Source organism: Solanum dulcamara, chromosome 10, assembly GCF_947179165.1.
Source record: "Solanum dulcamara chromosome 10, daSolDulc1.2, whole genome shotgun sequence".
NCBI classification, from domain to species: domain Eukaryota; kingdom Viridiplantae; phylum Streptophyta; class Magnoliopsida; order Solanales; family Solanaceae; genus Solanum; species Solanum dulcamara.
Window position 1 is genome coordinate 15,293,892 of NC_077246.1, and position 72,089 is coordinate 15,365,980.

General features: G+C 36.5%; 2 protein-coding genes, 1 long non-coding RNA gene and 1 pseudogene across 3 annotated transcripts; 2 read left to right on the forward strand and 2 right to left on the reverse strand.

Moving 5' to 3' along the window:
- Window positions 1-19,285: 19,285 nt before the first annotated feature.
- LOC129870596 (metal tolerance protein 9-like) lies at window positions 19,286-32,562 on the reverse strand. Its single transcript, XM_055945417.1, has 6 exons — window positions 32,217-32,562; window positions 21,377-21,489; window positions 21,048-21,293; window positions 20,868-20,948; window positions 19,912-20,142; window positions 19,286-19,760 (listed from the first exon to the last, which is right to left on the reverse strand). Exons 1-6 carry the CDS (start codon window positions 32,425-32,427, stop codon window positions 19,413-19,415), a joined length of 1,230 nt encoding a protein of 409 aa, XP_055801392.1. The 5' UTR covers window positions 32,428-32,562; the 3' UTR covers window positions 19,286-19,412.
- Window positions 23,285-30,765, forward strand: LOC129870597 (uncharacterized). Its single transcript, XR_008762100.1, has 3 exons — window positions 23,285-23,554; window positions 23,672-23,882; window positions 28,351-30,765. It is a non-coding gene; the product is annotated as an uncharacterized LOC129870597 (long non-coding RNA).
- A 3,222-nt stretch (window positions 32,563-35,784) lies between the features above and the next one.
- LOC129905072 (uncharacterized) lies at window positions 35,785-38,307 on the reverse strand. Its single transcript, XM_055980446.1, has 3 exons — window positions 38,152-38,307; window positions 37,912-37,940; window positions 35,785-36,555 (listed from the first exon to the last, which is right to left on the reverse strand). Exons 1-3 carry the CDS (start codon window positions 38,305-38,307, stop codon window positions 36,330-36,332), a joined length of 411 nt encoding a protein of 136 aa, XP_055836421.1. The 3' UTR covers window positions 35,785-36,329.
- Window positions 38,308-39,133: 826 nt separating this feature from the next.
- On the forward strand, window positions 39,134-47,810 carry LOC129905073 (alpha-soluble NSF attachment protein-like; annotated as a pseudogene).
- Window positions 47,811-72,089: the final 24,279 nt, after the last annotated feature.

Genomic DNA, 72,089 nt, shown 5'->3' on the forward strand with positions numbered 1-72,089 from the left:
TCTAACATGTCGCGTTAAGTAGAGTCTTATTCATTGGTGTGAACATGCCACATACATGAATAAGGGTCGACAAAACATCTTATAAAAAGTGTCACTTCTTTCATGATCTATGTCGTGCGGTAGAGTGGTTAGGTCTTTTCCTCTAAAGATTTTTCTTTGTAATTTTCAGAATATTCCTTCAGAAGATACCCCGTTAGAAGGAACATGATTGAAAAGGAGCGACAAGCTTCAAATGACCTTATGAATGATCAAGTTTCCAATGCTGAGTTTTGGGAGACCTTTTAGGTACCTGCTCAAGCTGTTATGGCTCAAGTTAACCATGAGGTGGTTGCTCCCGTTAACCCAAATATTGGTATAGTAGAGACAAGAGTTCATTGATTTCATGAGGATAAATCTTCTAGAGTTTTGGGATTCTAAAGTTGATGAGAATCCACAAAAGTTTATTGATGGCATCCATAAAATTGTTGAGATCATGGGGATTAGCCTAGTTGAGAGGGCGGAATTGGCTATGTACCAATTAAAGGGTGTTTCCCAAATATGATTTGATCAATAGAAAAGTGAGAGGCCTAGAGAGGCAGAGCTTGTGACTTAGGATGAGTTCAGAGGGGTGTTTCTTGATTGCTTTTTCCCATTAGAGTTGAGGGAGGCTAAAGTGCAAGATTTTATCAACCTTAAGCAAGGTGGTATGAGTGTGAGGGAGTATGTCCTCAAGTTTTCTCAATTTTCAAAGTATTCTCCATTCATGGTTGCTGAAGCATGAGCAAACTCGTATTGGGGGTATCGAATATAGTACTGATAAAGTACAAAATGGCTATGTTGATTCGGGAGATGGATATATCTAGACTCATGACCTATGAGGAGAAAATAGAGAGTGAGAAGCTAAACATGAAGAATAGGGAGTCTAAGAGGCCAAGGACCGATGATAGTAACTTCTCCCATGCTAAGTTCGGAAGTGGTGGACGTCCTCATTTTCGCCAAAGGTACTCTGGCCAAGGGTCTTCTGATGCCACTACTCCTATATTTGACAAGGATAGGGTGATAAACCATAATCCTCAAGGAGGTGCTCCTATAAGCCAAGTTACTCCCACATGCAAGAAGTATGGTAGGAACCACAAGGGAGAATGTTTAGCCGAATTGAATATGTGCTACCGGTGTGGTAATACGAGTCATCATGCTAAAGAATGCAAGGTCAAAGATGTTCGTCCTCAAAGCCAAGCTGCTCAAGGTGTCCAAGTGCAACCAAAGGGTGGTCAACACAATAATAGGTTTTATTCTCTCTATGGTAGGCAAGAGGTGGAGGAGATTCCCGATGTTGTTACCGATATATTACGGGTCTTTCACTATGATGTTTATGTTTTGCTTGATCCGGGTGTAAACTTGTCTTTTATTTCCCCCTATGTGGCCATGAGATTTGATGTTAGTCCCGGGACATTGTTAGAGCCTTTCTCCGTTTATACTCTCATAGGTGAGTCGGTTGTGGCTAAAAGAGTCTATAGAAGTTGTCCGGTTACGATCTTCCATAAAGTTACTTTATGTGATCTAGTTGAGCTTGAGATGACTGATTTTGATGTTATCCTTGATATGGATTGGCTATATGAATGTTATATTTCTATTGATTATAGAACCCGAGTGGTTAAGTTCCAATTCCCAAATGAGCTAATCCTAGAATGGAAGGGTAGTAACTCCTTGTTTAAAGGTCAATTCATTTTGTTCCTTAAAGCTAAGAAGATGATTTCCAAGGGTTGCATTTCTCAGCTTGTGAGGGTTAGTAATGAAAATTCCATAGCCCCTATCTTAGAGTTGGTCCCTATTGCAAATGAGTTTTTGGATATGTTTTTTGATGATCTACCTGGTGTCCCTCCTAAAAGGAGATTGATTTTGGTATAGACCTTCTTCCGAATACTCAACCTATTTCTATTCTTCCTTACCGTATGGCTCTGGCAGAATTAAAGGAGTTGAAGGATCAATTGAAGGACTTGTTAGACAAGGGTTTCGTTAGACCAAGTATATCCCCATAGGGTGCTCTCGTATTATTTATTAGAAAGAAGGATGGTTCACTATATATGTGTATTGACTACTGACAATTGAACAAGGTAACCATCAAGAAAAAGTATCCCATTTCGAGGATAGATGACTTATTTGATCAATTGAAAAGGGAAAGTTACTTTTCCAAAATAGACCTTCATTTCGGTTATCAATAATTGAGGGTGAGGGAGTGTGATATTCTAGAAATAGAATTTCAAATGAGGTATGTCCATTAAGAGTTTATGGCCATGTCATTCGGCCAATGGCCCCGCAGCTTTCATGGACTTAATAAACAGGGTGTTCAAATAATATCTAGATATGTTTATGATTATATTTATTGACAATATTTTGGTTTACTCTCGGAATGAAGAAGAGCATTCTCATCACTTGGGATGGTGTTGTAAACTCTAAGATTCAAGCAACTATTTGCAAAATTTGACAAATGTGAGTTTTGGTTAAGGGAGGTGGCTTTCCTTTGCCACATTGTGTCCGATGAAGAGATTATGGTTGATCCTAAGAAAATCGAAGTGTTTAAGAATTGGACTAGACCATTATCTCCTTCAAATATTAGGAATTTCTTGGGCCTAGCCGAATATTTTAGGAGATTTGTGGAAGGGTTTTCATCCATCTCATCACCTTTGACCAAGTTGACTCAAAAGAAGGCAAAGTTTAAATGGTCGGAAGCATGTGAAAAGTGTTTTCAAGAGTTGAAAGATTGTCTCACTACCACTCTTATCTTAACCTTGCTAGAAGGATCTGATGGTTTTGTAGTATATTGTAATGCTTCAAGGATTGGTCTTGGTTGTGTATTGATGCGACATGGTAAGGTAATAGCCTATGCTTCTAGGCAACTTAAAGTGCATGAGCAAAATTATCTAACCCATGATCTTGAGCTAGCAGCGGTTGTGTTTGCTTTGAAGATTTGGAGACACTATCTTTATGGTGTCCATGTGGATGTGTTCACCGACCATAAGAGTTTATAATAAGTGTTTAAGCAAAAATATTTGAAGCTTCGGCAAAGAAGATGACTTGAATTGTTGAAGAATTATGATATGAGTGTGTTGTACCATCCGGGCAAGGCAAATGTTGTTGCCGATGTACTAAGTAGGTTGTCTATGAGTAGTGTTGCACATGTTGAAGAATATAATAAAGAATTGATTAACGATGTTCATAGATTAGCACGTTTAGGTATGCATTTGGTTGATTCTAATAATGGAGGTGTTCTTGTTAATAATGGTTCAAAATTATCTTTTGTAGTAAATGTTAAGGCCAAGCAAGACCAAGACCCAATAATAGTTGAGTTAAAGAAGTCGATTTCCAAAAAAGCCATTAAGGCTTTCTTCCAAGGGGAAGATAGTATGCTACGTTACCAAGGTCGTTTGTGTGTACCCAATGTTGATGGGTTGAGAGAGTTGATATTGAATGATGTCCATAGTTCATAATATTCGATTCATTCAGGTTCTACCAAGATGTATCGTAACTTGAGAGAAGTGTATTGGTGGAATGGCATAAAGAAGGACATAATGGAGTTTGTAGCCAGGTGTTCAAATCGCCAACAATTTAAAGTTGAGCATCAAATACCAAGAGGTATAGCCCAAGACATTGAAATTTCTACTTGGAAGTGGGAAGATGTAAACGTAGATTTTGTAACAGGTTTGCCTCGTACTATGAAGCAACATGATTCCATTTGGGTTGTTGTAGATCAGATGACCAAGTCGGCTCATTTTCTACCGATTAAGACTTCTTATGGTACTGAAGATTATTCTAAGTTGTATGTTCGTGAGTTGGTAAGACTCCATGGTGTGACCTTTTCCATTATATCGGATCGAGGTACATAATTTACTTCACACTTTTGGAAGTCATTTCAAAATGGTCTTGGAACAAAGGTTAAGTTAAATACCACTTTCCATCCTCAGACCGACGATCAAGATGAAAGGATGATCCAAAGTTTAGAGGATATGTTAAGGGCATGTGTTATTGATTTTAAAGAAAGTTGGGATGAACATTTTCCATTAATTGAGTTTTCCTATAATAATAGATATCACCCAGCATCCAAATGGCTCATTTTGAAGCATTGTATGGGAGGAGATGTAGATCCCCGGTGGGATGGTTTAAAGTTGGTGAGATAGCCTTGATTGGTCCAGATTTGGTGGTGGATGTTATGGAGAAGGTAATACTCATAAAGGAAAGGTTGAAGATGGCTCAAAGTCGTCAAAAGTCCAATTCCAATGTTAGGAAAAAAGAGCTTGAATGTGAGGTGGATGATTGGGTCTATTTGAAGGTTTCACCCATGAAGGGTGTAATGCATTTTGGCAAGAAAGGAAAATTTATTCCTAGATACGTTGGACCTTATAAGATATTGAGACATGTTGGCAAGGTGACTTATGATAAGTCACTTGAGTTTGCTATGGATTATCCGGTGTTTCATGTATCTATGTTGAGAAAGTTAGTGGGTGATCCAAACTCTATTGTATCATTAGAAGATGTAAATGTTGAGGATGATTTGACTTATGAAAAAGTTCCAGTGGAAATCTTAGACCGACAAGTTAAGAAGTTAAGGAACAAGACCTGAAACCCTCCTTTGGTATATATTTCCACAGACGTACATGATGGCCCATAAATGGACTTATGACCTGTAAAAGGGTTCCTAAATCTCAAAGTTTAGAAACCCTAAAAGACAGCCAAACCGTCTATGATAGGGCTTTTACGGACCATAGATGCACGCATAGACGTCTCCGCACAATTTTTAATAAGGGTTATTTCAGTCTTTTTCAAATCCTCCTAAGCTAAACCTTGACGGTTTCACACAAAATTAAGGTTCTTATCAGGGGCACTAGATCGATTCACTCTCATAGTTATTCCCAAGGCTTAAAGAAAGAATTCAAGAGGAAAAAGCTAGGTTTTCATCAACTTCTTCAAGTTTCTTCAAGAATCTTGTCTTCCAGGCATGTAAGACTATTCATAGTGATGGACTAAGTTTGTCCTCATGCCTTTCATCTAAATTTAGTCAGTAAAAGTTAAACCTAGGGTTTTAACTCAAATTTCTCTTGGATTTTGAACTCTCCTATTATTCATTATTTTGAATTCTGATCCTTATTATTGAAATTGTGATTCTTTATGTAATTCTAATTATTGAATGTTTGCATGCTTATTGCTCACATAAACCCTATTTAGGTAAGAATTGATCGAAGATTTTGCATTGCTATTCATTATGCATTATTTTCAGAATTAAAGTTCAAGTATTTTCACATTATATTGAAAAGAGTTTTAAGGAAACTTGAATGGTTCCAAATACATTATTTTGTATGGAGAAACACATGACTATTTTAAAGAGAGCATAAATAGTTTCAAAAGTAGTTCATTCAGACAAAATAAAAGTTCAGCACCCTTGTAAAAGAGTATTTTGAGCATTAACTAAACACAGAGATGATGATGATTATTATTATTAGTATCATTATGACGATGATGATGATGATCATTATCATTATCATTATTATTGTCATTATTATTATTATTATCATTATTATTATCATTATCATTATTATTATTAGTAGTAGTAGTATTAGTATTATCATTATCATTATTATTATTAGTATTATTATTATCATTATGACGATGATGATCATCATCATTATCATTATCAGTATTATGATTATTATCATTATTATTATCATGTTGGAAGAATCTTATTAGACTAAAATCAATGATGTTGTTGTGTTTTTAGAAAAAAAAATTATTTGGCTACTCTTGAATTTTCTGGTTTTTATTATCCTACTATTTTTAATATTTTAGCTTATTTAGCCAAAATTTCTGTATTGCTTATGAAATATAAAAAGAAAGATGATTATAAAGAAGCTACTGCTGAAATAATAAAAAAATTAAAAATATATTTTTTTTCTATTCCTCCTATTTATTTAATTGGTGCTATGCTACATCTGTACATGAAATTTAATACCATGTCTGAATGTGTTCACCTTATATATACTTCTATAGAAATTGAAAAAGATGAAGATCCTAATATGTTTAAGGCGATGAATGATACAAATGATTATATTCAAACGTTATATAATCATTATATCAATTTACTTGATGATGCTACCCCTAGTCATATTGTTCCTCTATCTCGTCCTTTTGACGAGCCATCATCTTCTAAAATGCAGGCACGTGGTATGTCTGCCCATGATTTTTCTAATTTATCTATTTTGAATAGAATACAGCCTACATCACAACATAGCATAAATCGAGATGAGCTTAATTATTGTTTGAGACAAACTCCAGAAACCTATAATGAAAATAGTGTTACTAAACTGAAATGGTGGAAGAACAGTCAAAACTAATATCCAGTACTAACAACCACGGCTATGGATGTGCTAAATGTTCCAATGTCAACTGTTGCATTGGAGAGCGCATTTAATCAAGGAAGACAGCAGATCGGAGAGAATTGATACTCTTTGGGGAACAATACCATGAATATTTTAGTTTGTCTCAGAAATTGAATTAAATCAAAGCGTAGGAATAAAGGAAGAGCAGAAGATACGGAAGAAGAAGAAGAACTTGAAGAAATAATGTCAATTGGAGATCCTTCGGCACAAGCTAATCCAAATTACGGATTTATTGATTTTGAAAATTATGAGCCAATTCATGTTAATGTTAATATAGATAAATTGGAGAAAATGATTCGAAATATGTAGAAGTTATAATTTATTATATACAACTAATAATAAGTTTGTAACTTGAATGTTTTGAATTTTATCAATATATTAATAAAGTCAAAGACTCATTGAGTCTTTGTATTTCTTAATTTTTTTTCCTATAAATTTTGTATGATTCAATTAAATAATTATTTTTACTTTACATAATCATCTAAGAAAAATTAAATTTATAGTCACTATAAGATTTTAATACTTGAAAAAATATTATTATAATAGATAATATATTATGAGTATATTTGTTATACATTGTAAGTATATATAATATTATGTAAGCATATTATTATAATAGATAGTATATTGTGAATGTATTAGATATACATTGTAGGTATATATAATATAATATAATATAATATGTATTATAATAGATAGCATATTGTGAGTATATTAGATATACATTGTAAGTATATATATATTATAATATAAGTATATACATACTAATAGATAGTATATTGTGAGTATATTTGATATACTTTGTAAGTATATATATAATATATAATTAATTATATCACTATAATATATAGTATAATGTTAGTATACTTGATATATATAGTATGTATATATAGTATAATGTAAGTATATAATTATAATAGATAGTAGATTGTGAGTATATAGTGAGTATATTATTATAATAGATAGTATATTGTGAGTATATTGCATATACAATGTAAGTATATATAATATATAACATAAGTATATTATTATAATAGATAGTATATTGTGAGTATATTTGGTATACATTGTAAGAATATATAATGTATGTATATCACTATAATAGATAGTATATTGTGAGTATATCTATATTGTGAGTATATTTGGTATACTCTATAAGTATATATATAATATATAATTAAGTATATCACTATAACATATAGTATAATGTTAGTATACTTGATATACATAGTACGTATATATAGTATAATGTAAGTATATCACTATAGATAGTATATTTGTGAGTATATTAGATATATATATTATAATATAAGTATATATATACTAATAATTAATATATTGTGAGTATATTTGGTATACTTTGTAAGTATATATATAATTAATTATATCACTATAATATATAGTATAATGTTAGTATATTTGATATACATAGTACATATATATAGTATAATATAAGTATATAATTATAATAGATAGTAGATTGTGAGTATATCACTATAATAGCTAACATATTGTGAGTATATTTGTTATACATTGTAAGTATAAATAATATATAATATAAGTATATTATTATAATGGATAGTATATTGTGAGTATATTAGATATACATTGAAAATATATATAATATAAGTATATCACTATAATACATAGTATATTGTGAGTATATTTGATATACATTATAAGTCTATATATTATAATATAAGTATATACATACTAATAGATAGTACATTGTGAGTATATTTGTAATGAGCTTGAAAGTCATTTTTAAAACTTTATGTGAAATTGCCATTTTTACCCTTATCATTAGTGCCCCTGAGTATTATTTGTTCGGTTTGTATAGTTGAAAGTGTAAAAGTCTTAAATGTTTGTAAATTGTGCAAATTCTTGAGTTTTATAGAGTTAAGAGGTGAAAAAGTGATTTTCGGTGCCAACCGAAGCTATGGGTCTCGGAACGGAATTCCGTCAATTCCAGCAGCTCTGAAATGTGGAAATTGGTCTAGGAGTGTTTACGGAATTAGTTTTGGAGTTGTAACAAAGATTTTAAGTCTTGAGTTGGGAATTTAAGGAATTTTAGGCCAAGATTTGACTTTGGTCAATTTTTGGAGTTTCTTTACTCGGAATGGAATTCGGACGACTCCGTTGGATTCGGGGGATGGTTTTTGGTCTAGAAGAAGTGTTGGCTGAATTTTTAGAGGTCCCGAGCCCACTTTGATATTTTAAAGGTCTAAGTTGGTTTAGTTGCGACTTTTTGAGTTTCGGGTCAAGGAGACCTCAAATTCATATTTTGATGATTCCATCAGCTTCGGAATGGACAAATTAGGCTAGTAGCATTGTTGGCATGATTATCAAGACAATCAATACGAGTTTGGGGTCATTTGGCGCTTTTGACTTTGAAAGTTAGCCTATGGTTGACTTTGGTCAACATTCTTGGAAAACGCACTCGTATGAAAATTCTGAATGCGTCGTTGATTTGGAACTCGATTCTTACTCAATTTTAATGGAATTTTCAGCCACGAATCCTACTCGATGTGGAGAATATAATTTTCAAATAAAATTCTAGATTCGACTCTTTTCGAAAAAAAATATTTTTTTTAGACAATTTTATCTCCGGTTCTGAAACCTATCAATATGGGTGTCATTGGACTCCTTGTGATGTGTATGTTTTATTGTTGACAGTGAGTTGCCAGTCTGGGCATTGAATTCGAGAGTTGCTTATTGAGTGGAGGTGTTCGAGTGCAGTTTCGACAATTGAGGTAGGTTTGGTTATTCTTCTTTGAGACTGAAATGAGGCAATTAGTCATTCATATGTTATAGACTTTGGGATGGGATTGTAGTATGAGTTGAGAATGTTATACATATTGTGATGTCCGTGGGGGGGCTTATTTATTAATATGTTGCAGTGTGGGGTTTATTTGTATTACAGAGCCGTGTGGGGGCCTTATTGGTTATCTTATTTGCTTTGGGAGCATGCGATTTGTGATTTGCCTAAGAGAGAGACTTGAATATATTATTTGACTTGTGATGCCCGCTTGATGGGTTGAGTTGGAGATTTTGAACATGCTTGAATATTGAAATATTGTTGAGAAATGGGTGAATATTTAATTTAAGTATTTCCTTCCCATTACTATCTATTGAGGGTGAATATCACGTGTAGGTTAAGTTTTGAGAACTTTGAATCTTGTACCACATTTGAGTTGAATATTACTTCCATGTCATATGTGTTTTAATGCATTCATCCTTATTCATCATATCATGAAATATGAGAAGTTGAGAAATATGGAAATTCTTTTTGAGAAAGAAAATGAAACACCTTTAAACCTTTGTATCTTGAGTCCCTGACCGAGGCAGTTTTATGGAAGGGTAGTGGATGAATAGTGATCCCTTGACCACGAGGAGGTGGCAAGGATGATGAGATATTTTGATTGAGGTATATGGTCTGCGAGACCCCCATGGGTCCTTCTTGATAGCATAGCTCGGCAGGTGTATACGACAGGCTGTACGACAGTCTTGATTCCACCGTACTACCACATCATTGCTTCATCATATTACATTGCATTGCATTGATATTTGTGCTGCTTGAAGTATTTGATTAATTGTGATTATGAGCTGTTATTATGGATTTACTTTACTCGTGCCACTATATATATAAACTGATGGCACCAATGCCGAAGTGGGACTTTTCTCTATGCAGGTGGAAACGTTCCTTAGTTTATTTCATAGGTTTGATTAATTCCTTATACTCAGTCAGCTAAAACCTACTGAGTACATGTGAATTGTACTCACCCCTACTTCTGTATCCCTTTTTGATGTAGATACTAGTCGGGGTACCTCACGTGACAGTTGATATTCTAGCGAATTGTGTACTCTCAGATTAGTGGTGAGTTCCAGAATTTGGATCATCACTAGTGTATCCTTATTTTTCAGTCTTTTGTATCATTCGGAGACTTATGTTGTATCTTCAGATTCGAACCTTGTATTAGATGCTCTTTATACTTATGACACCAGGTTTTGGGATAATATTTTCATTTTCTTTCTTTTCATTTAAATCGTGACAATGATTTTTGGGTTGTGACAATTGGTATCAGAGCAGTAGGTTCACCGGTCCCATATATTAAAGAGCAGGGTGTCTAGTAGAGTCTTGCGGATCGGTACGTAGACGTCCGTACTTATCTTCGAGAGGCTACAAGATACTTAATAGGAGGATTTCCTTTTTTTTACTCGGTTCGTGCGATTTATTCATATGAAGTGGTGTATACCTCTGATCTTTTCCTTCTGCGCAGATGGTGAGGACTAGAGCCACAATTACTGAAGGTGAGGCTGCACCTGTTGTCCGAGTCCTAGTATGCGAGTGAGGTAGAGGATGTGGTGGAGTCAGGGGCTGAGGCCGAGCGGGGGGAGCGGCACCTACTCGTGGACAAGCTAGAGAGCCATCACTTGAGCCCATGTATGAGCATGAGGATGATTTGGAGCAACAGACTGAGGAGCAGAGACCATCCCAGCCTCCTGTGGTTCCCGATAGTACTCCGATGCTTCAAGAGTTATTGGTTCGATTATTGGCTAGACTGGATGATGCTCCTACCTCTGGTATTATTTTAGGTACTGTAGGTTCTCCTATCATAATTGGTGCTACACCGCTAGTTCAGGGGCCTAGTGTAGGATTTCAAACTATTGGTTCATCTTCAATGCCTTCTATTGCACCTCCGAGATTTGTAGCTCCGCCAGTTTCTACTAATGCTGCCATGTCGGTAGTTGAGCAGAAGAGTTTTGAGAGGTTCGTTCGATTGGCGCCTCCAAGGTTTGATGGTAAAGCCGGAGAGAAAGCCTATGACTTTTTGATTGAGTGCCAAGACAAGTTGTTCAACCTAGACATTTTAGAGGCACATGGAGTTGCTTACACTTCATATCAATTTGCGGGAGTGGCAAAAGAATGGTGGAGGACAGTTCTTGCTCTTTGACCTATTGGTTCTCCTATGATGAGTTGGGAACAGTTTACTGAGGTGTTCCTTGAGAGATTTGTGCCTTATAACCTTCGTGATCAGCGTAGGGATGAGTTTGACAGACTGGAGCAGGGCTCCCTATCTGTATCTGAGTACGAGACTCGCTTCTATAAGTTATCTCGTTATGCTATATCGAGTATTCCCACTGAGTTTGAGCGGATTCGCAAACTAGTGAAGGCATTTACCGGTATCTCTAAGAGGCTACAGCCTCTCTTGTACTATCTGGGGGTATGTTTCAGAGTATTATTGATCATGCCAGGATGATAGAAAGTATCCGACGTGCTAGACAGGGTGGGGCCAAGAGGTTCCGTCGGCAGGGTCAATTCAGCGATCATTCCTCTAAGGGTAGAGAATATTCAGGTTCAGGAACCCATAGTTATTAGGGCAGACCAGTCCAGGAAGCTATTCAGGGTTCTTCGGGATCTAAAGGTCGTTTTGACACTTCTAGTTATTCCCCACGGAGTTCAGGTCCTCGAGGTTGTTATGTGTGTGATGAGTTTGGGCATAAGGCCCAAGATTGCCCCAAACGTGCTCCTTCTACTGGACGACCCGAGGCACCTGTTGTTCATTCTACAGATGCTCCAACTGTTCGAGGTTCTTCACAGAATACTAGAGGTGGCACCTATGGTGCTAAGGGTGGAGCACGAGGTGGTGCTCGTGGGGGTTCGCAGGCTAAGGGTGACCGTTAGTTATGTTATGCTATACCGGGTAGATATGAGGTAGAAGCCTTTGATGCAGTTATTACAGGTATTGTTCCAGTTTGCCATCATTCTGCTTCAGTATTATTTGACCTAGGGTCTACCTATTCTTATGTGTCGACTTATTTCAATGTGGGTATTGATTATGTGAGTGAGTTTCTTATTATGCCTATTACTATTTCTACCCCAATAGGTGAATCTTTAGTGGTGGATCGGGTATACAAGGGATGTTTGGTGATATTTTCGGGTAGAGAGACCCGTGCAGACTTGATTTTATTAGACATGCTTGATTTTGATGTGATACTGGGTATGAACTGGTTATCTCCTTATCATAATATATTAGATTGTTATGCAAAGACCGTGACCTTAGCTTATCCCAGTTTACCTAGCGTGGTATAGAAGGGTAATCCGAGTTCATATCCTAAGGGGGTGATATCTTATATTCGTGCTCGTCGCTTGATGGATAAGGGTTGTTTGTCTTATTTGGCTCATGTACGTGATCTCACCACGGAGTCATCTCATATAGAGACTACGAGGGTAGTGAGAGAGTTTATGGATGTATTTCCTACATACTTGCCGGGAGTTCCTCTTGACCGTGATATTGATTTTGTGATTGATTTGGAGCATGACACTAAACCCATCTCTATTTCTACTTATCGGATGCCTCCGACAGAATTGAAAGAGTTGAAAGAACAATTGGAAGATTTATTAAAGAAAGGGTTTATTAGACTTAGTGTATCACCGTGGGGTGCACTGGTTTATTTGTGAAGAAGAAAAATGGTACTATGAGGATGTGTATTGACTATCGATAGTTGAACAAAGTCACTATCAAGAACAAGTATCCTCTCCCTCGCATTGATGATTTATTTGACCAGCTTTAGGGTGCATTGGTGTTCTCAAAGATTGATTTGAGGTCGGGTTACCATCAGTTGAGAGTTCGGGAATTTGATATCCCGAAGACTGCATTCAGGACTCGTTATGGGCATTATGAGTTTGTGGTTATGTCCTTCGGGTTGACTAATGCCCCGGCTTCTTTTATGGAGTTGATGAACCGGGTATTTTGACCTTATTTGGACTCGTTTGTGATCGTATTTATTGATGACATCTTGGTTTATTCCAAGAATGAGGCGGATCATGTTAGGCACCTGAGGACAGTCCTTTAGAGATTGAGAGAGGAGAAGTTGTATGCAAAATTCTCCAAATGTGAGTTTTGGCTTGAGTTCGTGACAGTCTTGGGTCATATAGTGACCAAGGATGGTATTATGGTTGATCCAGCCAAAGTTGCAGTGGTTCGTGATTAGGTTAGGCCTACTTCGGTTACCGAGATTCAAAGTTTTATTGGGTTGGCAGGCTACTATCGTCGGTTTGTTCAAGGATTCTCTTCTATTGCAGCCCCATTGACTAGGCTAACTCAAAAGACCGTGGCATTTCAGTGGACTGATGAGTGTGAGGTGAGTTTTCAAAAGCTCAAGGAATTATTGACTTCGGTACCTATTCTAGCCTTACCCGAGGAGAGCATGGCATTTATTGTGTTTTGTGATGCTTCGGGAGTCAGCTTGGGTGGTGTATTGATGCAAAAAGGTAGATTTATAGCTTATGTTTCTCGACAGTTGAAGGTACATAAGAAGAACTATCCTACCCACGACTTAGAGTTAGCAGCGGTGGTGTTTGTTCTGAAGTTGTGGAGGTATCATCTCTATGGAGTGCATTGCGAGGTCTATACTGACCACTGTAGCCTTAAGTATATCTTTTCTCAGCCGAATCCTAACATGCGGCAGCGTAGGTGGTTAGAGTTATTAAAAGACTATGACATTACCATACTTTATCATTCGGACAAAGCTAATGTGATAGCGGATCCCCTGAGTCGCAAAGCATCTAGCATGGGTAGTTTGGCCTTTCTTAAGGCTGTGGAGAGGCCTTTGGCGTTGGAGGTTCAGTCATTGGCTAGACAGTTGGTCCGACTTGATATTTCTACACATCATAGTATTTTGGCCTTTGTGGAGGCTAGGTCTACTTTGATGGACCAGATTCGTACACACCAGTTTGAAGATGAAAAGTTGAGGGCCATTTGAGACAAAGTATTAAGTGGTGAAGAAAAATCAGCCTCTCTTGATCCGAAAGGAGTTTTGAGGATTAATGGTCGTATTTGTGTGCCCAAGGTTAGTGAATGGGTACATATGATATTGGAGGAGGCTCATTGTTCCAATTATTCGATTCACCCGGGAGTGGCAAAGATGTTTCATGACTTGAAACAACACTATTGGTGGTGTGGCATGAAGAGAGACATTATTGATTTTGTGGCTAAGTGTCTAAATTGCCAACAAGTGAAGTATGAGCATCAGAAACCGGGTGGTCCTATGTAAACGATGCCCATTCCTGAGTGGAAATGGGAGTGTATCACTATGGACTTCGTGTATGGACTACCCATGGCATTGGGTAAGTATGAATCTGTCTGGGTGATTGTGGATCGATTGACCAAATCAGCCCATTTCCTTCCGGTGAAGACTAGCTACAATGCGGATGAGTTAGCTAGGATCTATCTTCGTGAGATTGTTAGGCTGCATGGGGTGCCTATCTCTATTGTGTCGGATCAGGGTGTAGTGTTCGCCTCTCACTTTTGGAAGGCATTACAACGTGCTTTGGGTACGCGGCTAGAGATGAGTTCAACATTTCATCCCCAAACTAATGGTCAGTCCGAGCGGACTATTCAGGTGTTGGAGGATATGCTTAGGGCCTGTGTGATTGATTTTGGTGCCCGATGGGACCAACACTTGCCCTTAGCAGAGTTTGCCTATAATAACAATTATCACTCTAGCATTCAAATGGCACCATTTGAGGCATTATATGGTCGTAGGTGTCAATCACCCATTGGATAGTTTGATTCTGTTACGGTTGATGCATTGGATACTAACTCACTTAGGGATGTTGTGGAGCGGGTACATTTGATTCAGGGTCGACTATTGACAGCTTAGAGTCGTCAGAAGAGTTATGCTGATAGGAGGGTTCGTCCCTTAGAGTTCATGGTGGGTGATTGTGTGTGGCTTAAAATATCGCCCATGAAGGGTGTGATGAGGTTCGGAAAGAAGGGCAAGCTTAGCCCAAGGTTTGTTGGCCCATTTGAAAACCTGAGGAGAGTAGGTGGAGTGGCACATGAGTTGGCCTTACCCCCTAAATTGTCAGTTGTCCATCCGGTGTTTCATGTTTCCATGCTTCGCAATTACATACCGAATGAGTCTCATGTGATTTCTTATGATGCAGTAGAGTTGAGTCCGGATTTGACTTATGAGGAGGAGCCAACAGTTATTCTAGATAGACAGCTTTGTAGACTCAGGACCAAGGAGGTTGCTTCGATCAAGGTGTAGTGGAAACATCGGCCTGCTGAGGAGGCGACTTGGGAGTTAGAGTCTAATATGCAGGCTCGGTACCCTCAACTTTTTGAGATCCTAGGTACTTTCTTTTATCTTATGTTCGAGGACGAACATCCTTTTTAGTGGAGGATTTTGTAATGAGCTTGAGAGTCATTTTAAAAAGTTTATGTGAAATTACTATTTTTACCCCTATCATTAGTGCCCCCGAGTATTATTTGATCGGTTTGTATAGTTGAAAGTGTAAAAATCTTAATGGTTTGTAAATTGTGCAAATTCTTGAGTTTTATAAAGTTAAGAGGTGAAAAAGTGATTTTCGGTGCCAACCGGAGCTATGGGTCTCGGAACGAAATTCTGTCAATTCCAGCAGCTCTGAAATATGGAAATTGGTTTAGGAGAGTTTACGGAATTAGTTTTGGAGTTGTAACAAAGATTTTAAGTCTTGAGTTGGGAATTTAAGGAATTTTAGGCCAAGATTTGACTTTGGTCAACTTTTGGAGTTTCTTTACTCAGAATAGAATTCCGACGACTCCGTTGGATTTGGGGGATGATTTTTGGTCTAGAAGAAGTGTTGGCTGAATTTTTAGAGGTCCCGAGCCCATTTTGATATTTTAAAGGCCTAAGTTGGTTTAGTTGCGATTTTTTGAGTTTCGGGTCAAGGAGACCTCGAATTCATATTTTGATGATTCCATCAGCTTTGGAATGGATAAATTAGGCTAGTAGCATTGTCGGCATGACTATCGAGACAATCGATACGAGTTTGGGGTCATTTGGCGCTTTTGACTTCAAAAGTTAGCCTATGGTTGACTTTGGTCAACATTCTTGGAAAACGCACTTGGATGAAAATTCTGAATACGTCGTTGATTCCGTAATATCGAATTTAGTGGGGTAACATATTTGGTTTATTTTTATCGGGTTCCGAACGAATTCCGAGGGTCCGTTGGAGACTTTAAATATTTGCAAAACCAGAAAAATTTGGTGCAAAAATCAGAATTTTCATAATTTTCTCTCAACTTTGAACTCTCATTTCTTGAGCTTTCAAATCCAAATCTAGTGATTCAAGAGTCTATCTTCAAGATATTTTCGCGAGGAATCCATTGATGAGCTCGGAACCTTGATTAGAAGCTTCGTTTTAGGTAAGATTTAATGTTTTAGATGCTGCCTCGATCATTTTTGAATTTAGATTCTTGTAAACTTTGAAAGATGATTTCTTGGTCATCTTAGATCCGAATTCAATGATTCAAAGCTCTAAATTGTGCAGTTTTTCCATAGGAATACAGTGGTGTAATCATAAAGTGATGGGCAAGGATGATGAGATATTTTGATTGAGGTATATGGTCTGCGAGACCCCCATGGGTCCTACTTGGTAGCACAGCTCGGCAGGTGTATACGACTGTGCGACAGTCTTGATTCCACCGTACTACCACATCATTGCATCATCATATTACATTGCATTGCATTGATATTTGTGCTGCTTAAATTATTTGATTAATTGTGATTATGAGCTGTTATTATGGGTTTACTTTACTCGTGCCACTATATATATAAACTGGCGGCACCGATGCCGAAGTGGGACTTTTCTGTATGCAGGTGGAAACGTTCCTTAATTTATTTCATAGGTTTGATTAATTCCTTATACTCAGCCAGCTAAAACCTACTGAGTACATGTGAATTGTACTCACCCCTACTTCTGTATCTCTTTTTGATGCATATACTAGTCGGGGTACCTCACGTGACAGTTGATACTCTAGCGGATTGTGTACTCTCAGATTAGTGGTGAGTTCCAGAATTCGGATCGTCACTAGTGTATCCTTATTTTTCAGTCTTTTGTATCATTCGGAGACTTATGTTGTATCTTCAGATTCGAACCTTGTATTAGATGCTCTTTATACTTATGACACCAGGTTTTGGGATAATTTCTTCATTTTCTTTATTTTCATTTAAATCGTGACAATGATTTTTAGGTCGTGACAATATTAGATATAGATTGTAAGTATATATATAATATATAATTAAGTATGTCGCTACAATAGATAGTATACTGTGAGTATATTAGATATAAATTTTAAGTATATATATAATATATAATTAAGTATATCACTATAATAGATAGTATATTGTGAGTATATTAGATATAGATTTTAAGTACATATATAATATATAATTAAGTATATCACTATAGTAGATAGTATATTGTGAGTAAATTAGATATAGATTTTAAGTACATATATAATATATAATTAAGTATATCACTATAGTAGATAGTATATTGTGAGTAAATTAGATATAGATTTTAAGTACATATATAATATATAATTAAGTATATCACTATAGTAGATAGTATACTGTGAGTATATAAATTGCTATAATTACTTCTAAATTAAATAGCTAACGATACACTATATTGATGATTGACTTAAATTTTTGAATACATAAACGCTGCAAAATAAAAAAATCAAGTCCAACGGACCCAACCCGGCCTGGCCCATTAGGCCCAGACCTATACCCTTAATGGGTTATGGGCGGGCTGTTTACAATTTTTCTACGATTTGGCCCAGCACGGCCCGATATCCGATGGGGCAAAAAAATGGGTCGGTGTAGCTTGGCCCACTTAATAGGTTTATCCTACAATAAATTTAGTTCTAATAGAAATATGTTTTGTTTAGTCCTAGTACAAAATTACATCTATACCCATTAGTAATTTTTTCGATGAAGGAAATATTAATTTAAATGGGCAAATAAGTAAATCAACTTTTAGTTGATATTTTTATCAATCAACATTTATATTCGTACTTTTATAATAATATAGATAGATATAGATATAGAGTCTAAAATCATGTAGCTATCTAAATAGAAGAGATACGTATATTACAACAACAACAACAAACCCAGTATAGTCCCACCATGTGGGGTCTGGAGAAGGTAAAGTGTACGCAGACCTAACCTCCACCTTAAAAGATAGGGCGGCTGTTTCCGAAAGACCCTCGGCTCAAGAGAGAAAAACAAGATAAAAGGTCAGATAGAACAACCGTATCGAAAACAAAATAAAAATAAGAAATAGCAAAAGTGAGAAAGTCACGATAGAATAGTACGGAAAGAAAAAGGCATTAACTACTATAAAAAAATAAGAAGAGATACGTATATTGTGTTAGATTTTCTTAGTCATAATAATTATTTCCTACGTTTCAATTTGTTTGTCTTACTTTTTTTAACTCCATCTAAAAAAGAATGTCTCATTTTTTTTGACAACTCTTTAATTTCAATTTTTCTGTGACATGTTTAAAACTTCAAAATTAATATATATATTTTGGTACATTCTACATATTTTTAATTTAAAACCTCAAGATTTAAAAGTCTTCTCTATATTTTAAAACTCTATATCAAGTTAAAATCAGATAAATAAATTGAAACATAGGGAATACTAATTAATAATATCAAAAACTAAGAACAAATCAAGATTCAAGGAGTACGGATCCAATTTTTTTTGTTTGTGCTAGTAGAAATGTAGAATTGAAAGATTATCTTTTGTGGAAGTCAGATAGACTGAAGATCAAGCTCAAAGGTCTTTGAATTTATTTTATTTATATCCGAAAAGAAAAATAAAAGGATTCATGGAGATTGTAACATTCACTATACTAAAAATAAAATACTACAATTGTTGTAATATTTTCTAGTCTCGATTCTTGAAGCAAATTTTATCCCAATTATTCATCAATAACAAATTCAATTTAGATTGAATGGACTACAATTAGACAAAAAAAACAAACATAAAAATAGCTTCAATGAAAAAAGAAGTAAAGAGGAGGCTCTAGGGGAAACAGGCCTCAGAAGATAGAGATGAAGGACACATCAAGAATACTATGGTAAGTAGGAATTAAGCTGATGTTATTTTGAAAATTACTCCAGGAAACCACCACAGATATATATATGTTAGTTTGATACATGTCACTTGATCATTGTCTTATGTTCTAGCTTGTGAGTGATGTCGAAGTCTATATGAACGAAAGCTCGTTCAACTTCAACAAGTTGCTCCAGCTTTTCCTGTAGTGTTTCACCAATATTATGTGCCTGGTTCAGAAACATATCCTCAGGCAGCACTATATCAACTTCCACAAAATATTGTGTCCCAAAAGTATATGCTCTAACTGTGTCAATATGTTTGATCCTTTCGTGGTGATTCCATATTAGATATGTTAACTTTGCAAGAAAATCTGGTGGAGCTGTTCTTCCAATAAGTGCCCACACGTTTTCCAGCACTGTCCTTGCCCACGTACTCATCGTGTAAAGTGCTATCTGAAAACACAAAACAAAGATTAATCAACAAATGTTGCTTTTAGTCCACAAGAAAGATCAGTCGTTCATAGAAAACTCCAAGCATCTCAGGTGCAACAACAGACAATGTATACAAATTAAAGAGCCATATATGATGTTATTCTGAACTCACAATGATAGCTCCAGTAGGATCAATCCACCAGTAGAATTGGATGGCTAGGACTGCTGTCGCTAATCCGATTGAGTTGGTAATTACATCAAAGAAATGGTCTTGAGCATAGGCCCTTACAATTTGATTTTTGAATCTTTGGCAGTAGACCATAAGCAGAAACTTTATCACAGTGACAGAAACCATAATTCCAATCATCCATTTTTCTTTCTCAGGGTTCCTATCAGGATGAGACTGATTTTGAAGCATATAACCAGAAAACAAATCGATGTTAATGTAAGACATATAACAATCCACTAATGAAATTTCAGTAAATCAGAAATCAGTCCTGTAATATGAAACGTATTATGTAGGAATAATCTTTATTAATCCGTACTACATCAAAGCTAGTCGTTTTCAATTAGAACACAAATGCCTAGTTTATTACTAGATGTGGCTTAAAGATCGGTGTCACTGCAACTTGCTTTTAGTAGCTATATCAGCTTCTTTTTTTGGCCTTCCCTTTTCTCCTAATATGTAAAATCAACTACTTGTCCTCAAGTACTCGTATTGTACATAGGATATATATTATATATCACATTTATCACACAAATTGTACATCAATGTTAAGAAAAGAATTTCCTAGAACAGAGAAGCACCATTGAAATCTATAAATAATTAAAATCAACTCTGCAAGTAGAAAAACCAGATATAACTCTAGGCTGCTGATTTTTTGGAGAAGAAGAATCTATGAATATTATTAGAGTCCCACACTGGTTGAGGTCATAAGCTTTAATTTTTTTGTATATAGCCCTGGAAAATCCTCATATTATGAGTTCCGTAATCCATTACTCATAACATGGTATCAGAGAATATGTTTGCTAGGAATAGGTCTTCATCATTTTGGCATTATTTTGTGAATTAGACAAACACATTCATATGTATATCACGACAGAGCTGAATAGAACCAAGTTACATACCTTAGTTATGATTTGTCTACCAGATTCGAACAATATTTGTAGTCCTAGGGTCGCCATTATTGATGCAAACACAACTAGACCCTGAAAATAGTGCAGCAGATGAGTTCAAACATCTGCTCAAGACAATATAACGAGACAACAGATCAGAATGTTGCAGTGTTGCATTGTCAACAAGCTTACCACTGGCTGCATTCTCTTCTTTCCAATTGGATAGCGATACTGGTTTGGGGTTTTCATTGCATTAGAAGTAAACCACAGAATAAATCCAGATAAAAGGTCTAATAGGGAGTCCAAGGTCGATGAAATAACAGCCAGCGATCTGCTATCAATAGAAGCGTAGACTTTAGCTATGAAAAGAACCATATTTGCCACGTTTGACATATGAATCGCCATCCTTTCGCCCTTAGCTAGTTTCTTCAATTCGTCCTGTCAAACATTATTGATAGAAAATAGTGATGATTAACTTGATGAGAGTCTATCATTTCTGGCAAAATGTGGAAGAGACTAACCTCAGTAAGATTTCCAGGTAAATAACCACATTCATTAATTGTGTCCATCTCATTGAATCCTTCAAGCAGCCTTTCTTGCTTTTTGTAGTATTCAGCAACTTTTCTCTGATTCCCTGTACATGATAAACAGATTCCATGACATGGGAACTTTGATTATCCAAAACATTGAGTTTGGTTATCTGAAATCAGCTATCATTCTTAATGATGTCTTATTAGCTTATAACACATGTACTCTTGAATTAGGTCCATTCTAAATAAGAGAATCATACTAATAGTTTGTAGTAATACTCTTGGAGTTGCTTGTTCTTCGATTTCTGTTACGATTTTCGATTATAGTATTATTATGTTGTAATTATTGTTTTTTCAGAATACTTTTTCATGTTACTATTTTGTCGTGGCTTCTTCACTTATGTTATTTTTTTTCCCAATTGCTTTGATATACTTGTCCTTGAGTTGAGTGTCTATAGGAAACAACGTCTGTACCTCCCAAAGTAGGGTTAAGTCTGTATACACACAACCCTTTCCAAACTCGCTCGTAGGATTACATCATGGGTATGTTGTTGTTGTTGTTGAAAGATAAGTTTAAGACTTATTAGCCTCAACAATCAGAGGATTTGGTCATGGAAAATTTCCAAGTAATAACAAATTTTGGTCCAACAGAGATGGATTTTGTTGCCTGCTTTGCAGATCGCACTTTAAGTTTATCAAGTGAACTATTGTTCCTTTAACTGAATATACGTGACTTCACAAATAGTCCTTGTGATTTACAAATAGTCCTTTAATTTGTGTTAAAGTACTTTTGAAATATTTGGGTAAATTAAAAAAAAAGTACTTATAAGCATTTGTTTATAAGCTAAAATGATAAATATAAATCAGAAGACAATAAATTAGAAATTCTAAATTATAGCTTTGGGCTTATAAATCAAAAAAATCCAAAGTTAACTCAAACAAGCTTTAACTAAGAAAGGAACACAACTCTTGAATATCTGGAACTGCAAATCAAAAAATCTCTAAGAAAATATAATTGCACCCAAAACTCTTTGAATATCTGTAACACATCAGCTTTTCTATGCAAAAGGGAAACACGTGCGGTTAATCTTTCTACAAATATGATATCAAATGGTTTAAATTTAACTACTTCAAGACATAACGATCTTAGCCTAAAAAGATAGGAAACACAACCCTCATAATTATCCATGCCCCACAATTGTTCTTGGAGTATGCAATTTTTCACAATTCAAATTTCAAACTTCTTCTTTGGCAAGAAATTCTCTTTTCCGTAACTATGTGCTGGCTGGTATATAATTGAAGAAGGGGAAGTTCTATAAATTTCATTAGTTTAGAAGTTAATTACTTACACACATTTTATTTTGCAATATTATGTAATTTAACATATTTTTGTGCTTTCAGATACATCCAGATATGTCCAAATAAATGTATCTCCGGATACATGAAGTGAAATTAGGTATAATTTATTCTAGATACATTGTATCCAAGTAAATTCACATGTATCTCACATACATAACAAATCTCGCTCGCCTCCCTCGCCTCCCTCGTCTCTCTCATCTCGCTCGCCACTCTCGCATGTATCTGATATCTCAGATACATACCGATACATGTATTTAGTGTATATCTAGTGTGATTTGCATGTATCCAGTATATACATATGAATCTCACTCTCCTCCCTCCCTCCCTATTTTAGTATATCTGATAGCAAAAATACATGTATTTAACTGTATTTTTCTCAATATATGATAAAAAACTCTTAATTAGTAGTAAGATACGTAATATTTTAAAAGTATAGGTAATAATAATAAATAAGATAGGAAACTCCCTTATTCTCTTATTCTTCCAATAAATTAATTTTTGTTTCATTGTTTCTCATAATTTTTGTTTGTTATTTGAGAATCTGAGCATTTTTCTCCCCTTCGTCGGCGATCTTCCTCTGATTTCTAATCTGGGTTTCCTCTTAATTGCACACATAACAAAATCTGATCTGGGTTTTCTTTCTGTGTATATCTATATTGTAGCTATATTTGTTTGATTTAATTATATAAGACTTTATATCGATAATTAAAGATTCTCCCTTCTGCTATGGGATTGAAGATTAATCAACATCTAGAGAGAACATTTCTCTGATTCTTTTTGAGTAACTGGAGAATCTACCATATGCTCCAGGTCTATGCTATTACTCATCTTTGCTCTTCGCTCCTCTTTGCCAGATCCCCATAATCGTTTGTAATCTCTGCTTCGCCTTTAATTTGTCTTTGGTATTGCTGTATTCTTTGGTTGCAGGCTGGAATCTGAGCTAGAGCTGAAGCATTTCATAGAACTCAGAAGTAGGAGCATAAGGTGTTTGACAAAAGTCCAAAGAGAAAAAGACAGATTCCATCATCAACAATCTTCTTGCTCGTAACTCCGACATGAACAGTAATACCGACGTGAACAGTACTCTGACGTGAATAATATTTTTCGGCGACAATCAAGTTCATTTCAACTGGAGTTGGTACCTCCGATTTTCATATCTATTCTTTGCTCATACAGTTGTAGTTACATTTTGCTGACTTTAGACCTTTGAATAATTTATTAGTTTATACGCGTTTTCGTGGCTTTGGATAGTGATGGTAGACTAGGGTCATGTTCTCGCTCGGGGACGGAGACGAGGGTAAGGAGGGATAAGTGGATTAAAGGAGCGTCTAGACTGAGAGTAAGTTCTTGGAACATTGAGAAGTTAACGGATAAATCCATAGAGCTAGTTAAGATTCTAAAGAAGAGGAAGACCAAATGGATAAATTCTAAAGATAATGAGGTAGACGAGTATAAGCTTTGGTTCTCTGGTAGATCGACGTATAGGAATGGGGTAGGCATTTTAGTAGACAGTGATTAAGGGATCAGGTGGTGGAGGTTAGGAGAGTCACGGATAGGATGATGTCGATTAAGGTGGTCGTTGAAGGGATCATGTTGAACATTATTAGTGCTTACGCACCGCAAGCGGGCTTAAGCGAAGAGGATAAGAGGCGCTTTTGGGAGGATTTGGACGAGTTAGTGGGAGGCATACTGCCTACCGAGAAGCTTTTCGTGGGAGGGGATTTCAATGGGCACATCGGATCTATTTCGTGAGGGTATGATGATGTGCATGGAGGCTTTGGCTTTGGGGACAGAAATGGAGGAGGAGTCTCACTTTTGGATTTCACAAGAGCTTTTAGATTGGTGATAGCCAATTCGAGTTTTCCAAAAAAGAAGGACCACTTGGTAACCTTCCAGAGTGCGGTGGCTAAGACTTAGATAGATTTTTTACTCCTTAGGAAGAATGATAAAGGTCTGTGCATATACTGTAAGGTCATTCCTATCGACAACCTTACGACCCGACATAAGCTCTTGGTGATGAATTTAGGGATCAAGATGACGAGGAAGAAGAGGGTCGGGGATGACCGACCTAGAATCAGATGGGGGAGTTTGACCACGGCTAGCGCCCTGGAAATGGAAGAAAAATTGAAGGATATGGGGACCTGGAATAGTAGTGGGGATGCGAACACTATGTGGGATAGGACGGCTAGCTCTATTAGGGTTGTAGCAAGGGAAGTGTTGGGAGTCTCGACAAGTAGCCGTGGCCGGCATCCAGGGGACTGGTGGTTGAATGGAGAAGTGCAAGGGAAGGGATAAGCAAAGAAGATCGCGTATGCGAAGCTGATAGAAAGTAAGGATGAGGTGGAGAAGTGGATGAATAGGGAACTTTATAAGATAGCGAGGAAGGAGGTGAAGTCGGTGATTTTGATGGCAAAAAGAACAGCTTTTGAACGCCTTTATGCTGAACTAGAAGAGAAAGACGGGGAGATAGGAAATTGTTCAAGATAGCCAGGGTGCGGGAGCGAAGGGCACGCGATGTGGATCAAGTGAAATGCATTAAGGACGAGCATGGAATGTTTTTGTAGAGGAGACCCTCATTAAACAGAGATGACAGTCGTACTTTTATAAAATCTTGAACGAAGAAGGGGACAGAGAGATTGTGTTAGGAGATTTGGAACATATAGGGAGGCTTCACGATTTTGGGTGTTGCAGGAGTATTTCGGTCGAAGAGATTAAGGGTGTTGTGTGTAGGATGCGCTGGAAAAGAGCGACCAGACCTGACGAGATTTCTAGGGAATTTGGAAGAGCGCAAGCTCGGTAGGTTTAAAGTGGCTGACTAGGTTATTTAATGTCATTTTAAGGACAACAATGATGCCCGGAGAATGGAGTTCGAGCGTAATGATCCCTATATACAAAAATAAGGGGGATATTCAGAGCTGCAACAACTATAGAGGTATCAAGCTTCTAAGTCATACTATAAAAGTATGGGAAAGAGTGGTGGAGATGAGGGTTAGGAGAGGCGTATCTATTTTAGAGAACCAGTTAGTATTTATGCCGGGACGCTCAACTACAGAAACCATCCATCTTATGAGGAGATTGGTGGAGCAGTATAGGGAGAGAAAGAGGGACTTGCATATGGTATTCATCGATCTAGAAAAGGCTTACAATAAAGTTCCACAAGAGATACTATAGAGATGTTTGGAGGCTAAAGGTGTACCTGTGACATACATTAGGGTAATCAAGGATATGTATGAGGGTGCCAAAACCAGGGTAAGGGCAGTAAGAGGGGACTCAGAGCACATTCTAGTTATGATGGGGTTGCATCAAGGATCAGCCCTTGGTCCATTTTATTTGCCTTGGTGATGGATGGATTGATGCGACAAATTCAAGGTGAGGTGCCATAGTGTATGCTTTTTGCGGACGATATAGTCCTGATCGATGAGACTCGTAGCGGAGTTAACGCTAATCTGGAGGATTTGAGACATATCTTGGAGTCTAAAGGGTTTAAGCTGAGTAGGACCAAGATAAAGTTCTTAGAGTGCAAGTTCAGTGAGACACCTCAGGAGGCTGGCGCGGAAGTTAGGCTTGGTGACCAGGCTATCCAAAAGAAAAGTAGTTTCAAGTACCTTGGGTCTATCATGCAAGGCAGCGGGGAGATTGACAATGATGTCACTCATCGCATTGGGACAGGGTGGATGAAATGGAGGCTCGCTTCCGGTGTGCTCTGTGACAAGAAGGTGCCACCACAACTTAAGGACAAATTCTACAAAATGGTGGTTAGACCGGCTATGTTATATGGGGCGGAGTTTGGCCAGTTAAGGTCTCTCACGTTCAAAAGATGAAAGTAGCCGAAATGAGAATGTTGAGATGGATGTGTGGGCATACCAGGAGTAACAAGATTAGAAATGAGGCTATTCGGGCCAAGGTAAGAGTGGCCTCGGTGGAAGACAAGATGCGGAAAATATGACTGAGATAGTTTGGACATGTAAAGAGGAGAGACGCAGATGCCCCAGTGAGGAGGTGTGAGAGGTTGGCCATGGATGGTTTCAGAAGAGGTAAGAGTAGGCCGAAGAAATATTGGGGAGAGGTGATTAGACAGGACATGATGCAGTTACAGCTTACCGAGGACTTGACCTTAGATATGAGAGTGTGGAGGACCCACATTAGGGTAGAAGGCTAATACAGTCTCGTTATTCTTCCCTATGAGTAGGTCCATTAGCGTACTATAATTTCTTTTGTGGAGGACTCAGATTAAGATAAAAGGCTAGGTGACTTATTCTTACACCATAGTAGTTGTAATTCTGCTCATTGTTTATTGCCATTTGATTTCTGCCTTTTATTGTTGTTTATAGGTGTGGGGCCATTGTACTTTGATTATCTTATTTATTTATAGTAGTTAATGCCTCTTTCTTTCCATACTATTCTATCATGACTTTCTCACTTTTGCTATTTCTTGTTTTCATTTTGTTTTCGATACGTTTGTCCCTATCTAACCTTTTATCTTGTTTTCCTCTCTTGAGCCGAGGGTCTTTCGAAAATAGTCACCCTATCTTTCAAGGTGGGGGTTAGGTCTGCGTACACTTTACCCTCCTCAGACCCCACATGGTGGGACTATACTGGGTTTGTTGTTGTTGTTGTTTTATTAAAAAAAAATATATCCATGTAAGGGTATATTTGATCCTTCTCACACATTTTTTTCTAACTTCTTTGATTTAACAACTAATTTGAATTTATTATTTTGATGGTTAATTATTTTTTCCAGTGATTTTCTTGTAAAATTTACTATAGGTGTCCCAATATTTTTACAGATATAAAAATTAAATTACAATATAGCTGCAAAAGAATTAGTTGTAGATTACAATATACTCGCATACTTTTCTCTTTTTCCATTTACATTTCTTTCTTTTTATTTCTCTTATTTTTACACTAAAGAATGAAAGAAAAAATAAAATAAAATTAAGAAACTCAAATAATGATAATCAAAGAAGTCAAAAAAATATTTCAAGTGTAAAAAGATAAATACACTCCTGAATTTTGCTAGAAGGATCATATGTACCACTACATGAATTTTTGTAAAATTAAAAAAAAAATTATTTTTTTGTCACTTCTGATAAATGAAAATGATAGATGTGAACCACTTTATAATGGTAGGAGTATATGTGAATCACTTTGGTAATATAACTCTAAATGACAAAATTGCGAAATATAACTCTTTTCCCTTGAAGAAAAGTAAAGAATTTGAATGCACCCATATACTCCCCCTTACCTTTTTCCATCTGAAAAGTTCACTAAAAAATCCGTTCGATTATTGGTATGTCCCCTAAAAAATCAATCAATCAATTTTAATAATTTTTTAGCGGGTCAATTGGATGGAGTAGGTCAATAAAATAGTTAAAATTGGTATTTTATTATCTCTTATAAAATTAGCTTAAATAAGAATTTCATTTCTTATTTAAACAAAAGGATATATTGGAGGAATTGCATTTTGTCAAAAAAGAAATTCCTTTTAGATATCTTGGGATACTTTTTGAGTACGAAAAGAATATTCATAGTCCAATGCAAACCACTTTTAAATAAGATGCTATGATGGATTATAAGCTGGAATACTAAACTCTTATCACATGCAGGTAGAGTTCAACTCGTCAAGAGTGTATTGTATGTTATACTAATATTCTGGTCTCAAATATTTGTCCTTTTCAAAGAAGATCATCCAAACAGTGGAGGCTATGTGTAGAAGATTTCTATGGACTGGTAATATTGAGACCTCAAGAAAAGCTTTGATTGCATGAGAAAAGTTGTGTTGCCCCAAAGCAAGTGCAGAACTGAATTTTATTGACTTATAGACATGGAACAAGGCTACCATTGGTAAGCTGTAGTGGAATTTATGTCAGAAAAAAGATAAGTTATGGATTGCTTGGATTCATAGATATTATGGGCATAATGGTGTGTGGAACATACTAGCCAAACAAGCATTTTGGGTAGTAAAAAAAATTCTGAAAGTCGCTAAACATCTACAAGAGTTTGGATATACTAAGACATGTGTAAAAGGCATGGAAAAGTACAAAGTACTTTATTGGTAGAATTTATATATAGATGAGTGGCACAGTGGAGAAGGTAGAGCGGAGATCACTGGAGTGAACAAATATTGGAACTCCTAAGTGGTTGTTCATTTTGTATCTTACGGTAAATAGAAGACTTGTAACTAAAGATAGATTGAATAGCTGAGGCTTAATCCTGTCCCTACATGCCCTCTATGTCAGTAGGTGAATGAGAATGGTCAGTTATTCTTTTAGTGTACATATGCTGCAGAGGTGTGGTGTAGTGTACCAACTTGGCAAGGGGTTAGTCTGCATTATGAACTAGAATGATGAGGCACATTGGGCAATCAAATTTATGAAGGGCAAAAGTAGCATAGCACTCCAACAGCTTAAACGCAATCCCCAGTTTCATTACCATCCAAGATGCAGGAAGTTAGGCATTCTACATATATGTTTAGCTGATGATATGCTAATGAGATGTAGGCAGGTGAGGGATCTATCGAGCTTCTATTCAATGCATTTAAACATTTTCTGAAGTGTCACAATTGCATGCTAATATGAAAAAGAGCTCATTGTACACAGTTAATGGGGGTCCCACTATCAACTAGGAAAGTCTCAATACAACAGTACTTTATTACTATAGAAAAAATAATGGCAAGAACAAAATGTCGGACATCCAAATTATTATCCTACAGTAGCAGATTGCAGCTTGTGAAGAGTGTTTTGTTTTAAATATTGGGCTCAAATTTTCTTCTTGCCTAATAAGATTATGGCAATGGGTTACAATAACATTCTTGTGGATAGAAAGTCATAATTGCTCCAAAAAGGCACTAGTAACATGGGAGATGGTATGTAAGACCAAGACAGCAAGAGGAATGAATGCAATAGACATATTTACATGAAACAAGGCAGTAATATGTAAACTCTTATGGACAGTGGAACAAAAGAAAGATAAATTATGAATAGTATGGGCACATATATACTATATAAATTCCAAAGACTTGGAGACAATGCAGATTCCCAAACAGACATGCTGACTAATGAGGAAGGTATAGTATCAAGAGGGATACTTAGCAATGAGGTAACAATACCTGAAAGTAACTTGGAGTAAATTGGTGTTAGTAAAAGGTCCAATACCTAGGAAGTAATTTATCCTATGGTTGGCAACAATGGACATAGTACAAAAGTGGGGGATGTGGTCTCGATTAATTGTGTACTATGTGATGATCAAGTGGAGGAGATATCGAGTACCTATTTTTTGACTGTTCCTAGTCTACAACTATATGGTTGGCTCTTGTGAAGTGGCTGGGATATAATAGACAACCAGGTGATTGGAGTTGTGAAGTTCAATGGCTGTCCCAGCAGATCAGCAATAATAGAACACAAGTAGGAGTGCTAAGACACTGACATACTGTTTTGCAACAATAGTGTATCAAGTATGGGCTGAGAAAAACAGAAGGAGATTCAACAATAAGAATATTAAGTACACACAAAGGCTTCAGAGATAACAATCCAAATGCATATAGAGGGACAAAGGCACAAGAAATGGGTACAAAAGATAGGAAAACTCAATTCATATCCAGCCTATTTATAGAGAATGTATATAGTATTTTCTTATTGTAAGCAGGATAACCTGCACAAAGATAGTGAAAATAGTATATAGGAAAGCCAACTTGAGTCCAAATGGGATTGCAGATATGTAAAGAGCTACAACATTTGGTTGAATGTAACTTTTAGCTTTTGACCTTAAAAAGGAGCACAACACTCGTGTATAAAATGGCAATGACTAGCACAATCTATTGCTTATGGTTGCAGCGTAACAACTGGATATTGCAACAGAAGCAGCAGCCAACAATCACTTATTAGGCGTATCATTCAGGAGATTCATGGAAATGTATTAGACATTCTAGAGTAGCTACAAGATTACGTGATTTGAATGTGTAATTCGTTTAGCTATGGTTGTTAAGTGTAGCAAGGATGGAGCTTATGTCCATACATGCTGTTTTTTTTCTTGATTTGTAATGTTTACTTGGTAAATAAAATTTTACTTACCAAAAAATAAAATAATTTCATTTCAACGAAATTCAATTAAAAAAGTTATTTAAATTGGCTGGGTAGATTTCTCGGTATTATACCAAAGTTGAGTGACTTTGGACTAAACAACGTTGAATGACATTCTAAGTGAAGTATCCTAAGTTAATTAAATTTTGGGTTATAAAATATAATGAAGTGACTTTCTAAGTGATTATCGTAAGACTATATGAAATTATCTAATTAAAATATGGTATAGACGGGAAAAAAGTGTCATATAAAAGAAGAAAAATAGCAAAAGACATAAAAGGAAAAATAAACCAGGAACTTTGAACTTTTAGTTATAGGAGTACACTCCATGAAACTAGTCCGAGTGAAATCGCACTGTGAGCTTTGAGTTTGCCAGCTTATTTACGTTACGTTATTTGTAGTATTTTAAATAGTTAACATCTGCTGAGCACATGAGGAAATATTTGAGAAATGCAACTATCAATAAATTTATGTAATTGTCAACACAAAGAGCAGGTAGAACATTATAATAACAACTAGAATACTCAACAGGTTACGAAAAAAAGGGCTCCACACACAGGATCCAGAATTTTCACTCAGAGAGTTTAATAAATAAATAAATAAATGTGTAAATTAGAGTGCAAATACAAACATCAAAGAGAAAAAGTTTTAAGATTTTCCAACGGTTTTTTTTAAAAGTAGTAGTTGTACACCATCAAAAATTCAATTTTAAAAAATTACGCAGCCTGTGCACTCAGCAAAAATCAAACCTGCAAATTGGGAATATTTTTCGTAGCCAAGTTTGGAAGTCTAGTACCACTAGGCCATTTCTCCTATTTGATTTAGATGGTTCAAAATTAGTATATGTACAAAAATATAGAAAACCTATCCTATATATACTATGTAATTTTTTGCCGACATGGTTCGAGTGAACCCCTGACACCCACGTAGATCCGCCCCTGTCCACACATCGCAGAGAGAGGTTGCATCCTCTACTCTCTGTGTCCCAATTTATATAGCTCTCCCCCCGTCCCCCAAACAAAACCCCAGCCCAACCCAACCATTTTATGTGAGAGGTGATTTGAGTACAAAAGTCAAATTATGTAATTTTTGATGTGATTCAAACATTAGATTTTGAAAAAAAATTGAAATAAAATTTACATACATAGAGAATTATATATAAAATATTATAAATCATAATAATTAATTATTCAAAATATTTTAAATTCTTTTAAGTTTCTATGACATGGCACGCGGCATATTTGACAAATTTGTAAGAATACTTTAGATATATATAAAAGTGTGCATTATTTTTAGATTCCATATTCAATCAAACAAAGAGGCAGATAGAAGGAGCAACAAATATATTGATAAAAATGCATGTATTTAAAAAAAGGGAAGTGAAGATGCATTACTGAAAGCGCGAAGTAGACGAAAGAAACTGAAAGATTGATGATCATAAGAGCGATGTTGGGGAAGATGGAAGTCACTTGTGTTGAGCTTCCATGTTGACCCTAACGACATGGAGTGATCGACAATGGACTGAGCAGCGGGAGACAACAATTCCGTCCTAAAACTATCATCACCACCACCACTGCCACCGTTACTGCGACTGATTGTTGACATGTTTTGATGAGTTGCTATAGTTATGGACTTAATTGGAGAGTGTTTATATTACAAAAAATAGAGCACTTAGTTGTTTATTAGGAAGACGAACGGCATGAAAATGGGTGCAATGGGAATACAAAGGATTCCGTACCACTCATCCACCGTCCGACCAATAATGAAACTCGCTTACCTACTGTTTTTAAAATATTAAACCATTATAATTAAAGACCACAACTATCCTAAAGGCCTATAACATGCGCTCTTGTATTTCATTTATTAGAATTATCTAATTATCCTTCCACTTCCATCATAATTTTTCGTGAAAATATTTGATTAAGTATAAATTTTTTTTTAAAGTGAAATATGTTGAAACTAAATTTAATCATTTCAAAATATAAAGAAAATAATATCACATAAAATAAAACAAGGAATTACAAACCTTTTTTTGTATAGACTAATAAAAAATAATATCATATAAAATAAAACAATAACTACACACTCTTTTTGTTGTTAAAACTGATGATAGTTTGATTTTGCTAATAACGAGTTAATAGGCAATTAAAGTACACCTACTAGAATATTAACAAGGCAATCCATACATTTATTATGTGAGTAGAGAAATTATTCGCGCTATTATAAAATAAATTTAAATATAATTAAATATTTAATGTTTTAAATTTTGATAACACAAACTTGAAAATAAAAGCGAGAGTAACACAATTTTTTTGTAGCTTAATCTAAATGAAGCAATTTCACTACTTTATAATAAGGAGACGAAGTGATTAAAAGCAAATCTATTTATATTAAGAACATATATATGTCTCTATTTCTTACAGTATCGTCAACATGTTCTGAAGCAGTAGCCTATACTAAAGTCTCTTATCCTACAGTGCGGTATTTCAACGATGTCTCACTGAATCGAGCTTCCATATGTACATCTTCAGTTGCATTTTTTTTGTCAATTAAAAGCCCTCGCATATATGTTATTAGTACCTATTTTTGTGATAGAACATATATAACGTAGACTATCAAACATGCTTATCATTCGATGGAAAAATCATAGCTATAACACAGACAAATTTAATGATAGTAGACAATGTGTGATATTTTGAAGTTCGGGCAGCCACCTTTATTACATTGTTTATTAAAGTATACCACACCTTTTGTCAATAGAAATTCGGTTCTTTTAGGATAAGGAACATATATAACTCTCTCATAATCATTTATTTCACAAAAATCATAAAGAAAGCTGGTTCTTTAGGGCAAAATACTGAAGATTCACCATACACTTGGTAAGTGATCAAATTCATTTTGAAATTGTGTAGCCGTTAGTAATTTTAGAATATCTCGTTGTGTAGATTTTTGATTTTAATGAATAAATATATTTTGGAAAGATAACACCATACCTACAACTCGTATGTTTATGTTGGACTCTAATTGGCTGTTATAGATTCGAAAAAAGGGGGCTCAATATAGGACAAGTCCTGTCCAGATTTTGATTTAGAAAGTCCATATGTGCAACTATTAGTGTTTTAATTATATCATTTTGCACAAAATGTATTTTGCGATGATTCTTAATTTTTTACAACCTTAAGACCTATACCTACATCATTCACTAAGGACTTAAAGTCTAGGTTTGCCATTTGCATTTTCAAAAATTAGTTCCGACATGAATTACTAAGGCTGGTCAGATTTACTGTTTTAGTAGCATAGTGTGGGTTACAGTGGCTATGCTCACTTTTGATGATAATCATTTTTTATGTCAACATGACAGAGCTATTAGAAATTAAAGACGGTATTTAATTGTATTTCCAAGGTTTTATACACTCATGCACAAGCTGAGGAACTTGATATATTTTTTGGTCTACGATTTGGACTCTTGAAGTTGTGGTTGGACTATGACTTGCTAAAAGGGGCTAAAGTTCGTGTATAAATTTGTACTTGTACTCTTATTATCTGCTGGTACATTTGAAAGTCTATCTTAGTAAGTTGGTTACTTCTTGTCACTTCGTATTGTCGTGTTGGTATCTTTTGAGACTTGCAAGACACTTGTTTAACTCACCTTGTACGGATTGCTCGATCACTTGGCATTTTTGTCGACATTATCCTTCTTGTGGCCGTGACTTTGTAACTATTGGCATGCCTCTTGATTCAGACCTTTTTCCATCTTGACTCTAGCTTTTTGGTTTGTCTTAAGTGTAGAAGTTGTCCATTTTAAGTACGAACTAGAAAGCCATTTTTAATATGGTTCTTAGTTCTCTTGATTATTCTTGATACAGGGCTCAGGTACTTCTTGATACTTGATTATGTTTGGTGTGATGGCATGACCTACATATAGGAAAAAACTTGTTATTTAATCTCTTGTGAAGATGGTTCTAAAAGTTCTTGACACTTAGATCTTTAAATCCCAAACTTGATACTCTTGATATATTTATTTACTTGACTTATTATGTTTCAATTCTGCTATCCACGACTTGAGAAAAGTAATGGGAGAATCTAAAGGCTTCAAACTTGTAGTTTTTATACCACTAAGTTTTATGGTTAGCGATAGTTATTTCTATCATAGGAAATATCCGAGGAGATGCATGAAACTGGCCATGGGAGATAGAGTTTTGGGAGCTTTAAGGAAGATGACATTTACATATAGGCATCTATATTTTGTAGTTGTCTTGGGACATGTATAATGATCCATAGGTTTTACATATATATGTAATTTTGAAGGCTAGTTTGATCAAAGACATTATGGTTTGTAACTTAAATTTAGTGACATATTTGTTGTTTTGGGGCATGTCAACCCAAGCTATGTAATGTACTAAATTTACTGTTTGATTTGGAATGTTTGTATAAGTATGAACCAATTAACTTTGGTACTTATAAGTTGGTAATAATTTATAACGCAAGTTGTAGTGATATGGAATGATACATGGACATCTGATAAGGTATTTTCTTAAATTATTTTGAAAAGTTGTTCTGCCATAAATTGGAATACCTATTTGGTTAAAATTGAGATCAAATAAATTTTTGAATGTCAAAATTTTATACCTTTAACTACTTTGAATGGACCTAATTTCACTACTAGATTATGATTAATATGTCCTATGTTAATTTTCTTATAAAATTTTGTAAGTATTATATAAGTCTACTTTTTAAGAAGTGGCATCTTACCAAGAGGGTCACTACATAAGTTTACTTTTTATGAAGTGACATCCTCCTAAGAGTGTCGCTACAAGTGTTGGTATCAGAGCCTGTGTTTGTGGTTCTAGGAATTTTGTTGTAAATTGCTTGTATACTTGTTTCTTTTTGCGAAGGTATGTGATTTATTTTATTTGCTCACTTACATCATTAATATTATTTTTATTGCATGTAGAGTGGATATGCATCATGTACATGTCCCTAATACAATGTAATCTTCCTTTTTGAAGGAATTAAGTTATGGACTTTTCTTCTAATAGAATTATGGCGCTTCCCGTGAAGGTACATGTGACTCTTATTCCCAACCTCATGCACTAGAAGGGGTTGGCGAACACTCCTCAGATCAATATGTTCCCCGTACTAGTGGATTTGAAGTGGGAAACCAACAAGGTATAAGAGCAGGCCCACATCCTCACATGAGCCGTAGTACTCAGATGATGAATCCTCCTTTCCAACAGATGGCTGAATTCTTCCACCACATGGCTGAAATGTTGCATGATCTCAATGTGATAAACTTTAAGAAAATTAGGAAAATGGACGGGGTTGAGTTTGAAAGCACTGTTGATCCCTCTGATGCTGAATAGTAGTTGGCAGATTTGGAAAACTAGGAATGATAACATCTTCTATTGTAAACTTGCTCAACCCAACTCGATAACTACCTATCAATTGTCCATTGAATATTACATCTTGGGGGATACCCATTATGCTAAGCTACAAAAGACTATCTATCACTTAAAATGGAAGCATCCAAGCCCGGGTTTCTTAAAACTAAACACTGATGATTCATTTGTGGATACAAAAGATAAACATTGAATAGGTGGTGTAATATGTGACTCCAGAGGACAATGGATCATTGATTTTGCAGGAAAAGTAATCAGCCCCTCAGCCATGGAAACAAAAGCCTGGGCTCTACTTCGAGGACTCCAATTGGCTGTCAAACACAAATTCTTGAAGCTGCAAATAAACATTGATGTCAAAGAATTGCTTCATCACCTTAGCCTTTTCATTTATCTAAAAATGTTCTACGCATTATCCTTGATTGCAGCTGCCTCCTAAGAATGTTAATGATCCCATAGTTGATCATGTGTACAGGGGAGTAAGGTGTAGTTGATGATCAACTAGCATGTTTTGGTTCTACACTAACAGGAAGCAATATGAGATTGTTTGAGCATCTTCCTCCTTTGGTTAGCGATCTCCTACAAGCAGATTAAGAAGGAGCCACAAGATCAAGATATCTTAATCAAGATTCAATGCTCTTCAAACCTCTTACTCAAAGTTTTTTCCATCACAAACTCTTGTAATGTATATCCAACAGCAAATAGCAGTAACCATGCCCCTCATAGCTCTTATGATAGAGTAGCTGCATGCATTAAACGTGTACTCTATGAGAACACCTAATGCCCCCTTTGTACCTTTTGCTTAATTTAATACAAATTATATATTTTCAACCAAAAGATATCATACCTTAGATTCTTTGTACGACAATTTAATTCTTCACTAATTGGTTAATATCTGATTGCTTAATCTGTGTACTATTTATTCAATCTAGGCCAAAGAATCAAATCATATTGATAAAGCAAACTCTTCTCTTTTTTTAAACTCAAATCTTCATAAACAAGTCTATAATAATAAATGAAATTACTACCATGAAAATTTTCTTTTGAGTACTATGCTATTGGAGCATATTTGACATTCTTAAAAATTTAAGCTCACCTAGGCTATGCAATTATTATTTTCAGTAAGTTTAGCTATTACCATTGCAAATATAGTCATCCAGACCAAAAATGGGTATGCTGATAATGGGTGAAACAAAATCTAGTCAAGATAATCAAAGGAAAGCAGGATAATCCAAAAGTCAACTTAAGGACATAATCTCATAAAGGAAAGAAACAAAAAAAAAGTTAACAGAACAACAAAAATAACAAAATCATTTTATATTTAGTCATACCTTACTATAATGGTTGATTCACAAAAGAAATGTACATCTCTCTACAAGCTATTCTATACATATTAGAAGTAAGAAACAATAACATAGATACCTCAAGGAAAGCATAAAAAGCCCCAAATTGAAATAACCAAACATATCTGAAAAATATAATAAATTATTTGTCACTATTAGAACTATCCTTATGGTCGATTCTAAAAAATTTCTATGCAGCAACTCAATTGTATTGTAACAAAAAAGAAGAAACGGAGATCTGAATAACCAAAAGTAAAAGAAACAAGAACCAAAATTCAATTTCAAACATGCATTCTTTACGAAAAAGAAAATGAAAGGAGGTAAGAGAGAAAAATCGTCTAAAAACTTACCCGCAATTCTTGGAGAAGAGACCCGCAATCTGTGTAGAAAAAGACTATGAAAACGTCAAAAACAATGTTAGAGGGTGATAATCGATGCAAAATACTTAAAAAAAAATTCATTGAGAGAGTACTAGCCCCAGTTAGAACCTAATTCAGAACCATATTAAGAAAATTAAAGATAAACTTGAAACTAGAAGCAATTAACAATCCGTAAACTAGAAATAATGAAACTAGAGAGAAGAAATTTACAAATTCAAGCCTTTTGGGTTGAGTGAAAGTTATAATCCTTCGATACAGAATGAAAATAGAAAACCTAGAAGTGAAACTGCCCCTTTGGTTTTGGTGCAAAACTGAAAAGAGGTTCGTTATTTTTTGGCAACAAACTGAAATGTAGTAAATAGGCATTTTGAAATAAAAAATACTCATGTAACTTCAAAAAAAGTAGTATGCCCTCTATTCAATTTTATTTGTAGGTTATTTCAAAAACAGAATTTCATTTTATTTGTCATTTTTAGCATATTATTTTTTTTCTTCATATTTTACCTTCAGCATTAATTACTTATTCTCTAAATCATTTTTCAAAATTTAATACTAAACATCAATTAATAAAAATAATATGGTAAAATAGTTATATCAATTATTGTTTTCTTAATAGGTGTATCAAGTCCAAATATAACAAGTAAACGTAAATGGAGGGAGTATTTAAAAAAAGTTGATATAATGATCCTTAAGGTCATTTTATGATTTTCATTTGATTTTCCCTATTTGGCCCTTGCCATAACTTTGGATTGATATTTATGACTTGGGGATGGATGGTTCCATTCTTGAAAAGATCATATGAGTTTTGAAAGAACTTTTGAGTTTGAACTTGAAAGTTATACTAAAGTCAATATTTGCGGTTGACGAGGTCGAATCCAAATTTTGACGATTCCATTGTATTTGGAGAGTGATTTTTGGCCTGATTGGAAACTGAAGTTCAGTTTCAGAGGCTTTTGAGGCATTTTGGTCTTTTGGTTGAATTTTTTTTTATTAAGTGAAGCTGAGCAATAGCTCATGCGAAACTATGAGCGCAAAGAAATAGCCTTGGGTTAGAGACCTGGATTTGATAGAATGTAAGTCGAGGCATAAGCAGATCAGGATTGTGCATTTATAATTGCGTAATTTAAGAAAATGGAAGAATTTCATCATTTATAATTGTGTAGTTAATCAACTTCAATCTTTTAGAATGTTAATGTTGCTGTCTTTTTTAGGGGATAGAGTTGGAGCAGTAAATGTCAAATTAGTTAGTTGTCATCTAAAGGTAAGTTTTTGATCCTCTTAATTCCGCTTGTTGCCTATTGGAAATCTTATGAAAAATACGTCATCACAAACACTTGTAGGGAATTCTTATGCTTGTCAAAAAGATTTGCCCAACAATGTCTCCCCCTTTAATTTTTCATTTTTTTTCGTATCTTATCAATTGAATCGCAAACATGAGGCTTCTCGTGCTTACAGTAGTGCTGCTCATTGCTACAAGAAGACGAACAAAAGTTCAAGAGGTCCTTGTTGTAGAAAATATAGAAGCAAAATTGTTCCATCAGGTTTCTCTTTTACTGAAAAAAAATATTTTTGTTGCAGAGGCAATATCATGTCTAGAGAAGGCAACACACATATTTTGGGACATTAAAAGGTTAAATGCGTCCACATGATATTACGAGGTACATATAACTGTATGTGTTATTTGATAGCACTACTGTTTGATTGATTGAAGCTTGGTTGCATTTGAAAGATACATAACTAATGTGCTTGTGTCCAGGAAATTGCTAAATTATACGAACATGATAATAATTTGGAGCTGGCTATGATTTACTATCAGAAAATAACTCATCTTTTCCAGAGTATGGATTTAACATCATCTGCAAATCAGTGCAGACAGAAAATTGCAGAATACTCGGCTAAAGTGGGAAAGTAAGATTCGTAGTAATACATTGTTTCATTGCTCAACATAGAATAACTGAATTGTTTTGCATTCTATATTTGTCACAAATATATCAAAGATCAATTACAATGTATGATAGATAGCAACATACACCATCAGAAACAACTTGTTGAAGTATGGGGTTAGAGGGCATCTTCTGTGTCACGCCTCAGGAGGGTACCCTAGACGTGACTGACACTCAAAAACCATTTCTGGCGGCTTTGGGCTGTCTTCAGCTTCTCTCAAATAACTTTCACCTTCTCCATAGATTGGTGAACAAAATCAGGCCCAATCAACTCACTTTCACCAACTTCAAACCATCCAATTGGTGATCTGCATCTTCTCCCATACAAAGCTTCATAGGGAGCCATCTGAGTACTTGTATGATAGCTATTATTGTATGCAAACTCATTGAGAGATAAGTGATCATCCTATTTATCTTTAAGTAAAGTACAGATGCGCTCAACATATCCTCCAATGTCTGAATAGTGCGCTCTGTCTGGCCATCTATCTAGGGATGAAAGGCTATACTAAGATTCACCTTTGAACCTAGTCCTTTCTGAAAAAAGATCTACAAAACTGGAAAGTGAATTGAGCTCCTCTATCTAAGATGATAGACAATGGAACCCCATACAATATGAAAATCTCCCGGATTTACGATCTTGTGTAGTCCTCTACGGTGTCAGTCGTCTTCACTGCCAAAAAGTGGGCTGATTTGGTCATCCTGTCCACAATCACCCAAATCGAATCATGCTGCTTATGGTACCTCGACAAATATGTAATGAAGCACATATTAATCATCTCCCACTTTCATTCTGTAATCTCTATATTCTGAGCCAACCCACATGATCTATGATGTTCAACTTTAATCTGTTGACAATTCGAACACTCAGAAACAAATTCAGCAATATCCCTCGAATTCCACTCCACCAATAGACTTCTCTCAAGGCATGATACATCTTTGTAGAACCAAGATGCATAAAGTATATGGAACTATGAGCTTTATCCATAATCTTTTCTCGTACATCATCAACATTCGGGACACACAATTTATTCTGGTACCTCAACACACCATCTCCCCCTTTGGAGAAAACCATCACCTTCTATTTTTGAATAGCTTCCTTCAACTGAAGTAGGACATGATATTGGTCTTGCTTTTCTTTCACCTCTGCCGCTAGAGATGATGAATACCCATTTTGAACATTAACTTCACCTTCACTAGACTCCTCAATTTGGACTCCCAATCGGGCTAATCTAAGCACTTCTTTAGCCAATTTTTTCTTCCTTTCCTCAACATGGGCAGTGCTACCCATAGACAACCTGCTAAAAGCATCAACAATAACATTAGCTTTTCCTGGGTGATAGAGAATGGTCATGTCATAATATTTGAGCAACTCTAGCCATCTTCTCTGCCTTAGGTTGGGCTCTTTCTGAATGAAGACGTATTACAAACTCTTATGGTCAGTGAACAGATCAGCATGCAATCCATACAAATAGTGGCGTCAAATTTTAAGAGCAAATACCATAGTTGCCAGCTCAAGGTCATGAATTGGGTAATTTCTCTCATTAATCTTAAGTTGTCTAAAAGTATAAACTATTACTTTTTCCCTCTGCATCAACACACGACCTAAACCAACTCTAGATGCATCACAATAGATGACAAAATCCTCTGTTCCATCAAGCAAAGTCAAAATAGGAGCAGTGGTCAGTTTGGTCTTTAATTTCTAGAATCTCTCCTCACAAACATCGGACCATTGGAACTTAGCCTTCTTTTGGGTTAGCTTAGTCAATGGTAATGATATGGATGAGAATCCCTCTATAAATCTTCGGTAATAGCCAGCCAAACCCAAGAAGCTTCTTATATCAGTTGGGGATGTGGGTCTAGGCCAATTATTCACTGCCTCAATTTTCTGGGTATCAACCTGAATACTATCTCCAGATATAGTATGGCCTAGGAAAGCCACTGATGTGAGCCAAAATTCACATTTGGAGAACTTTGCATACAATTCCTTGTCTTTCAGAGTCTGGAGGACAACTCTAAGGTGATAGGCATGCTCTTCCTCATTCTTGGAGTAGACCAGAATATCATTAGTGAAGAAAATTATGAACATATCAAGATACTTCTTAAACACTTGATTCATGAGATCCATAAAGGTTGCAGGTGTATTAGTCAACCCAAAGGACATGACCAAGAACTCATAATGGCCATAACAGGTCTAAAAAGCTATCTTCGGGATATCATACTCCCTCACCTTCAACTGATGGTAACCTTCTCTTAGTTCTATCTTTGAGAAACAAGTGGCACCCTAAAATTGGTCAAACAAATCATCTATTCTGGGGCGAGGATAATTATTCCTTATGGTGACCTTGTTCAGTTGTAGGTAATCAATGTAAATTCTAAGGGACTCATCTTTCTTTTGCACGAATAGGATATGAGTGCCCCAAGGTGAGACACGTAGCCTAATAAAGCCCTTATCTAATAAATCTTTCAACTGTTCTTTTAATTCTTTTAATGCAACAGGGGCCATTGTGTAAGTTGGATAGATATAGGCTGAGTATCGAGAATAACATCAATCCTAAAGCCAATCTCCCCATCAGGAGGAACTCCAGGCAAATCCTCAAGAAATACTTCAGAAAGCTCATTAACAATCGAGACTGACTCGAGAGATGGAGACTCCATACTATCATATTTAACTTGCACGATGTGATAAATACACCCTTTCGAGATTAACTTTTTAGACCTAAAGTAGGAAATAAATTTACCTAAGGTAGGAAATAAATGTACCCTTAGGCACAACATGACTACCCCTCCCATTCTAAGACAGGCTCATTCGAGAATTTGAATTTAACAATCTGAGTCCTACAATCAACAGAGGTATAAAATGCATAAAGTTAGTCCATGCCAAGAATCATATCAAAATAAACCATATACAACTCAACTAAGCCAGCCATGATATTCCTATAATAGATTGACATAATACAATCTCTATAGACCCTCTCAGCTAAAACAAACTCACCAACAAGAGTAGACACACTGAAAGGATCAAGAAGACACTCAGAGATTTTATCAAACTTATTAGCCACATAAGGAATTACAAATGACAAAGTGGCACTCGGATCCAACAAAGCATAACAATCATAAGAAAAGACTCAAAGCATACCAGTGACAATATCTAGAGAGTTCTCCTGATCTTGGCGACTATCCATGCCATACAAATGGTTTGAGCTCCTGCTTGTACCAGAAGTAGCACCCCTCTGGTTTCCTCGAACTGGTGATTTGCACACTCTGTGAAAGTGACCTACTTGGTCACACTTATAGCACTATTTCACTCTTTCACAACATTCTCCCAAATGAAGTTTGCCACACTTGCCACATGGTGACTTACCTCTAGAACCTTGATCCATACGAGCTTGTGACTGAGAACACTAGGCTCTAAAGTTTTGGGACCCATGTTCATTTCTAATCCTGGGTGCAGGCACACTAGCAGATGAAGGAGTTGGCCCAGATGGCCTTATCTGAAAATGGCTCTCATTCCCATTCCCATTCCCTCTCTTATCAACCTCATGGATGGATGTCTTAGCCCTCTTGCTCCTAAACTCCTCCCTATCCTGTATCTTTTCCTCTTCTGTCTGTTGCACATAAGTCATCAACCTACTAATATCTATATCTCCAACTAGCTGCTCCCCTTCTTTTTTTTGTCGAATGACCTAATCCAACAACATACAAACTCATCCTACTCCTCATATCAACAACCATCTCCGGAGCATAATGAGACAGCTGTGTGAACTTGAGACTGTACTCCTCTATAGTCAAAGAGCCATATTTTAAGTTAAAAAATTATCTTACCTTTACCTCTCTCAACTCTCTTAGGAAGAAGCATCCCAAGAAAGCTTCCTCAAACACTGGACAACTCAGAACTGGTTCACCCTCTCCTTTAGCCTTCCTCCACTGGTCAAACCATATTCTAGTAACACCTTTGAGTTGGTAGGCAGCCAACTCAACCCACTCAATATCACCTATATGCATCACCTGGAACACTTTCTAAAGTTCATCTATGTACTTCTCTAGATCCTCATCTGGTGTAGACCCTGTGAACTCAGGCGGGTTCATCCTTAAGAACTCATGGATCTTGGATGTGCCAGAGCATCCTATCTACCTGCTCCCTATTGGAACGCTGGTGCTGTCACTACCTGAGCCAAAGTCTGAATAGCCTGCGAAGCTCAGCATTTGAGATGTGATCCTATGGTGGTTTCTTTGCAGGCACAACTAGGTATCCTTGCCCTTCAGAAACTTGTTGTTCAGGTTGGTTAACATTTTGCCTGGTTGGGCATCCTTTGCCCCTAGCTTGTCTGGCAGCTCTTCTTGGAGGCATGATTTGAAGTTAAAACATGAACGCACGAATTAGAAGTGAACTTTTATAGAGTTAAAATTTATGGCATGAACTCAGAATGTGAAGGAAGTGAAACAATTCCTAATGTCCTATAGCCTCCTAATTATAAGTGTGGTGCACAACACACCTATAAACAAGACTCTACTAGACACGACTTCATAGACTTCCTAGGATTCTTGAACTCTGTGCTCTGATACCAAGTTTGTCACGCCTAGGAAAGGTACCCTAAACGTGGCCGGCACTCAAAAATCATTACCGGCTCAAAAGCAAATCACTTGGCCTGGTCACACATCCATTAATTCATTTAATCAATAAAAGACTTAAAATAAAGAGACAAATAAGTGGACAATTCCAATCAACCATCTAACGCAAGAAAGAAAGGCCATAAACCAACAAATGAAACTCCAATCTATGTCATGAGAATAGTTTGACAAGAACAATTCAAGGAATAGAAATACTCAATTAATCCATCTCTATCTAGTCTATAAAGCCTCTATCACTACTGTCTAAATAGAGCCAATGACAGGTTCATTGCTACCTCAAATCAAAAATGAAAAGACTAATTAAACTCAAAGCAAGAATAACATAGGTGGTATCCTCCGAATGCAAGGGAGGACTCACCAATCAACTGAATGTGAACAGATCCTTAATGGTGTGCCTATTGATGATCTCTAAAACTTGTCTCTGCATCATGAAATAATGCATTTCCAAATGGATGTTAGTACGTCGAATGTACGAGTATTTAAAACGGTAGGAAAATAATAACCATCGAGATAGAATAAGCTTAAATCAAAATAAAGAAGTCGATCAGGATATCACAAGTCTAAAATAAATATGATTTAGCCAAGAACAATCTTATGCCAAACAAACAATCATTTAGAGTATTATTAAAACCTATCTGAGATTTTCTTTTATCCGACAACCATCACCTATGAGCCAGTGAGGTACAATGAGCCGACGTCATTGCCTCGTCCATCTAATACTTTGCCAGGGTAAAGGATGAATCAATCAATCAAGGATCCAAAATCAATCAATCAAGTCCACTTTAGGGACAATAAGGGAATTCATCTGATTTACAATACAATCCTCACCTACATTGGCTATGTAGTTATTGAGTTTTGGTGTTTAGTTACTCTCACTCAATTCGGTGCTCGATACTCCTTCCAAGACTCAATGCTTATAAAACTATATCCAATTAGTTCAATCTAGTCATTCGACAAGTTTTATTTGGACTCTTATCAATTCATCAATTCTATCACAATCAAACCTCTCAACCAATCATACTATCCAATCAAACCCTTCATTCAAGTGAAATAAAGATATGCATTTATGAAAGAATTTAGTTCTACTCAGTTATTCATGCTCAATCTTAGATTTTTAAGAAGACTTTCAAGGTTTATTAAAGCTATATTCATGTGCATTCTCGCTCATATTCAAACATTCATACTTTATACTTTCTCATCCATTTAACACATGTAGAACTTCAATTATCGTCATCATTTAGTTAGGGTTCATGAAAGGAGAAACGTTATCATTTATTTTAAGTGTTTAGTTTATGAAACTATTAATCATGCAAGGTTATGCAAAAATATACTAGGATTTAAAGAAAACTTTCAGGGAGACTCAAATCACTCATTATTCAAACAATCACATACCTAGGGAACATGGAAGCACTCACATCCATGTTTTAGTTAGCCTTATATACCTGGGATGAAGATTGGCCAATCAAACATTGAAGATTTTGCTTGAATCATTTGAACCCTAGCCTTCTCTTTTCTTCTTAGCTCTAGTTCTCAGGTTAATTTAGCGTAAATGATAGAATAAATACACTTAGGACTAGTTATGTGGTCAAAAATGACCTCAATACATCACGCATTAAATATAGGAGGGGTGGAGAAAAGACCAGAATACCCTTCCTTGAAAATAACATCGGGCAGGAAAAATTGACCTGTGGGAGACAAGTGTGCGACACGGACTTGTTCCCTCATAGTTAATATTTTTTCCAAAAATTTTCAATGAGGATTTTTGAACAAATATTGGCCAAGTCTGCGACGCGGTCTTGGTGTGCACTCTACTAATGAAGCAATTTTTCTTTAAAAAATTATCTTTTGATTAAGTTGGCCTAAAATTCAACCGAGGCTACTTTTCCACATGATTTTTCCCTCTGATCAATATTCCGACCTCAGATTGGCCAAAAAGGTTAGAGATGATACGTTATGCAAGTGCGCTATCCTCTAGGGGCATTTTGGTAATTTTTAGGATATAACATTTTGAATGTTGGTATTTGCCAACTTTTTAGAGGTGATGTTGTTGCAATTAACAACATATTAGAGCGATATCAGGTAGAATAATGTTTTTCTTGTCTTGTCCATCCTCTAAGATTTCAATGGGATAAATAATGCATCCTAATTTACAGATACTAGATCCAACATATTTAGGATCGCGTGAGTGCAAGTTTTTAATGAGATGTCATAGCTTGTATTAACTCAAGGATCATTATGTGTTTCAAATATGATTAGTTTGGCAGCTACTATTGACAAGAAAGATGTTGCAAAGTTTACTAGTTGTCTCAAGGGATATGATAGCACCATAAAGCTGGTAAATTTAACACATTTTAAATTTGTATTTTCTTCGCTCAATCAACCTTTTAACACATTTTTACAATGCTTATTTTTTGTTCATCACACCTAGCCGAATGAATGGAGGACATTAGTTCTTCTAAAGGTGAAGGAAGCATTGAAGGCGAAGGAGCTAGATCAATCAATGGAACAGTTCAGTCGGTTATTTTATATTATACCATCTTTGTTTATTTTATTTTGTATGACTAAAATTAGACTTTTTGAAACAAAAAAGTATTGATACCTCTAACTAGAGAATTAAGGAAGATTAATCTTACTTGTTACTTTTTTGAGCCTGGTTATAAATTGCATTGTTCATAATGGCATTTATTTCTACTTTGTGATTGTTTTTTTTATCATTTCATATTGAGTCCGACACAGTGGTATGGTCAGAATTTTCATCAAGGATGTTCAAAATATGAAAAGTAAACACACGAAGAGTCAAAAAAGTGGGTTCAATATATACTATATATATGTAGTATTTGCATAAACTAGCTAAAATAGCCTTTGCATAAGATGATCTCAGTCTTATATCTACAATATTATTGTAATATATCATGAAGATTGAAGGGTAATCAATGATCAAACTATAGAACATACACATTGCAGCAATGAAGGTTATAAATCTATTCTTAAGAGATTCAAAAGAATATTCTTTTTAACTTTAGTTTGACTCGATGAAGAAGGCTCTTGAATTTTTATTGGTTATGGGAGAAGGATTCGACAAGAACTTGAAAAATTATGTATTGGTTCTGTTTAATTTTTGAGATAATACATAAGTACCTCCTAAATTATGATCGAAATCTCATCGACACACTTTAACTTAACTAGGGATTAGAATGATGCATAGGACTTTTAACTTTGTATGCTTCCAGGTGTGAAGAACCCTTAACCAGCAAGTTGGATATTACAAATGAATCACTTACAAAATTAAAAGGTTGATTGATGTGAGATCATATATATAATCTTTTAGCATGAATTTTATGGATTGCACTTAATATTATATTTTGTTTATAGGATTAAAATGGTGTGAAGATAAAGAGATTTGAAATCAAAACAAGTTAAAGATGAAAGATTATAGAAGGAAATTAAGCAGAGAACTCAATGGATTAAATTTTATAAAATAACATATATGTTGCTAGAATTGAAATTGCATTTGCAATTGCAATATGGCCATGTGGCAACCAATGAATTGCCAAACCAAGTGAAAGCGGCTGGAAATAAAATATGAGGTGCTGTCAACGTGCAGTCCAAATCGGACTGGGTTTTGATTTCCCAATTTATTTTGAATTCAGTTATTTTATTTGAGTTTTTTTATATCTATAAATAGTTTCTACGAACAATTCTTGAGAGGGTAGAAATAATTTAGAACTAACAATTTGAGATTTTTTGACCTAAGAAAAGCTAGGAATCGTCGTGAAAGTCGGAGAATTAAGGTTTCATCTCTTCTTCTCATTTATTATTTATTTGTATATCTTTTTTTAAATGATTTGTTGTAATTGTTGCTGTCTATGTGGAGTTAAACCTCTCGTTCTAGAATTATGGTAACTAATTAATGATTCTTTAGTAATTCTTGATTCGACATATTTATTTATCATATTAGTTCTTATATTCTTGTGCTTACTATTTTAATGCTTAGCTACCATTAAAATAAATCTATAAACCTTTTGTGAACTCGAAAGATGAAACCTTAGGTTAGAATGAAGGACATAAGGAATGAGATTTAATTTCTAATAAGATTTAGAGATAAATCCGCGGCCAGGATAGGGATATACCCAGATCGCCTCATTTGGTTCAAATACGGAACGATGGCGTTATGCTCCATAATTATTAAAATCTATCCCCGCTCAACGAAGTAGTTATATTTTTAAAAATATTTAGATACAAATTATTACTTAATATTTTTATAAATGACTTCTTCAAAAACCCTTTTTTATTTAATTATTAGTTTTAGGGGAGACTTGGAGTAACTGGTAAAATTGTTGTCATATGACCAGAAGGTCACGGGTTCAAGCCTTGGAAACAGCCTCTAGCAGAAATGCAAGGTAAGGCTGCGTACAATAGACCCTTGTGGTCGGGCCCTTCCAAGACCCTACGCATAGTGGGAGCTTTATTGCACCAGACTGCCCTATTAGTTTTAGGTAAGATTTTATCAATTCAATACTGAAAAACATCCTTTTACTGTGGCACTCATTATATCAATTGTTAACATAATTTTATAAGTAATAAGTTGACAAACTTTAAATAAAGTTAAGAGTTAGAACCATAGAATTTGATTCAAGAAGATGATAACTTGGTATACCCTACCTTAGTATGTTTGTTGTAATGTTTACTTGAAAATTTAAAGAGAACTAAAAAATGAATGTACAATTCACTTTGTTTTTATTCATATTTTTGACAGAATATTACTCTAACTTATCAAAAATTTGAAGAATGAGAGTGAAAAAGGAGTTAAAAATAAATAAATAATGTGAGTGTTAGAGAAAAGAATGTAAGAAGGCAAAATAATATTTTATTATTGTCATGAATAATTAATTTTTCATAAAAAAATCACACATAATTTATTCATGGTAAAAATTTGAGGCCCTAATGCATACACCTTAATTTTTGAAGGCAAGAGTTGGCCCTAATTATCAACCTCGTGAATCAACAATTAGATAATCAAATAAGTTGATGAAATTGATGCTAAACATGATTGTTAGTTAAACCATAATCCTAGATCGATTCATTCAATTATTGGGTAAAAATCCTATCTTATCTTGGTTAATCCTCTGAACGATACCACTCTATCAAATTATCGAAGAACACATCAAAACAAAGCCAATGATACCCATATTTCTATATTTAAATACGAAACCAAAATCGGTCAAAATTTGACATTAGGACCCATGCACGAAATCAAAAAACCAGCTCCGTCACAATGTCCCAAATAGCTCAAGGAACTTTTGCCCCAAAAATGGGCATATTCCGAGCACCGAAAGAGCTTAGAACAACCACACTAATTGCAAGCCCTAAGATAGCCAAAAACGCAAGAAAACAATGAATTTACGCGAGACTTACAAGATTCTTATGATGAGAAAGGGTCCCGGAATGTCCCTTTAAGAATTTTCAACTCTCCGAACAAGAATCGCCAAAAACGACCAAGATTTTCTCTCAAAAATTGAAATTTACTAAGTCCCAAAATGGGGACTTAGCTGTTGGAACATGCTTTTAATTTCACAGAAGCCAGTGAAATTGCCCTTCGCGATCGCTATCGCGAGGCCCGACCTAGTGAACCCATCGCAATCACTATGCTCAACCATGCGATCGCGATGCCCAGGGTCTCAGGCTTTTGCTATCGCGGACCCCTATATTGCGAACGCGATGAGAAAAAGCCCCTGCACCAGCAATTCACTAGTGCTGAACTTTGGAGAATTGGGATTTTCTCCGATAGGGGTCCGAAATTCATTCGGAACCCCGCAAATGCAAATAGACTATGCTATATAACCAGAAATGACATTCTAAACTCAACGGAATTGATGGATTTTCCAACAGAGGTCGTCTTATTGAAATGTTGACCAAAGTCAACACTTTCCAAAGAAAGCACTCAAAACGCACAAACGACCTAAAACTCATTCCGGGCACCTCAGGAACCAAACCAAAGCTTGTTCTAGACTAAAGTTGATATTTCAAAGCTAACCGCACTGACAAAATTTTCATTCAAGCGCGTCTACTAAAAATATTTACTGAAGTCAAACTTAACCAAAACTTAAAGTTAAAATGACAAAACCACACAAACTCAAAATGAAGACTCCAAAATCCAAACCAACTTTCTTGTACACCAAAATGGACCTTCCGGAGCTGATGGAACTAAAGAAATCATCATCCGACATCTGATTCTCCGAGTGTTGACTAAAGTCAACTCTTTCAAGCCTTAAGGCTAAAAATGGTCAAACCACCTCAAAACTCAATCGACCACCTCGGGAGTGTGCCACCCTTCCCAACATCACATAAGAACTATAAAAAAGCTACGGGAAGGGTTAAAACTCTAAAAACACGCAAAAGCACAGAAATAACCTTGGAGGTCATTACAACATCCACTACTGAAAGGACTTTTATCCTCAAAAGTCAAGGAAGAAAGATAGCTGGTGGCTCAAAAAGATGAGGATATCGGCTTTGCATGTCTTGCTCGGTCTTCCAAGGCCTCCTCAATCGGATGATGCCTCCACTGGACCTTCACCGATGGAATCTCTTTAGACCTCAACTTCCTAACCTACATATCCAAAATAGCCATAGGCTTATGCTCAAAGGCTAAGGAGTCATCAAATTGAACCGAATCCCACTGAAGCACATGAGATTCATCTAGAACGTACCACTACAACATAGAAATATGGAATACAGGGTGAACACCTAAAAGTGTTGAGGGAAAGGCCAATGTATAAGCTACCTCTCCTACCTATCTCAGGATCTCAAAAGGGACAATGAACCTGTTGCTAAGATTAACCCTCCTCCCGAATTTCATCACTCCCTTCATGGGAGACACTTGCAAGAATACACGATCTTCGACCATTAACTCCAAAGGTCGGACCCTCCAATTAGCGTATTTCCTTTGCCTACTTTGGGTAGTACATAGCCTCTCATGGATCATATGAATTCTATCTAGCAAATTAAGTAGCAAATTGGTGCCCCAAGGCCTAACCTCAAAAGCATTAAACAAGCCCACTAGGGAATGACACCTTCTACCATACAATGCCTCAAAAAGAGCCATCTCGATGTTCGAATGGTAGCTATTATTATATGCGAACTCTGCCAAAGCCAAGGACTGATCCCACTGACCCCTAAAATCAATAACATAGGCCCGCAACATGTCCTCCAAGACCTGAATAGTCCTCTCTGACTAACCATCGGTCTAGGGGTGGAAAGTTGTGCTGAACTCGACTCGGGTACCAAATACTCTCTGTATAGACCTCTAAAAATGCAAAATAACCTGAGTTTCATAGTCTGAAATGATATATACTAGAACTATATGAAATTGGACCACCTCTCGGATGTAAATTTGAGCCAACCTCTATGAAGTATAGGTAGTCTAGATTGGTAAGAAGTGGGCAGACTTGGTCAATCGATCTACAATGATACAAATAGAATAAAAGTCTTGGGAGGTACATAGTAAACCCACTACAAAGTCCATAGCTATCTACTCCCACTTCCACTTTGGGATGGGTAGTCGCTGGGTCAAACTACCTGGCCTTTGATGCTTGAACTTAACCTGCTGACAGTTCAAGCACCTAGCCACAAAAGTTGTAATGTCCCGCTTCATCCCAGACCATAGTAATATTTCGATAAGTCATGATACATTTTTGTTGCACCGGGATAAATGGAATATTTGGAACAATGAGCCTCCTTAAGGATGAGCTTGACTAAATTTCCAACTCTAGGAACAAGATACGACCCTCAATCCTCAAAATTCCCTTCAGATCTAAGGTCGCCTTCCTAGCCTCTCCACTGAGCACTCTATCATGAATCACCCTCAACTGTGGGTCATCAAACTGTTGTGCCCAAATCTGCTCTATCAAGGAAGACCTAGCCTCTACACAAGAAGAACACTGCTCAACTCAAAAATATAAAGACGAACAATCTAGTTAGCTAAGGACTAAATATCCAAAGCTAAAGGCTACTCCTCAACTGATAAGAATGCCAAGCTCCCCATACTCACCACCTTCTGGCTCAAAGCATCTGCTACTATATTTCTCTTGCATGGGTGATAAAGAATAGTGACATCATAGTCCTTTAGTAACTCCAATCACCTGTGTTGTCTCAAATTAAGGTTTTTCTATCTAAAGATGTACTAAAGAATATGGTGGTCAGTGTAGATCTTACAATGGGAACCATACGAGTAATGCCTCTATATCTTCAATTCGAAGACTACCGCCACGAGCTCTAAATCATGTGTGGGGTAGTTTTGCTCATCTACCTTCAGCTGCCTGGAAGCATAAGCAATAAATCTACCTTGCTGCATTGGAACACAGCCCAAGTCAACATCTAAAGTATCACAATACACTGTAAATCCCTGGCCCTCAACAGAAAAAGTAAGAATTGGAGCTGAAGTCAACAAGGCTTTGAGCTTCAGAAATCTCATCTCACACTCGTCAGACCAGTGGAAAAGAATATTATTTTGAGTCAATCTAGTCAAAGGCACTGCAATAGAAGCAAACCCCTCCACAAACCATGTGAAATATCCTGCCAACTCGATAAAACTACGAACCTCGGTAGGAGAAGTGGGCCTAGCCCAATCACGAACTACCTCTATCTTTGTTGGATCTACCATAATCCCATCCTTGGACACCACGTGCCCTAGAAATACCACAGACTCAAGCCAAAATTCATACTTAGTGAATTTGGCATACAACTACTAATCCCGCAAGGTCTGAAGTACTATCCTCAGATGTTACTCTCTACTCCTGGAGTAGATTAGGATGTCATTAATAAATACAATGATGAAGGAGTCCAAGTAGGGTCTGAACACATGATTCATCAAGTCCATGAACACAGCAAGGGCAATAGTCAACCTAAAAGACATGACTAATAACTCATAATGGTCATATCGAGTCCTAAAAGCAGTCTTAGGGATGTCTACCTTCTTAATCCTCAACTGGTGATACCCTGATCTCAAGTCTATCTTAGAGAACACTGTTGCATCTTGAAGCTGGTCAAATAAGTCATCAATACACGGCATCGGGTACCTATTCTTAATGGTCACCTTATTCAGCTGTCTATAATTAATACACATATGCAAGGTACCATTTTTATTTTTCACAAACAGAACATGAGAACCCAGAGAGACACACTTAGCCTAATAAACCCCTTATTCAATAGATCTTGGAGCTGCACATTAAGCTTTTGCAACTCAACTGGAGCCATTCGGTTCGGTGGAATAAAGACTGGTTGTGTACCCAACTCAACATTAATGTCAAAATGAATATCACGCTCAGGAGGAATACCAAGTAGATTGGTGGGAAAAATATCAGGAAATTTTCAGACCACCAAAACAGAATCAATAGAACGAGTGTCAGCACTGGTGTCACGGACATAAGAAAGATAAGCTAGAAACCCCTTTACTATTAACTATTGAGCCCTGAGGGAGGAGATCATACCACGCGACAGATGACTAACTGCACCTGCCCACATAATCAGAGAAATACCAAGCATACACAAGGTAATGGTCTTGAAGAAGAAATCCAAAACCACATGATGAGTAGACAACCTATCCATGCCTAAAATCAAGTTGAAGTCTACCATATCCAACACAATCAAGTCTTCTCTAGTATCATACCCAAAGATGGTCACTACACAAGATGTATACACTCGATCCACTACTAAAGAATCACCTATGGTGGTAGCTACATACATAGGCACATGCAATGGCTTACATAAAACATCCCATCGAGTAGCATAACATTCAGACACATACAAGTAAGTAGACTTGTTACAACCCAAGCCTAGGACCAAGATGTAACACGATAAATGAAGCACCCAAAAATACCTCATCCAAGCCTCTTAACTTTCATTAAGCTTTTCATTAGTAATAATAATAAAAAAACAAGCAGAAATATAAGGGATAACAGGACTAAGGCATTCTACATAGAATAAAAATCAAGTCATTTTAACATCATATATTTTGTCCATACCTTCTACTTTAAATACTTGGTAGAGCTAAGACATGTCCCTAGCTCATCCTCAAGATATAAGTCAAAAGTACCAAAAGTAACTTAATAGTCTATGCATAACACAAGCTAAAAAGACAAGAGTGTTATTATCGAAACAAGGGAACTCACCAAAATAGTAGTAGCCTTCAACGATCAAACTTATCCACTTGAAGGAGAGTGTGGAGCAACATCGGTCCCTACATGGTGATATTTGAGTTGATTGTATATAATTGGATTGGATTAGATGGTATGTGATTGGATTGGATTAGATGATATGTGAGGCAAAAGTATGTGTTAGTACTTTCAATGTACTAAGTATGTGAGTATGTTGTACAATGAAAAATATTAAGTCATTTATAAGCAATTTGCATAAGTGAATACATAAATGAGAAATCATCATGTGAAATCTTAAAACATTCATTTTATGGGAAGATGACCTTAACTGATATTTTAAACCATGTGAGCTATTACATGGAATCCAACATAACCCCCTACATTGGCACGGGGAGACTACTTACCAGGTAGAACTCTGTCAAATTTAATCATTTCTTTAACTTTAACTTTAATGACTAATCATGGATCCTCTAGCCTAAATAACCTACAAGGGCTCCTATGTTGGCGCATAGTTAATGCAATATGAGATTTTACTTAAGGACCCCTTAGGTCGAGTACCTCATCTACATGAGTTCTAGGTCAATCCCACAGAATAATATTTAAATATCATAATAACATAAGTATTTATAACTTTAGACATCAAATCATCATTTGGTGGAATAACTCAATAAAACATTTCATTTGATTCAACTATGTGAGAATTATCCTTTCACATTGAATTCTTTCTTTGGCTAAGAAGCCCTTTCATCATCATTTAATCATTTCATAATACTCCCTTAAACATAAAAATTTCTTCATAAACTTTCATTTGGAGTCAAAGCTTTGAATTCAACTTCAGTTCAATCATAAGAAAACTAGGTGGGTGCATTTCATATAACCTTCAAATAAATTTAAAATGCTACTTGCATGCATGAGAGTGATGGAAATACATCAATTGAAACATCTTAAAACAATCCACCATTTACACTTTAAAGCTACTCTCAAGTCTTCATATAATAGCCTGATAAATCATTTATTTCATGAAATTGAGAGTCAATACATATCAATTTAGGTAAATAAACTTCCAATAACCAATAAACTATACATTGAGAATCATCATGTAAAAGCCCATAAGATTTAATTATTTAGAATTTAAAATAGTAAGGCACTATGGGTGAAAGAACCTATGGATGAAACCTACATACCTTGGGGAAACAAAATCTCTAATGAAATCATGAGAAGGAAATGAGACTTGAAGATGCCTTGAGATGAAACCCTAGCTTGGCTTGAAGTTCTTGGGAGAGTTTGAAAAGAGATAACTCATGAGGCTTGAGTCGAAGTGTGAAGAATGAGGGTTTTGGAGGGTTTAGAGTCTTTAGATGGAAGAATTCCGGTTTAGGGTCTTTAGATGGAAGAATTCTGCCCTTAAAATGACTCCATTTTGAATTAAAATATAGGAAAAGATCAAAATGTCCCTTTAATAATCTGGCCAGAACTGACTTCACCGGGACTCTTAACAGCCGTGGTTCTCACCACGGCCCATGGTAAAGGACTTGAGGAATTATTTTTGGAAGTCTACTGGCAGATCTCTGAAGTTTCTCCACGGAACCCCTTCATGGTCGGTGAAAGGCATAACGGCCTGTGGAATGTGGCCATGGTGTAGGTCCTGCAGGAAGCCTGCAAAGTGACCATGACGGAAAAATACCATGGTCCATGGAGGGTTCCACGACCCATGGTGGTCGTCTGTGGCTCTTACCTTGGAATATTTTTTGAGGACTTTAGGGAGGGGTTGCCACAGAGGGCTTCAAGGCCCGTGGTTCTCACCACAGTCCGTGGTCCTCATCGTGGTCCCTTCTCTGTAAGTCTGAGCCTTTGAATCTTTACCATGATTCCCTACCATGGTACGTTATGCTTACCACGTCCCGTGATGGCTTCCGTGGTCAACTCCGGGTGCTAGTTTCTGCAACTTTTTGAGATTTCCTCCTTAATTCATTGGTTTAGGACTTTCTGAATTTTTGGGGTCTTACAATATCTCCCCCTTGGGAACATTTGTACTCGAATGAGAATCATTAACACAGATAAGAACACAACATGAGGACTAGAAACCCAATATGAACACAATGAAACTTGATATGCATCAAACAAGGAATCTTTAAACTTTAGCACACAATACATAACTTTAAAATTTAACTTCGTGAACATGAATGCATATGAGCACATTGGAAAACTGAAACATAAGAGTCTTAAATATTTGATCATGAATGACTTACTACCTTAGGCTTGAGTAGAATGAAAGATATGTGGGTAACATTTCATCATATCCGCTTCCGCTTTCCAAGTAGCACTTTTGACTTGTTGATTCCTCTAAAGGACTTTAACGGATGCAACTTCTTTGTTCCTCAATCTCTTGACTTTTTGGTCTAAAATTTCAATCGAAATCTCTTGATAGGTCAAGTTTTATTCTACATTTACTATCTCCAAAGGCACAATAGAACTAGGATCACCCACATATTTTCTCAACATAGACACATGGAACACCGGATGAACCATGGCTATTTCCGAAGGCAATTCCAACTCATATTGCCCCACACATTTCAAGATTCTTTAAGGCCTTACGTACCTAGGGATCAATTTCCCTTTATTACCAAATCGAACCACACCTTTCACGGGTGAAACTTTAAATACACCCAATCATTCACATTAAACTCAAGATCCCTTCTCCTAGTACCGTAATAGGACTTTTAACGACTTTGGGCCATCTTCAACCTCTCTCTAATGACTCTCATCTTCTCTAAAGAATCAAACACCAAATAGAGGCCCAACAAGGTCATCTCACCTACGTTGAACCAACCAACCAGAGATATACATCATCTCCCATACAAAGCCTCAAACGACGCCATCTCAATGCTTGAGTGATAGATATTATTATAAGCAAACTCGATGAGCGATAGATTTTCATCCCAACTCCCTTTGAACTCTAACACACAAGCCCTTAACATATCCTCTAGTGTTTTAATCATCCTTTTGGCTTGCCCATCGTTTTGAGGATGGAATGTAGTGCTTAACTTTACCTTAGTACCAAGGCCTCTTTGGAATGATTTCCAAAATTGAGAAGTGAATTGGATATCACAATCCAAAATAATTGACAATGGTACACCATGCAACCTCACCAACTCTTGAATATACAATTTAGCATAATCTTCGGCACTATAAGAGGTCTTGACTGGTAGGAAGTGAGCTGACTTAATCATTCTATCAACAATTACCCAAATCGAATCATGATATTTCCGAGTATGATTCAAACCTACTACAAAGTCCATATTTACATCTTCCCACTTCTAAGTAGGGATTTTAATATCTTATGCTAGGCCACCCGGCCTTTGATGTTCGGCTTTCACTTGTTGGAAATTTGGGAATTCAGACACGAACTTTGCTATGTCCTTTCTCATGCCTCCACACCAATAAATCTCTTTTAAGTCTCGGTACATTTTTGTTGAATCAGGATGAATAAAGTATGAAGAATTATAAGCCTCTTTCAAAATTAAACTCCTTAGGCCATCTACATCCGGAGCACACAATCGACCTTGGTGGTATAACACTCCATATCCCTATTGTGAAAAGACCTATACTTTCTTTTCCATCAACAACTTCTTCAACTCCACAAATGTTAGGTCAAGGTCCTGTTTTGATTTAATATCAACCATCAAAGAAGATTTGGATCCAATGTGAACAACCATACCACTACCATCGGTACCACTCAACTTCACCCCTATTCTATCCAACCGGTGAACATCTTTTACCAACTCTTTTTTCCCTTCATCCACATAAGCCACACTCCCCATACACACTCTACTAAGTGCATCGGCAACCATATTGGCTTTACCTGGATAATGCACATTTATGTCGTAGTTATTAAGGAGTTCTAACCACCTCATTTGCCTTAGATTGAGGTCCTTTTGGGTGAACATATATTGGAGACTTTTATGATCAGTGTACACATTCACATACACCCCATAGAGGTAATGCCTCTAAATCTTTATAGCAAAGGCAGTGGCCACCATCTCTAGATCATGGGTAGGGTGGTTTCATTCATGTACTTTCAATTGCCTAGAAGCATAGGCTATAACCTTGTTATTTTGCATCAAGACATATCCCAAACCAATCTTTGAAGCATCACAATAATCCACAAACTCTTTTAATCCTTCCAATAGAGTCAACATAGGAGCAGAGGTAAGTCGATCTTTCAAAGTTTGAAAACTCTTTTCACTCCATGTATATGAATTTTGCCTTCTTTTGAGTCAATTTCATCATAGGAGATGAGATAGAAGATAATCCTTCAATGAACCTTCTATAATATCCAGCTAGACTCAAGAAACACCTAATGTCCGAAGGAGATAATGGTCTAGGCCAATTCTTGACCGCCTCCATTTTTTTAGGAGCAACCTTGATCCCATCATCGAGCATTATGTGGCCAAGAAAAGACACCTCTTTCAACTAAAATTCTCACTTACTAAATTTAGCAAATAATTGCCTATCCCTCAATGTTTGAAGCACAAACTTCAAGTGATTCTTATGTTCTTCCTCACCTCAAGAGTCAATGATGAAGACCACAACAAAGGTATCAAGGTAGGGTTTGAAAACCCTATTTATTATATCCATAAATATTGTCAATGCATTCGTCAACCCAAACAACATCACCACATACTAGAAGTGACCATACCTTGTTCAGAATGTCATCTTGTGAATGTCACACTCCTTCACCCTTAGTTGGTGATAGCCGGACCAAAGATCGATCTTGGAGAAGTGACTTACCTATTGCAATTGATCAAACAAATCATTTATTCTAGGGATTAGGTACTTGTTCTTAATGGTCACTTTGTTCAATTGACGATAATCTATGCACATTCGAAGCAACCCATCCTTCTTCCTTACAAATAACACGGGAGCACCCCATGGTGAAATACTTGTCCTTATGAACCTCTATTCTAACAAGTCCTTTCATTGTTCCTTCAACTCCTTCAATTCCACCGGGGCTATTTGGTAAGAGGAATAGAGATATATTGGGTATCGGGGAGGAGATCGATACCAAAATTAACTTCTCTTTCGGGAGGTATACTGGGAAGGTCATCAGAAAAGACATCAGGAAACTCATTCACTATAGAGACCGACTCAAGAGGAGGACTTTCGGAGTCGACATCTCTAACCCTCACAATGTGGTAAATTCAACCCTTAGCAATCAACTTTCAGGCCTTAAGACAAGAGATGAACCTACCTTTCACTACCAAATCATAACCTTCTTATTCAATGATAGACTTATTTGGGAATTGAAACTTGACTCGATGAGTCCTACAATCTATAGAAGCATAAGATGCATGCAACCAATCCATCCCAAGTATAACATCAAAATCTACCATATCAAACTCTATGAGATCACACACAACAACTTTATGCAAGATAGACATAGTACATCTCTTATAAACCTTCCTAGCAACAACCGACTCACCAACGGGGGTAGACAACAAAGAAGGCTCTACTAATATTTCAGGCAATACATCAAACCTATTAGTTAACAATGGAGTAAGAAATAACAAGTTTGCACCCAGATCTAACAATGCATACACATCAAAAGAAAAGACCTTTAACATACTAGTAACAATATTTAGTGCTTCCTTGAGACCTACCACCACCACTACCTCTACAATCTTGATCATAAAGACCCAGTTCGCCATACTTTAAGCATGCATTGGAGTTGATTAATCACCCCCCTTTGTGAGTCCTCCTACACTTCTTGTAATCGGGGAAAGCTTGGACACCAACATTCTCTCTTGGGATCATTGGGTTAGCACCCTTGTCTTTGTTGAATATTGGAGGAGGAGTATTAGTAGAACCTTGTCCCACAACCCATTGCCTACCTTGGCCTTTTCCACTACCACCATAACCGGACCTTTGAGGGTTGAACCCTCTACCATCCACTCCATCCCTTTTAAACCCCCTTGAACTCTCCCTCAATTTCTCTTTTTCAATTTTCTCTGCATATGTCATTAGTTGGGAGATGTCCATCTCTTTGACCAATATGGTCATTTTGCATTTTTTGGAAAATAAGCTTGAGACACCAGAAATAAACTTGCTTATCCTTGCCCGGGGTCGAAGATCATGAAGGGAGCATACTTAGACAAGTTAGTAAATTTGAGGGCATACTCCCTTACACTCATACTCCCTTGACGAAGGTTGATGAACTCTTGGATTTTGCCTCCCATAGCTCCAATGGAAAGAAGCAGTCTAGGAACGCACCCTTGAACTCTTCCCATCTTATGGTCCCCATTTCCTTACCCCTCTCAATAACCCATTGTTCATACCAAATGCCACACCTTTGAGTTGATAAACCACTAGCACGACCTTCTCATTTGGAAGCACACCCATGATAGCCACAATCCGAAACACCTCCAAATAAGAAGGCCACTAGTACGGCCTTCTCATTTGGAGGCACACCCATAATAGCCATAATCCGAAACACCTCATCAATGAACTCCATAGGGTCCTCATCTATTTTAGAACCATCATACTCGGGTGTCATGTCCCAAATTCTCAAGTTATGATGGAACTTACTATCAGCCCACTACCCCACAGTCCAGAACCATAGGCAAAAGGCCATCATAAGCGGAAGAAGACAAACGAATAATAATAATAATAATAATAATAATAATAATAATAATAATAATAATAATAATAGGAAAAGAAGACTATTAACACTACAAAAAGATAACCCCAAAAACTAGTATCAATTGGTAGTCGAGCTACTAAACTATATAAGAAAGTACAAGGTTTATACATATACCATAATAGTAATAATAATACAGACTATCTCCGAATACAAAATAAGAACTACCCCAAATCTAAACTAGAAGGAGATAGGAAACTCTAAAAGCCAAGAGCTCACCCAAGTCTACAAAATCCAAGTGCTGCTTCTCACGATTTCCAAATCAGTAGTGCAAACCCATACTATGATCTGTAGGGTGCAGAAGTGTAGTATGAGTGTCAACCAGTGGCACTCAGTAGGCATCGACCGACTGAGCTCCAAAGACAAAGCAAGTATAAATAACTTGTAAGCAAGGAGTATATATCACAAGTAACTAACAAGAATAACATGGAAGCCTGCAATAAGAAGCATCAGATATAGAAAGAGAAAGATAGGAAACAAGCAAGAAAACCAATGATATACTTGATGGTGCCAGCCTAAGACCTAAACATGATGACACACTACAAAAGAGGGAACTACTAAGTGACAACCTACTAATCAAAGTAAACACATATATCACATAAAGGGCCAAAGGACAATATCAACAAAATCCCTACACAAAAAGTTAAATAAATAAGATCAAAGGAAGTAACTACTTTCAAATAAGAGACCACCCTTTATACCACCACAAGTTCACAAATAGTATGACAATACTTCCCGAACCCCTGTGTGCTCAGGATGTTCACTCATAAATAGGTAAATCCGCACGGCATCCCATATTACCGACAGTTACAAACAACTATGCTGGTGATAGGCAATGCATATATGAATGAAAATCATGTAATAAAACCAATAATACCATCTGTGCCAAGTGCATCATACCAAGATATATACATCTACTTCCAGTCCTGGCCATGAAGGAGGACCCATGAGCCTCTTTGGGATAGTCATAGAGGGCTTCAGAATGCCCCTATATACCTGTCTTGTCTCGATCCAGGTCTTATATCAATGTAGATATCAATATGTATATATCAATATAGCTATCAATATGTATATCCAATCATCAAAGTACGCTCCGTCGTGGTGACCGGAGATAAAAAGTCAAATTTGTGTAGAAAGGGTCGAAAATCTCTACGATGAGCCTGTATTATACAATAAAAAATTCCTCAATGCCTCGAATCAATATCATAAAATGAGCGTATCATCGATGCCTCCAGTCCATTGAAAATAATAGTAATTAAGGTAGTGCAACCACATTAAAAAATTAGTATAAAATAGTTTGGGTTACAACCAAGCTTTCTCAAATCAATCCCAAGAACCAATGCATACACTGGGGTCGACTACATCCATGAGAAAATAATTATCCAATACATTGCGTGCTATCACTAATACCCAAACAACACGCACAATCACATACAGTAATGACTCCATAAGCACCTTACCCTCTTGGGTATAAAACTGAGCTAACAAATGCAGTCGGCCTCCAATCAAGACCTAAATCTCAACTTTACTCCTATAACTCATTCACAAGACCCAAAAGGGAACTCAACCCTAACTGGATAACCAGGAGGAACAAATATGGAAACAGGTGCTCAGTAGTCAATAAATACCTCTAGATCTAACTAGAAATATAACCACAAGATTTCAACCACAACTGGCCCCGCCAAACAGCAAAAAGAAAGCATAGGGAATTCTAGCTCTAAATCCCAAAATAGGATCCGACAGTAATTTACAAATCTAACTAGGTGAAAACCCCTGCACCAGGGCTCCAACATAAGTGTGCTATAATATTGAAGAAAACTAAGTCTCATAAACTCCCACCAACTATGGCTACAACAACTAAGGATCAATTCAAACCCAATTATAAGGAGTACATCCTCCAACCACCATAAATATCAATCAACCCACCTAAAATGGGTTAATCATAGCCAAAGTAAGGCATAATCCATAATCTTACTCACTAAACTGGAATTGTCATAAGGGCTACCTAACCTAAGGCTCACACCTAGATAAAGAACCAAGAATTTAGGAATCAAACCTAACCCGCCACATATAATCCAAACCATAAGTAATTTATACTAAACAATACCTTATGAAGCTCAATCAAAAGAAAGGAGACCGTAGCCTACCTCGAACTTGAACATGCGCGCTCCAAGTCCACTTTTTGGTAGCTTTTCACTTCAAATGCCTCCACGCTATCAAAAAGTTGATCACATCATCAATACGAATATTTTGACACTAAAATCGTATTTTTCAGAAACAGATCCAAAATTAGGTCTAAAATGGTATTATGGGACCGGTGATAGGAATCCCAATAATGACTTCTTCAAAAGTTCTTAAATGCATTATTGAGCTTGAACCCTAAAATGGGGCACAAATCGATGCTCAAAATGAACTAAATCATCCCAACAATTAAAAGCACTAATAAAGCTTAAAGTTAAGCTAGGGCTGGCCCTTTAGGGAAGCATTTACCTCAAAATGCTGCCTTGCACGCTTCCCCTAACATACCAACAAGTAACCATGATCAATACCAACCCACCAGACTTAGAATCACCAAATATGGAGCTCCCTAGCTCCCAAAATCGAGGAAAGAAAATGGAGGTTAGGGCTGGTTCTCGTTTGGTCTTAAGTTAAAAGACCAGACACACAATACATCGCAATCACGGCCTTAGGCCTTGCGATTGCGAAGGTTATTAAACCAGTACATCGCGATCGCGACCACAAGCCTCGCGAATGCGAAGCTCTAGGGGACAAGGCTTCCCGATCATGAATCCCATGGATTATGAATGAAATGAGCAATGGTGCTTGCACCAGCTCAAACTTGAGCTTTGAAAAGCTCCAATGGGGTGCTCGAGATTCATTTGGAATCCCGTGCCTGCAAATGAACTATGCTACCCCACCAAATTCGACGTTTTGAACATAATAATGCAGTTAAAATTTCCTTCGAGGTCGTCTCGAAAAATTATGGGTCCCACACATAAGCATGATTTTTGCCAATTCTGCAAGGAGGCTCGAAATGAGACCGAAAGCCTCGAGAAATGAAAGAAAGGTCGTTCTAGACCAAACCTGATATTTTGGAGCTAACCACGCAGATGGAATTTTAATCTGAGCGCATTTATTTAGAATGCTGACCAAAGTCAACCTTAGGCCAAATTTCAAAGACTAAATCTCCAACTGGCCCCAAACTCGCACCGATTGCCCCGATGCTTGTGCCAACCATGTTACTAACCTAATTTGGCCAGTCTAAAGCTAATGGAAAAATTAGAATTCTATTTTGAGGTCGGTCTTCTAGAATTTTGATCGAAGTAAATCGTTCAACTTCAAGAGCTCCAGAACAGGGAGTCGAGCACAAAACCCAAACGAATGACCAGACAACTGAACTGTCGGTGCCAGCAAGTCATAAATGACTTGGGGTCTCTATAAGAAGGCTCTAAATGCTAGAAAGATTGGAAAAAAGATGAAAATGACCTTGAGGGTCATTACAACATCCACTATTAAAAAGACTTTTGCCCTCGAAATCAAGGGATAAAAAAGAACCCAAGGGCACGAAAACATTAGAAAGATAGGCCTGCAAGCTCCACCAGACCTATAGGCATCTTTTTGGGTCGGACAATGCCAATCCAGCACTCAGGCAAAAAGGAAACTCTAAAATTCACTTTTCTTCTTCATAACTCAACCAAATTTCTAATTTCTCTTTTCTGATGTTGACTTCCACCCAACAAGAAAAAACTCAAATTGAGTGCAATAAACTAACCCGAGATAAACCAAATCACGAGGATACTTCAGAATTAAGCGACCAATAGACAAAAGAAGATTCTAACTAACTCCCAAGTCGAACTCCTTCCTTTATACTCCAAACTCAAGACTCCTTAGTCATCATGGGTATCCCACCCATACAAAACCATAGTAACCGCTCCCAGCACAATCTGAACATTGCTCAAATAACTATGAAGGAAATGCAAGTACCATGTTAACATCGATGAGCGACAAAAACTCAAAATAAACAACTCAGCCCAGGGCACAAGCCCAAAGTTCTAACCCAATGACTCCCATAATCCATAACTTTAGTCTGAAATCTATCTTATAAAATTGATAGGTCTACTCCAAGGGACAACTAAATCCACAGGTAGAATTATCGCATTGAGACCAACTCCAATGTCACTTTGCTGCCAATGGAACACCTAGAAAACTGAACCAATAAGTGAATATATCTCAAAAGCAATGGGAATTGATGCCATGAGTCCACGTACCACTCCCCGAGTGCAAATCTAAGTAAACCACCAATCCAGGAGCAAAACTAACCCAATAAGCAGTTTATTATGATATTAAACCTTCCATAAGTGACCTAATAGAATCGAACCATCCTAGTAAATACCATAATACGACCCGCTAGTTCAAGTCTGAGCAAACCACTCAAACTTAAGAAACACTAAGCCACCAGTTACCGAGTAAGTAGATCAACCACCAAAAGTGACTCAAATGAAACCGAACCACGACAAAGTACGCCACAAGAATACTGCCAGCTAACCACATTGACACACGCAAAACCTTGCACTCTGAATAAGAAATCAAGAGATGATCCCACGAATTACTTTGACTCCATCCATCTTGAGGCTAAGCTTTCTAAGAGAAATTTCATTCGCCCATGGAAGCCAAAGCTTGAATTAGTCAAATAACACCACAACAGAAGACTCAAATAGGCAGTCTGACTCTTTAAACCATCGACACACCCGCTGTAGATTATTGATAGTACCAAGGACAACACAAAATCACCGAGATTGAAAGTAGTCTTGGTTATAAGGTAAAATAAGACTGTGACTAAAATTTCCAAAACACATTGACTAACCACCTAAAAATCCATAAGTCACCAGGGCATACCAAAGTTAATCCAATAACCCACGACTTATCAATATGAACGCTCTTACTCCACAATCACACTTTTTAGCTAATTATTGGTCGGTCACAAGCACAAGAGGACCACCATTTCCATGAACCTAATAGAACCTTCTTTTACATGATGTTTCAATCTAGAACATCACCATACTTCGAATGAACAAGGAAAACAAAATTCCATTTTCAACCTTTCCAACTCAACATTGTCATCCAACATCACAACAGATTACCAACTGAACTGATAACTTAGCCATAAAACTTACCATGAAAAGACAACCCAATCAAATGTGAAGGGCAAACCTTACCTTCGCCACCTTAGGAACAAAGAACAAGAATTGAACAAAGGAAGAATCACGAATGAGATCTACAGTAGACCACAAGGGCCACCAAAACTACTGACACACCCTTCTGTTGGCAGCAACCTCACACCAGCTAAGCACACTATGAGAGGGAAAACTAGGAAGGGGAAAGGATCAACCCAAGAAAACTCTAGAATGGCTAAAAAAAATCCACCAAGGCAATCAACATCGATAAGTTAAAACTCTACCACTACTGCAACATAATAGTTAAACCAATATGGTCCACTACTAAAAGAAATTACCTAGGGGAGATAAACACATACACATAGTTTCAAGTAAAGATATCATGGAACCAATAGACAAGTAATCAAGCTAAGTAAGCACGCTTACATAAGGCCATGTAAAGTAACTACCAGATTCACAAGATGGATCTAACAAGTCAGGTAATTGCTGATGGGTACGAAGACCCTAACACTTAAGCAGTACAAGAAATAGAATTTTTTACGTAAGTCTGATTGATACCTTAAGCCTCATCCTCAGTCTGACTTGCAAAAACATGGGATAGAATATGTCTGGCCTCGAACTAAACACCTGTACCACTAACTGCAACACTCGAGGCACCATCTCTAACTGACTAACCCTGAGTCCTACGAATTTAATCCTACCAAGCCTGTTGCCTGCGATGTGTGATTGTAGGACACTCTCTAGCTAGATGCCCAAACTCACAGCACGTATAGCACCTTTCACCAAATGTATCCTGTTGAGATGAACCAAATGAATTAGTATAAGCCCTAAAACCTAAATGCCTGAATAATAAACCCTGAGAAGTCTGTCTTGAACTCTGTCCATCATAGGTACTATAACCTGTCGCAAGATTGCCTGGAACCGATGTGCTCATGCCATGGGTCTGGTAGTTCTAGTGTAAGGCTGAGCCTTACTAGGATGATGCCTACCTCGGGGCGAGATGCTACCTGTATGCTGCTAAAGGTGGGATCTCCTAACTCCACCTCTAGAAGTCTCCATACATGTATGCTCCATAGACCTCACATAACTGACCACTTGGGGAAAAGTAGACCCAATAATTATCAAGTGCTGTGATGCTAAATAGAGAGGGAAGCTCAATCCATCAATAAACCCCTGAATCAACTCTCGCTTAGTAGGGAACAAGGGGGGACTCTATCCAGCCTACTCAAGAAACTCAATCATAAACTCCGAAATTGGCAAAGAGCCTTGCAAAGGACCAACAGATCAAACTATAGGATGAGAACCATTTGACACACCCAAAACCACACCTTTTTATGGTGTATGCTTATCGAGACACTGAATTTCCAATGTTGGATCCAAAGAAGACGAGATGGTCATAGATACTGTCGAAGTCTAGGTAGTCTATGCTGATTCTCTAGACATGCTCATCGAAAAGATCATGCTATCCATCTAAAGAGGAATGAATTCCAATAAAGTATTCAGAGTTTGATCACAGAAATTTCACATGCTTAGGAATTAAGAATAGAGTTTCCCCAAAACTCTCTATAGCCTCCCGAAGATAGGATACAAGTATCTCCGCACTGCCCCATATGACTCTATTAGGTACTTGCTCTTATACTGATGATACCGGCAAATCTAAGCTCTTATACCACTATGTTACGACTGGATTTATCAAGTCATGATGACACCTACTATCAACCCACTAATAGGTAACCCTTACCCATAGTCTAGAACTATAGGCAATGGACCATCACAAGCAGAAGAAGAGAAACAAAGAATAATAATAACAATAAGAAAAAGAAGAAGAAGAAGAAGAAGAAGAAGAAAATAAGAATAATAATAATACAATAATATAACCCCTAGGACATGGCATCAGTCGGTAGTCAAGCTACTAAACTAAATAAGGAAGTACAAGGTTTATACAGATACTATAATAGTAATAGCAATACGGACTATCTCTAAATAAAAACTAAATACTAGTCCAAGTACAAAATAGAAGGAGATAGGAAACTCTGAACGCTATGAGCTTACCCAAGTCTCCAAAATCCATGCGCTGCTACACACAATATCCAAATCAATAGTGCAAACTCGTACCATGATCTGTATGGTACAGAAGTGTAGTATGAGTACCAACAAGTGGCACTCAGTAGGCATCGGCCGACTGAGCTTCAAAGATAAAGCAAGTATAACGAACATGTAAGCAAAGAGTATATATCACAAGTAACTAACAAGAATAATATGGAAGCCTGCAATAAGAAACATCAGATATAGAAAGAGAGAGAGATAGGAAACAAGCAAGGAAACTAAGGACGTACCTGGTAGTGCCAGTCCAAGACCTAAACACGAAGACACACTACAAAAGGGGGAACCATTAAGTGACAACCTACTAACCAAAGTAAACAAAGATATCACATAAAAGCCCAAAGGACCGTATTAACTAAATCCCTATACAAAAAGTTAGATAAATAAGAACAAGGCAGTAACTACCTTTAAACAAAAGACCACCCTTTATACCGACACAAGTTCGCAAATAGTAAGATAATACTTCCCAAACCCTTATGTACTTAGGAAGTTCACTCACAAATAAGTAAATCTGCACGGCATCCCATATTACTGATAGGTACAAACAACTATGCTGGTGATACGTAATGCATATATGAATGAAAATCATGCAATAAAACCAATAATACCATCTGTGCCAAGTGCATCATACCAAGATATATACATCTACTTCCAGTCTCGGCCATGAATGAGGACCCATGAGCCTCTTTGGGATTGTCATAGAGGGATCGAGAATGCCTCTATATACCTGTCTGGTCCCGATCCAGGTCTTATATCAATGTAGATATCAATATGTATATCTAATTATCAAAGTACGCTCCATCATGGTGACCAGAGATAAAAAGTGAAATCTATGTAGAAAGGGTCGAAAATCTCTACGACTGGGCTAGTATTATACAATGAGTGCATCCTCAATGCCTCAAATCAATATCATCAAAATAAGCGTATCATCGATGCCTGTAGTACATTGAAAATAATAGTAATTAAGGTAGTACGACCATATTCAAAAATCAATATAAAATAGTTTGGATTACAACCAAGCTTTCTCAAATCAATGCCAAGAACCAATGCATACACCAGAGTCGACTACATCCGTGAGAAAATAATTATCCAATACATTGCATGCCATTACCAAGAACCAAACAACACGCAAAATCACATATAATAATGACTCCACAAGCACCTTACCTCTAGGGTATAAAAATTGGTCTAACAAATGCAGCCGACCTCCAATCAAAGCCTAAATCTCAACTCTACTCCTATAACTCATTCACAAGACCTAAAAAGGAACTCAACCCTAACTGGGTAACAATAAAGAGGAAATGTGGAAATAGGTGCTCAATAGTTAATCAATAACTCTAGATCTAACTAGGAATACAACCTTAAGATTTCAACCACAGCTAGCCCCGCCAAACAGCAAAACAAAAGCTTAGGAAATTCTAGCTCTAAATCCAGAAATAGGATCCGACAATAATTTACAAATCTAACTAGGTGAAAACCCCTACACCATGGATCCAACATAAGTGTTCTACAATAACAAAGAACACTAGGTCTCATAAACGCCCGCCAACTACGGCTACAACAGCTAAGGATCAATTCAAATCCAATTCTAAGGAGTACATCCGCCAACCACCATAAACATCAATCAAGTCACCTAAAATGGGTTAATCATAGCCAAAGTAAGGCATAATCCATAATCTTACCCACTGAACTGGAAGTTTCATAAGGGCTACCTAGCCTAAGGCTCACACCTGGACAAAGAACCAAGAATTTAGGAATCAAACCTAACCCGCCATATACAATCCAAACCACAAGTAATTTATACCAAACAATACCTCATGAAGCTAAATCAAAAAAAGAAGATTGTAGCCTACCTCGAAGCCAAACATGCGTGCACCAAGTCCACTTTTCGGTAGCTTTTTGATCTAAAAATGGCTCCAAATGACTCCACGCTATCGAAATGTTTATCACATCATCAATACGAATCTTTTGGCACTAAAATAGTATTTTTTGAAGACGAACCCAAAATTGAGTCTAAATTAGGATTGTTGGACCCGCGATGGGAATTTCGAACTATAAGTGTGGTGTATGTGACCCTTAGATGAAAATAGTGAATTGAGACTAAGTTATTTGGTAAGAATATTCTTAAGATGTTTATTCGAGATAGTATAATGTTGTATGAGGCTCTAATTTTATGAGTTGCTTTGGGTGACTAGTTTGTATCCTTTAGTTTCTAATGTAGAGAAGGCTGGATGTGAGTTTTGTTTTAATTAGGTGTCATTTGGTCCTAATTTCCTAAATATTCTTGGCAACTTATTTTTTGGAGAAATTTTGGTAAAGTTTCACTATGCGTTTGGCCACAAATTTTCCCATGTTTCGATGAAATTTTAAAAAATATTATTTTGTACCCGTAAGTTTCAAAAATTATTAAAAATACTCATAAGTTTGTGTTATAATTTTATAATGAACATGCTCTATTAAAAAAATGGTTGTTGTGTCGATTCTTTGGATGTATACCATTCATATTTTTTGAATAAGCATATGTTGGTTCATTGAGAGAAGTTTCATTAAAGAGGGTCGGTAGATATTTTAATAGATAAGTTTTATTTAAGAGGGATTAATGATATTAGTTGATCATATTAATGGAGTAAGTTGATAGATAAATATTTAGTTGAAATTAGTAAATGAATGGATTTTTTAATAAAATATAAAAGTTTGAGGTTATTTTTAAATTTTTAAAACTTTCCAAGTTTCCAAGTTCTAGTTTTTTTAGAACTTGGGAACATGGGATTATGCCAAATATATTTGCCAAGTGATGGAAGATTGTATGGACAAACACAAGTTCCCAAATATTTTTTAAGTTTTTTTCCAAAAACTACTTGGGGCCAAACACTCACTTAGTATCCATAAGAAATGGGTCGAAGGAAGTTGTATATAGATAATGATGAGTCTCCTGTTATAGTTCAAGTTTCCTTCAACTAAGTTAGGAATATGTAAACCTAGAAGATGAGTATTAGCAGGATAAAGAGAATAGGTTAGATCATAAGAGTTAGAGAAAGTGGATATGTACTCCAATAAGAGCAGCAAGTATAGAAACTTGCCTAAAAGATAGAAGGAATTTAAGGGAAGTATCTTAGAATGAGGCCCCAGTAGTAGTTTTGTATCTTCGGGTATAGTATAATCGGAGAGTTTAAGTGTCCTTGTGAATAGTGATACTCTACCGTGTGGAGAAGTGTGCTTATACCTAAGTGTAGGAAATCCGTTTGCAGACTCAGGGTAGTGACATTCGAGCTAAGGGGGATATGATAAGGTAACAAACCAAATTGAGTCTTGAATTTTAAGAAGTGAAGAGTTGAGTTGACCAGGATGAGACATTAGTGTGTTTCTATCTCTTACACTCCTTAAGTCTTGAATTTTAAGAAGTGAAGAGTTGAGTTGACCAGGATGAGACATTAGTGTGTTTCCATCTCTT

Bases quoted from the DNA above. Each gene is read 5' to 3' on its own strand.
- LOC129870596 (XM_055945417.1), bottom strand. From the start codon at position 32,427: ATGTCAACAATCAGTCGCAGTAACGGTGGCAGTGGTGGTGGTGATGAT. The intron at 20,949-21,047 runs GTAAGCTTGTTG...CACTATTTTCAG, and splicing joins AGAAGAGAATGCAGCCAGTG to GGTCTAGTTGTGTTTGCATC. The intron at 19,761-19,911 runs GTGAGTTCAGAA...TTGTGTTTTCAG, and splicing joins ATCCTACTGGAGCTATCATT to ATAGCACTTTACACGATGAG.
- LOC129905072 (XM_055980446.1), bottom strand. From the start codon at position 38,307: ATGCCTATTTACTACATTTCAGTTTGTTGCCAAAAAATAACGAACCTC. The intron at 37,941-38,151 runs GTAAATTTCTTC...TTTTCTACACAG, and splicing joins AACCCAAAAGGCTTGAATTT to ATTGCGGGTCTCTTCTCCAA. The intron at 36,556-37,911 runs GTAAGTTTTTAG...GTTTATTTGCAG, and splicing joins CTCTTCTCCAAGAATTGCGG to CTTCAAGAATTTGTGTTTGA.